The sequence below is a fragment of the Tinamus guttatus genome, unplaced genomic scaffold (assembly GCF_059628265.1).
Source record: "Tinamus guttatus ecotype Peru unplaced genomic scaffold, ASM5962826v1 Tinamus_guttatus_pri_ptg000140l, whole genome shotgun sequence".
In the NCBI taxonomy this organism is placed as follows: domain Eukaryota; kingdom Metazoa; phylum Chordata; class Aves; order Tinamiformes; family Tinamidae; genus Tinamus; species Tinamus guttatus.
The window spans coordinates 769,219-828,230 of record NW_028288674.1 but is presented as its reverse complement, the minus strand read 5'-3'; the positions used below and the strand labels follow the sequence as shown (position 1 = coordinate 828,230).

Below are 59,012 nucleotides of genomic sequence, written 5' to 3'. Positions count from 1 at the left end.
CTTCGACTGTTTTTTCCAGCAACCTGCTACTTGAACAGCCCCATCCTACAGCAATGAACGGGAGTGTATCACTGGGAATGCATATGTACAGAAAGAAAATGGCAGTATGAATTTCCATTGCCCCTGGCATGTAGAACTCACTTTTTCAAATAAACCAAAGGAACTGTCTTTTGCCTTTAATTTCACAGGTATAAAGGTTACTTCCATACTACATATGCAAGTCAGGCGATACTGTGTTCGCCATGTAAAACCTGCTGCCTGTTTTGTTTTAAGGAAATGGTGTTTCTGCCTTCTTGAGCCAGACAGATAAGCTGGTAGCTATTGTACATTGTTACTTCTCAAATGCAGAGAGAGAGGACGTAGATATTTCACTTCTCTCATGTAGATACGATGATTACGGTAAAATAAACCTCGATACGGAAGTATTGGGAGCAGTGGGAACTACTGAGCAGCAGGAGTATTGGAGCCAGTGCTCTGATGTGTAATTTAAAAGCCAAAGGAAAGCAAGAGGTAGTTGAATACTTCTGTGGAGCACTCAGCTTTCCGAAAACCCACAAGCAGGAAATGCAAAATTTCTTTCATGGTTGCAGCGAGAAGTCAGAAAAGAGGAACCACAGAGAAGCGCATTGTGGTCAAACACTTGTAAGTTGCGGAGAGGGAAGGAATCACTCTTTGGATTCATTTACAAGGCCTCAGTCCCAGAAAAGTGAGACAGGCAATACCAAGAATTAAAAGTTGGCGATTTTTTAACGCAGACAGTCTCTTACTGAAAGGAACGATTCATAAGCCTTAAGTATGAGTATCATAAACTGTATCACTGGCAGCCTCCACTTCCTTTGTCCTAAGTATGGCTTTTGTAAAGCTTGAACTGCTGTGACACAAGATAAAGCTCAGTAGAGCTTTATTGTTGATAAGATTTTTGAGAACTGATGGACTTATCAGTGATGTATAACACATAGGAATCTATACCAGGTAGTAATCTAATATCCTGGATCCATCTTTTGGAATTGATGTGCAGTATGGAAGTCCCTGTTGCTTGGTAAACTGGCACATGATAGACTCCTTGGAGTCCAACAGTATTTGCTATTGCAAGCGTAAAACTCCTTTTCTCAAGTGTTTCTCAATAATATGAGATTCTATGAGCCTAACTCATCCTGATGAGCCCTTCCCGGGAAATTCTATTCTCCTGTGCCCCTCCTCCTGAAGCTGTTTTTGCTTGATATCCAAAACCATTAGCAGGAGTGGGAATTGCCTTCATTTGCCTTTAAAAATGCCCGAGATAAAGTTTATTTCCTAGAGCTGTCCTCTATTTGGGCTAGTGTTACGAAAGTCAGTGTGGAAGTGACTTAAAAATTTGGTCATGAAGTTGTACAGAGTGTTCTGAGAAGAAGGAAAAGAGGTAGAGCGCTGCCGTCCCACAGCACTACTTCCGCACACCGCAGGAGGCAACGATCTCTGCTCCTGTAATTTCTGTGTGGCCCCATGCTTCTTGCTGCAGAGAAACCAACTTTCAACACCTAGGGTGGTGAATAGTTTCTTCCACCCACACTGGTGATGAAATGTCCTCTTTGCAGGCAGGAGAAGTGTCTCTGAGTTCTCCCAGGAGAGAACCTGGCATGTGAATCTTCTCCTCACATAAGCAAATGTTCCCACAATAGGTGGGGTATACACTCTGAATATAATATAATAGTCTGAAACCAACCCTGTCACTTCTTGCTGTGCATAAACTCTCTGTCTCTGCATTTTTAATTAGCTTAACTTCCCCTCGTTCATGTTGCTGGTTGTTCTGGATCTCAGTCTATTGCATTTGTACTCCCCCAACTTTCCTGTTTATGATTCTTTTTCCCCACTGTTTTAGCTGGTCACCCGAACGTATTGGTGATGAACTCAAGCATCGCTCCAGCAGTGACTGAGCCTCACTCAGAATGTTTATTGCTGACTCAGAACTTCATTCACACTTTTCAGCAGTTCAAAGGAGTCCAAAATTACACTTCTTACTGTGCCCTATGGCCTATTCATGATACAATCACATCTCATTGGCAGATCAGTTTTGATGGAAAATATCTGACTTTGTATGTTCCTGGCATTTCCCTGGCTGTGAGGTAACTGCCTAGGAAATGAGGTCATCTCCATAAAGGGAAGTACTATTGAGAAAAAAAACGTGGTCACAATGCTGCCTGAAGTGTGAACAGGATATTGATGCTGATGAACGTGCAGCTATATATTTTCAGTAAAAAAGTGACCACTGTAGTTTAACTGCATTAGTTGCGATATTAAGAAGAATGGTTACAGTAGGATTACTCAGGGACTTTCCAGTATTTCAGGCAGTATCAACATATGTTGTCCTGCAAGATGTTCGTAATGCTTTTTATCAATCATCTTAAATAAGAGAAAACCAGTTACGATATATGGATCAAAATGATTCTCAAACAAATATTTTATTTAGCCTTCTCTTCTCTGGGCTAAACAATCCGTCTCTCTCAGCCTTTCCTTATAAATCAGATGCTCTACTCCCTTAATCATCTTAGTAGCCCTTCACTGGACTTGCTCCAGTAGGTTCATATCTATCTTGTACTGTGAACTCAGGACTGAGCAGAAACAGTCATTGAATTAACAGAAGAGACCAGTGAACATTTAGGAGCATATCTTGGCCTCGTCCTCACACTTACTTCCTTCTTTCCTCTTCTTTGAAAGTCTATGCCTCCTTAGTTGTGCCCAAATCAGAAATCCATTTGCTTGGTATCCCTCACCTACTTGAGGGAGGAGGCTGAAATAATGATAGTTTTTCTCAAGCTACTGCTTTACCAAACCTAGTGCAAGCTTCTAAACTTGGATGTAGTAAGAAGGTAAAAAGCATAAGAGCTAGTAGGAGACAGAGAGGGTGTGTTGACTCTAATTGCTGTGCATGAATCATCCAGGCATTTTTTATTTCCAAAGTTTCAGGTGTATGTAGGAAAAATCAGTTTGAACAGGAAGTAGAGGACTTGTGTTGTATCCCTTCTGTCTGCACCTACGGGCGAAACTTGGTGAGAATGGGAGTGGAAGCCTTCATTGTCTTTCATCCATGAGGGCCCTTTCTTTCCAACATGCTACATTCAGGCTCCTCGTGAACCTGCATTGAATCTGCATTGAGCAGGCTGTGTGTAGGTATGTCGACATCGTATGAAAGCTAGACAGAGTTTTTAGCTCCTTAAACAAAGATCTCTGACCTTGGAGCTGAGGGAAAACACTCCAAGTGTTTTACTTATTCCAAGTAAGTTCCAAACAAAGGCTGACCAAGCACAGAAGTTTTCTGGCTTTTCAAAATGTCTGCTAGCAACATAAGAAGGAGGTAGAGAAGGCAGGAGCTTACATTCATCTCCATTAGCATTATGGCTGCTCTCAAAACAAAAATTCAGAACATGGGAAGCACAAAATGCACCTAAATCGTGTAAGCAGGTTTGGGAACGCGTAAGTGCGAATATATTGGAAGTTCTTGGAGCTTTAGACCTGCCTGCAGAAACCTCTCTGGCAGGCGGGACACAGGCTTTGTGTGTGCTCAGAGCATACTGACAGCGTGTGTGACTTGTGTGAGCCTGTATTCAGAATGATTGCTACAGACCACTGGTTTGGAAAACAGAGGAAGGAAACACAGCAGGACATATAGAGTCACATGCTATTCAAGAGGACTTTCCCGAGTTGAGTAGGACACTCAGGCATTTAGACCCACTTCGCCAGATACGGAGGAGCTGTGTACATCACAGTCTCCTGTAAGACAGCAGCTATGAGACAGCTGCTCATATGCAGAGCCAATCTCTATCGCCCATTACTACCCGGACTAAGTAATTGTCTCAATTTCACCTGAAATGCACAAAATGAAACATCCCCAGCAGAAGGGACAATCTCTCCAGAAGAGCCTGTTTATGAGACCTCGCACTCACCTGGTAGCAAATATTTCTGCTCCAGTCTGGAGCTTCACAGCTTTGATGTTAGTTTTCATAATCACTAGATTTATCTTTCTTTTTTTTTCTCCTTTATTTTTGGGAACCTCCTAGCCAATCCCTGAAACCTTTTGGTCTCCTATGGTAGGTGTTAACCATACTGCAACCTCCATTAAGATTATGGAAGAACAAACAGTGGGAGAAAGAAGCTGATAGGTATAGAACTGACTTCGCACAAATAGACAAACTTTTATTTAGAAGTTTTGAAAGATGGCACTTCAAGGGAGAAGTTTCTTCTTCAAGTCCTGACTTCTGTTACGGATTTGGAATAGGAAAGAGGAGTGAAGCCAATATTTTGAAATCTGAGCATAGAACAGCTTGAAAATTGACCTACCCCTGGACCCTGCTAAATCCAGTGAGAACAGCCTGTGTGCGCTGTTCTAGCACCAAAGCCTTGTGAACAATGAACGCTGTGCAATAGCCACGTTATAGGAGTCTGCTCCTGTTGGAACTTTCTTGGTAGGAGGCTGCAAAAACATTAGCCATTCCACACGGGTAACTGTTCCCTCAAAAGCAGATTTCTTGTTTATTTACAGTTTTTGCTTATGTATTTGCCAGGCATCCTCTCTCTTTGCGGATTTTTCAGACTACCAATTGCGTTTGTTCTGCTCTTTGGTATTAAATGTTTGCTGTGGAAGAGTTTGGCTTCCTCTGTTAATAGATACAAATTAGGATTTGCGTTACTCTTGCTCCTGGATGTTCCAGTTGCTCCTGCAACTGTTACAGGTGCTGTATGGAAGTCTGGAAGGTCAGACGAGATGGGAGCAGAACCTAAGCCCTGCCTGTTTCCCCCAGTCACACTTGTTAAGGAAGAAGAGCGATGGCAGCACGTCCAGGGTACACCTTTTCTGACGACTCACTATGCTCGCTATGCTAGGAGGTTCGTTTTGCAGGGGAACCAAACTCATCTTTCTTGCCACTGGTTTCCACTCTTCTTTCCTAACCTTGATGCTTTAATTTTATTCCTCTATCAAGTTCAAAACACCAGGGAATAATTCACATTATTCTGACTTCTTGACAGCTTCTGTGACAGAGAATTTTCTTTAACTCCAGCAGATTTTGTGTTGCTGATCAAAATTCAGCACTGCCTTTGCTGCCTATTACTTCAAAATTTCTGAAGAGTGAAATTCAGTAATCTTAATGGCAGACCAAAGATGTGAAGCAAGATGGAAACAAAATATTCCAGCAGTAGGTGAAACACAAATACTTTACATATGACCTATTTTGCCTTCGCCCTCTCTGCAGAGAGGTTCAGTAGCAAATCAGAACGCTTGTGTGATAGGAGAATTAGTATCATGTTTTCCTCGGGTGCTCACACATAGCTTTCTAGCTTCTTAAAGGCCCAGTGATACAAAGACAGAATTCACATTTTAAACATCTGTGGACTACCTGCAGTGTTATAGCAGTTTTTGTTGTATAAACACCTTTTGTGAACACAGTCTCTCAGATTTCATGAGCTTGCAATGAAGAGGATTGTTGTTTAGCAGTGTAACTACATTTCTAGCCATCCTGGCTTAGTGAATCATATGTCCTCACGTCCTGTTTTTCTAACACATTTGCCATTCACTGTGGTGCTTTGGGGAAAGTGACGAAGCTCTCCCTTCTTTCTTCAAAAGAAAGTGACTGGACAGTTGAAAGTAGTTATTTCATAATCTGATCTAAACACCAAGGTAGATCTTAGTTCTGCATGGCTGATTTGTGTGCAACATGGCTGTGAGTCTGGTGGATAATCAAGCCCTCTTCAGCCAAGCTCTGACCTAGCATGAACTATCACGATTAGGTTTGCAGATGGCTTTATGCTTTTGTCAGTGACTGAGGTGTTTCTTGAAGTTCAGAAATGGTTCCACGGCTCCTACCCTTCCCTCTCTTTAGTATTGCCCCTGAGCATTTGCCCTTTTCAGGCTTGGATACTCATGAGCTCCAAAGTGCATCAGACCTGCTCTTAGAAACTGCCTGTAGGACCAGAGCAATAGTTCTTCACCACTGAAATGTCAAGAACCCCCTTGAATTATGTAGTAATGCCTTTCCTTCTCTAACTGCAGCAAAGCAGCGCAGCATCAGTATCAGAAGACAAACCTTTGCAAATGATAGTGATAGCTTTTTCTGTCAGGATCCAGCTTCCAACCATGGCTATTACTGAAAAAGAACAAAATATTTCTTCATCCATATATTGTAGGAAAAATATTTGTAATATCTTAACGTATTTGTAGTATATATAAATATATGCAGGTAAAGATGCATGTAAAAATAGGACTTGTTGATTGTTCTTTAAATATGCAGTATATTTAGTTCCATTTCAGAAGACAAGGTTGTCATTTGCTCCCTTCCAGTCCTCAGTAATCTCTCCTGACCGCCACAGCCTTTCGAAATTAATTCAGAGTAGCCTCGCAGTGACATCAGCTACCTCCTCCAGCACTTACAGGTGCCTCTCATGAGGTCAGATGGAGTTCCATATGTCTGGTTTGTTTAAATGTTCCTCTTCTCCACAAAATGATCTCCCATGAGACTCTTCCAAGCAGGAAGATTCCTCTGGCATTCTGCTTTGTTGAAGTCCAGGGCTGTGATCCTACTTTTTGTCACACTCCCTCCTTTCATGATCCTGAACTCCACCATCTCGTGGTTGCTGCAGTTAAGGTTGTCTCAGTATGACATGAGATGATAGAATAATCTTTAACAGGATAACCTCAGAGTGGCATTTGCCTGGGCAGCAAGGAGCACCATTAAAAATAGTCAAGTTTTTCCAGAATGTGGCTTCATGACTCAGTTTCACCTCTCACAATTGGTGCCTCATTAAAGCTGGCAAAGCAGTAAGTGATGACATCTTTCATGAGCATAGAAGGATCGTTGAGCTCATAGAGCAAAGATGTTTTTCAAGTAACTGTATCTGAAAGAGTAAGCGCTTAGTGTTATGATCAAATTCCTTTTACTGTCCAGCCTGAACAAGCAGGGACTTACTATAGTTGTGTTAACTTAGAGCAGCCTTTGGTGAAAGCTTCGGTCTATTCTTCTGGAGCTGTAAGGGTCCAGCAACCACATTGCATCTTTCAGAATTTTAAAATACAGGTTTCCTCTGTGAAGTGAAGGTCAGTTTGGAAAGTAATGCAGATAATAAAATTGTCTGGTTCTGTGTGCTAGGAGCAATGACATCAGTTTAAGTGCTTCATCTCATTCTGTACAGCTACTGGATTGTAAGGTCTATACAATTATTGGTTCAATATTAAGCATCAGTTTGCTCTTTAGTGGTGGAAATGTAACAGGTTTGTTGTATTTTTGATCAGTGAATTGTTACTAAACCTGAATTTGAAAACAACTTCCTTCCGGTTAATGTTGCAAAATGAGCAGGATGTGCACGTGTTGACTTGCATGTCAGTCTTCACCTTTCACATCAGTTTTTGAAATGCTCTATAGAAGTGTGAGAAGGGGGGTGAGCTACAGATTGCACTTGGACTCATGTCCTTTGTTGCTGGGGTCCGTAAGCAATAGGTCTTGAACTTCAAGGTTTGGAATTGGACAGGAAGCAGGAAAACAAACTGAGTTGTAGAGTGGGCTAGTGAAGCCTCATTGCCAACCTTAGTGCTTCATTTATTACTCATGTGCTTTGTCAACAGTGAGGATGAGATCCAGGTGGTCTTCCCTTCCAAAAACAATAAAACTATGTTTTGATGTTTAAGCCAAACATTAAGGCAAGTGGTCCTGTACCATGGCAAATTCTTCCGAGTCCTCCCCTATTGGAATATCAAAGATATTCTCCAAAAATTAAGAATCACTGTGCTATTGTACTGCATTTTGTATAGATTAATCCAGGAAGGAATAGGGTTTCAAATTAACATGCAGTCAAATGAGAGTTTCCATGAAGGAATTTGACAATATATTTTGAGATCTGGGATTAGAAATGGGATGAGGTTTCTGAGGTGCTCATTATTGCAGGCATTTTTTTTCTTTTCTTTTTTTTTTTTTTTTCCAGTGCAGTGCTGACCATTTTATTTTTTAGGATAATCCTTTTCTTCTTTTTGAGTGGGGGTGCATTTAATACTGTGATTGCATGAAAGTGGTAGAGAAATAACTGAGGAGATGCAGTGCAAGCGTTGGGAGAAGTGGTCAGGGTTGAGGAAGGTGTAGGGACTTTTTAAGATGACTTCCCCAAGCTGTATGCCTCAAAGACCTAACATACTTGGAATTACATAGCCTGGAAAAGTACTTACTGTACAGAGCATTAGACGTGTTTTATTGGAGGTCAGGCAAGGTGCTGGTTTAGCTGCGTTTATTCTAAGGCAGCAAAGAACTGAGGCACCATCAAATAAATTACAAGGCTTTGTTTTAAAAGTTGAGCCATAATGACATTTTTATAACAGAAAGCAAGCTGCATTTCTTCAGCCTTACTAATATATAGGTCACTCCATTCCATGGCAAGTTCGGTCATGTTGACTCTTCTCGCTAGCAGACAAGGGTGTGAATTAAGGAAACATTGGACATATTTGATAACATACTGAGTCTCTTAACCTCAACAGAAACCAGTGAACCTGTCTGGTACTCAGCACTGCTCAGGAAACAGTCAAATTGCAGTTATAACAAGTTAACAACCACTATCAACTATATTTTTACAACTAGAGCTTTATGTTACATGCAACTGCTCGAATACAAAGTGGAAACAAGCAGGTTGGAGGCAGAAGAGTAGTTGTTGCCTGAGCTGAGCAACAACTGCTGACGGACATGCCTATTTCTTTTGGACTCTGCTCATTTTTCCTGGTCATGTATACCTGCAAAGGGCATAATGGTGATACTGTATTTTTCTTGCTTTTTCGAGGCCCCTTTCTCCAACAGATGTGCCAGCCATCCCTCATTTCAAAGTGAATCATTCATTGTGAGGACATGCAACGACTATTTTCGTGTCATCTTTTTAAGGCCGGAATTTTGTAATGAGTTCCAGCAAGACTGTAAAATCATACTCATCGTGTTGCAATCTCATTTTGTTACACATGATCAGAAGTGTTGGAAGTAACTCTTTGCACACAAGCAAAGACACTGTCATTTTGAAACAGAGTGGCGGTGGTCCTTCCCTAAGGACAGGAGAGAGGCTTCCTGTGCAGAAGCCACAAGCAGCACCCTGTCATTTCCAGTGAGAAGACAGCATTTCACCACCTTTCAGTTTAAGTTCCTATTGTAGCCCATTACTGAGTTCAAAATAGTCATCTGTCTATAAGAGGGCTGGTGAGCAGGTGTATTAGATCTTCTCTGGTGTAAAGCCAGCAAGTAGCAGGTATCACAAAAGCCAGGAATAACGAAGAGCATGTATGTTCAGAGTTAGAAACCCAGCACTTAACTGGCTTGCCTTACCACAGCTTAGAACATTTGATGCGCGACTTAGCATGTGTCTGGCACAAGAGTCTACTTTTCCTGATGGATATCTAGGATAGTGGGCTCCTCGTCTGAAGCAGAGCTTTTGCACGGTGCCAGCAGTGACTCAGGCCAGAGCTGCTCCGCACACAGGCCTAGCTGCCGTTCTTCGAAGTCAAACACAGCCTTGCCTCACACGTCAGCCTTCTTGCACAACTAGACTTGCTGTCATTCCAAGTAACAGAAGGCAGGCCTGAACCACAGAGCTGAGATCAAAGCCTCAGATTCCCGCGTGGCCTCATTGAACGCAGAAAGTTTGCGTAAGGTTCTCTCCAAAGATCCAGAAGGGCTTTACTGAAAGAATATATGGGCAAGAATATTTTCTAGGTAGCGTGTATCTGATGTAGGCTTACAGGATGTTAGCTCAAACACGGCCTTTGGTAGTTGAAGCTGTACACCTGAATCCACATGAGAACACTGAAATTGCCTAATTTTCAGATCTTCTGTGTATTAATATCACCTATTGAAATTGTTGCATATTCATGTGAGCAATAACTAGGACAGTTTGTTTAGATATCTCATTTTAGAAGTGTCTACATGAAAACAAGACCCTATGAGGAATTTTCAGCTTAAAGTGAGTCCCTCAGAAAGGACTTTCCTTGGAGGAAAAAAATATATATATGTATAAAAGAAAAAACCCACAAGGCAAATCCAGCAAGTAAATTAGATTTATTGCATGTACAGAAAGTGGAAGTTAAATAAGCTCAGAGACAACATGATCACATGCCTAAAGCATTAACCTAGAATTCAGGATTGCTCAGTCCAGTTCTTTGCTTTGCTGCAGACTTTTGTGACTCTGGACTAGTCACACCAGGATGTGCAGTGATAATTACCAACCTCAAAGGTCATTCCCAAGCAAACTTGATACCTTTACAGATTTAGGCTTTAATTCCTATATGCCCAACGTACTTATTGTAAAATGGTGTAGCTGTTTAGATAGAAGGTGCCTGTCTGATAGGAGGTATGTTTGAGTTACCATAGCAGTAAGAAATATCTCAGTTAGATGAAAATCTTTCTTGGAGTTTCAGGAAAAGAAACTTTGTGAAGTATCGCATAAGGGGAGAGCTAGGTTCCAAAACTATTAGAACTGGATAATTGGGTTTTTTAATTTATTTATTATTGTATATATTGTTTATTAAAATAAAACAGGAGTAAAGGATTGGCATCAGCTATGTGATTGAATCAAGTATTGGTACAGTTTTTAGACTTAACAAGTACAGGCCTCAACCAACGTAAATCAAACTGGGTAATCCAGAACACCTTTGGAAGAAACATCACCTTCATTCTGCATATTGTGCTTGAAGATATATGCAGCTTATGGCTATGGCCTTATCATCTGCACATCTAATTAACATCCTAAAATGGAAAAAAAAAATCTGTAATATGGAAATACAATGACTAAAAAAACACCAAAATCTACAATTTAGAAATCCAAAGGCTTGCTGTTTTCATGAAATGTATCTTCCTTATAGTCACCTGAGAAGGAATCAAACCATGTATTTAACCCTCATTGCTTGTCACAAACAGTCAAACTAACACAGGAAACAATATTTAGGATGGATTATGGTTTTGCTCCATACCCTCGAAAGAGGAATTTGCACTACAGCCGACATACTGTTTTTCATTTCCACCTATTCTGTTGTTTTAGTACTACTAACTGTAGACAACACCTGAAAGCTGTTATTTCCTGCCAGAAACTGATGCAGGTCACATTTCTCAATTCTCATTCTCAAGTCCACATTTCTAGGACTTGAAATACTTGGCTTTTGCTGAATTCATCTAATACACTGTTGGGGATTGCAAGGGTCTTATTCATCCCACTGAAGTCACTTGAATGGTTTCCTTATCACACCTCTGTCTTGCGAAATCTGAGAATTTTTTCCTTGTCTCACGTGCCTTAGAAGATCTCTTAAGTTAATGCTATGAGCACACTGGAAATTTCAGGCACCTAAGTGCCAAAGAATCATTTGACTAGATTGTAGCTGTGCCTAAGCTCTCACCATGAGGGCCATTCCTTCAACCTCAATTGCTTTTACATACTCATGGTTCACTACCTTTCCTGAATTGAGAAGTTGATTATGCTGTTTCAGAAGATGCAAGTCTGATGAATTCATCTGATCCAGAAAACAGTAGAGTTTGCTGGAGTCTTTTACTTCAAATGGTCTGAGAGGAAGCATTATCTGAGCAGAAACTGTTAAGACAGGCATGTTTTGGATGGACACAAACTGAGAATTTTCTTCTGTACACTGGGAATAAAGAGAATCTAAAATGAGTGATCCCGTAGCACAATGCAGGAGAAAAACACCACCCCATTATTAGCCAAGTCCCAGCATTCAAACATTTTAACATCACTCTCAATTTTATCAGCTTGATTCATTGAATCTAGTGAGTTTGCAATGAAAAGGGGGCCTCACCAGCCACTCAGTATGGCCCAGTGCCGTAGTGAGGGAGAAGGGCAGACACAGACATCCTGAACCAAGAGTCCTGATCACCAAGAAGATTGTGGCAGTGCAAGGTAGGCAAAGAAACTAGAAAATAGAGGTCAGGGCCATTAAGGCCCCTTAGTGCATTCAGGCCCTGACAGCTGGTTGTCTCTGTTGCAATGAGATTGCTCTTGAATATGGGTAATATTGTCTTTTGGTCTGGTTGTTCTTGTGAAGTGAGTTTGAGATGATCATTAAAGAAATCAGCTGAAAATACTCAAGGAAGAAAACTTTCTAAGACCCAACAGCGTTTCTCCCTTCATTTTGAACTTCACAGGACTTTTTGACCTCCTTGAAGGTCTACCTACTTACCAAATCTTACCAAAAAACGCCTGCAGTGAAATAAAGCTGGACCTATATTGTTTATAAACACCAAAGGAAAAATATAGAAACCTTCTGCCCAATTTTGGCACAGCAATAGAAAATAGCAGCACAGACTCTTCTCTTCCCGGCCTTCATCTTCAAACGGCAACCAGGCTGTAGGGAATTACTGCTCTATTTAACCTGTATCCAATACATACCTCTCAATGTCAACAGTCCTTTACTATGCTACTTGAAATGATATTTTTGAAATGAGACCAGACACTGAAGGGATTGCAATTCACATGTGCGTGCCCTGAGATTGATCTCGTGTCCCCCATCACCAGAGGCAAAATTTCATAGTAATTTCAGTGATTCAGAGTTGAGGTTTGTTCATCTTATGAGCTTCATTTATATGAGTAAAAACAAATGCTCTGAACACTTGTATGAGTAAATGGCTCAGAGTTTTGGCTGAAAAAAACTATGCTATTTTACTGCACTTGTGTTACTTAGCATCTCCAGAGGTTCTGCTGACCTCGCTTGAGCCAGGAATAGACACAAGCTACAAAAGGTTTGCGTCAGTTCAGACAAGGCACAGAAGCCCAATTTTTTGTTACCAGCTATTGACTGTGAACGCTCTTGGTTCTCCTAAAGCTTGAGTAGTGTCGTTTTCAGAGTGCAGTCTCCACTATTTCAGCCTCAAACCATGTATTTTTACCACTGATTTCACCATTCCCTGTTTTTTTTATGGTAATAAATACATTAGCTAGTGCTAAGTTTTTAGAATAATTCATTCCCATTTCCTAAGAAAGCTGCTACATAGAGGTAGCTTGTTACCATTAACAGTAATTGCTCTTTCCTATAGGGAAATTACCTTTACTGCTAGTCGTAGGAAAAAAATGATAAAATATGTCCCTGGACACCATGCACAATAAGTTTAAGTGCCTCCTACCTTCCCATTTTGATTCAGTACCTATTTTGGAAGGTAAAATAAGGCACTTAGGTAGCATCAGAAGCATTGCCAATGAGGTCCATGTGAGAAGTATGGGGTAAGACCTAGAATTTAAAGGCTGGTTACTCTGGTAGATTTAATGTTGTATGTTGAAAAGTTTTCCAATCTATTTTATCATCCTGCTCCAACACAATGTCCAAACATGAACTTAAATTGTGTTCATAACGATTATATTCTTCAAAAAACATTTTATTCAATGGGCAAATGAATCATAAGATTGCGATTTTCAGAACTGGTAACTTTGAGCTACTCATATTTCACTTAATGACAAATAGCATCATTTATGTTACATTAAAAGTAACACGTAGGAACAAGTTACTGCACACAGACAAATCACTCAGGAAATACCAAGCTATTTACTTGATGCTTGACCATTGTCTTATCAGCATATGTAAGATCTGCCCTAGAATTTGTACATGGAGTATTTTACTGTAGTAGTTTGGGGTGCTTTCATTCTCATCTTACGTGTTTAAAGATCCATGTGGACAATAACTGATGAGCAGCACATATGTACTAATTATTAGCATCATGCAGCAGTATCAGCTGATCATGATACTACCCATCATGAACAGGGGGTCTCAACCCAGTACCAGTCCTCTCAGTATAATCCTTTTCTAGCACTTGCCCTAGCATGATTTCCTTGTCTGTCACTGATTTTATTTGTCCATTTGTCTGCTTCCTAAGGACAACAGCCAGGAGGTCAAAAACCCCACTTGCTACTCATAGGAGCAAGTTACCAGTGCTGACAGCTCCTAAGAGCTGTGGTGCACCAGCATCCCTGTCATTTTATGAACAAATAAAAGCTCAGGCCTATATGTATCATTAAGATGTTTGAGGGCAAGAGAGTGTTTTTTCTCCTCAAGGTGCAGGACCTCATTCACTCCAAAGTTTTAAAAAAGGTTATCTTTCTGATCAGCAGCCACAGCAGGAACCATATCCATACCCACCCTCTGAACATTTTTCTTCTCCTTCTCAACCTCCATCTTGCCCCAGGATATCACAGTAAAATGCAACATAATCAAACAATTACAGTACTTCATAAAATAGTTTAGTTATGAAGTAAAGTTTCTCCCATCTGTCTTTAGTGCCAGGAAGTATGTGGAAGACCAGTAACACAGCAGTACCTATAATATGAAACATCCAACACACAGGAACCCGCTCTGAGCTTTGGCCCCGCTCAATTACAACGAGTTAAGAAATGCTTAGACCTAGTATCGCTGGTGACTGCAAGAGTGGAAAAAATGCGGGTAGTTCTGATGAATCGGTCGTCTTTCTGGGTCCAGACAAGGGCACAGCTCCACCGTGAGGTGGATTCTGGCTTAGCACCCTTTAGTCACCCTTTAGTTCACATCTTGTTTTTCTCAAAGGCAAGATATAGTTGAAGACTAAGCGTAAAATCTGTTTGCTAAACTCTGAGCTTCCACGAGTTTGGTATTGATTCCATCTAGACTATTATTTATGGTACTACTTTTCTTCTTATACTGGAACCTATAGCTGACAAATGACTGAAGGTGTCCCCAACACCTTCCCACCGCAGTGATCACATATGAATTCCTGTGTCCTCAAGAAGTCACTGATGGGAGACTTGATTGATACATACCCAACAGCACTTGTGTGGTATCTGATGAGTTTTAGGAAACAAGACTTTTTCCTTTATCACTCAGATGGAGGAGAGCAAACTTCTCACCTTCTCCATTGGCTGTGTATCTACAAGTACAGGCCACAAGACACATATCAAATGTAGCTTAGTCCTCTCCAACATGACATGTGACCACTTATAACTACTGTTTTGAATCGTTATTCTTTCCTCTTCTACATGAGAATCATCTCTCCTCTCCCAAGTTTCTTCAACACCTTCAGTGTTGGATGTTGCTCGTTTGTTTCAGGGAATTCAAGGGCCTCTCGGGCCTGGGTCACCAAGGTGTGCACATTCACTCATTTCTGCAGGAAAGCCACATTCCAGCCCAGTACCTAGGAAAGTTCAGATAAGATATTTAGGGCTTGCCATGTTGTGCCTTTACATTTAGTATGTCAGAGTTCATATTCTTTTACCCATTTGACCATTCCCCAAACCTCTAAAGATACGTTCTCAAATTCTAGGAGTTTCCTTTACACTGTTGTTGAATCATGTGGGCCTTTAAAACACCTCTCCAACATTTATTTTTAAAAAAGCAGTGTCTATCAGAGGACATTCTCACTAGTGCCTTGCTGAGCAGTGCAGGGAGAATCTGGCAGCTCCGAACTCACTACCAGGGGGAATTTTATTCCAGCTTCACTGAATTGCATGTGGGGTTTTGTGAAGATGAACTGCAGCAGGCCAATAGCAGCATCCTTGGTGCTGCACCATCTTGTGGCAGTTACTCTTGACTGCATCTATAGCCTCCTAAGAATTCAGGGCAGGCACTCCTCACAGCAGAACTTCGTGGGTTTTCTTTTGCTTTTTTGTTTTTTTCTATTGCAGTATTGATTTAAGTTATACATTATTAATATTAGCATTTATTTGTATGACAGACACATTTGCCAATCCTTTACAGACCCTATCAGAGGCTAACTAGAAGTCAAAGCAGTTTATTATCTGCGGAGTCAATGAAAGGTGTATTAGTGGGAATAAGTCTACTGTAAGAAAGGTAGTTGCCAGCTCAACCTATTCTCATTGGTATATGATCTTTGCCTGGACTGCATAATGCAACATCATTTTCTGTTAACTCTTTAACATACCAGGGAAGGTTGAAGCAAGGTGTTTTTCTGAAGAAGGCCCTATGGGAGTAAAAAAAAAGGAAAGAAAATCTCATCGGATGAATACTGAGAACTTGCAAGCTGATTAAAACTTTGGAAAAATTCTTAAGAAAATAAAAAGAACTGTTTCTGTTTTTGTCTGTTCAATTAAAAACAGGTCACATTTTCACAAGCTGAATAATTAGATTTTCATTTTGGGAAATTTCAGTTATGAATTGTTTGCACAGCTATTTCGTTCCATCAGAAACCACTTCCCACCTGAAAAGACTCCCTCAGAAAATGAATCAAATGATTTCGCATGGAAACAGAGAAGCCCTAAAAACTTGTAGAAATTAAGCATATTACAGAATAACATGCATAACTTGGTAAGTGGGATCACATACAAACCTCTGGACACAAAAAACCTGAAGCACCTGCTTTGGGCATCCTAGCTCAATGCTCTTCATTGCCTTCACTGGTGTTTGTTTTTATTTTCTAGTGCAAAACAAAAGCAAAACCCCACCTTTACAATTAAACTTTTGAATAAGCTCACCTCAGATACAGTATGCTTAACATTGCAACAAATCACTCTGGAAAAGAAAATCAAGAGAGAGCAGGTATCCTAAATACATCTCTGATGCACGTTTTCCTGCAGAAGCCACGAGGGGCCAGTGCAGCTCAGCTACCTGCTGCCTCTGGAGAGCAGGCTGCCCTGCTGCTTCTGGCCGTAGCTTGCCACGCAGTGTTCTGTTCACCTACAAAAACATGATATGGTTTAAAGAAGGAAAATGCAATACCTAAAATGGTATTAACATACTGCATGGAAGGCTCGTATGAATCACAAACAAAGCTTTACCAGAGCCAGCAGGAGAAATAGCTTAATGTCCAAGGCTGGGCTTAAATAGGCTCCTGGACCTATGGGCACAAGGGGTGTGAAGAGGTCCAAAGTGTGGCTGCTCAGTGCGAGGATCGGTGAGAGCTCTTAAGCACTGATTAGGAGACCGCTCTTGGTGTTTAGGTCTTTGCAGCGTAAAGTTGTGCGTGTGTTGTAAGAGTTTGGAATCTCTTGTGCTGAGAAGTGCATACCTGACTTGATGGGGTTTTGTTCCTTACGGGGGGGTAGAGCAAGTAGAAGGGTCCAGTTCCAGGAGAATGTTTTTTTTGGAGGGGCTGAAATTTCATTTGTAAATGTAGTTGACCCAGTTGATCCAGAGAAATAGAGACAAAATTGCTATTTGTCTTGGCGAATTTACTTATCTAAGTGTAAATCCAAGATACGGGCAGCAATGCTCAGAAGAAGGAAGTATAGAGAAGGTACTGTGTCTGAGACTTCAATTACAAGATATTTTCCTAGATATGTCTGAGGTTTTTACCAAGTGTTTTTCTGGAGCTTAATGTTATAAATAACCATATAAACTCAGTGGCAATACTTGCAGTGCTCTTTAAATGATGGCTGTAGAAGTGCAGCTACCAGGTGCTCTGGAAGAGGGCCATTTGGCTCCCTGTTCACATGCCTCCGGTAACATCAGGCTATTTACTGCTCAGATGCTGTTCCCCTCTCTCTAATATCTCTTGCATAAAACTTCAAGCCTGAAATTGCTTCAATTCCTGCACCTGTTAAAACCTGTGCTTTCCGCACAGACCTGGGGGAGGATACCGTGCAACTCCAGGGCCTAAAGGACTCCTATTTCTCTACATTTTTTTAGTCAACTGAACTTTCCCTTCCTTGAACGCTGCTTTTGGTGCGCAGCAGCCCCCAGTTTCCTGAGGGGATGGCTGCTTTCTGCGAGGATGGCACCTCACCCTGCTGCTGAAAGCTCCGCAGAAGGCGGGATAACGCGGTCCCGGCAGCCAAACCCACATCTCCACTGGGCAACTTGTTCAGATTTTTGGCTTGTAGAGACACGCGTGTTGGCTGGAAACAAGGTATCACCTGCAGGGCTGAGAATGACAGTTTCAGATGGATCAAATTCCAGACGTGCAGGCACACCCTCTGAACAACTGCATAGGGAAGAATCTTCCCAGAATTTAAGGATATTTTAAACAGCTATTGGCTTGTTTGTGCTGCTGTGCACAGGAGCATGCCAAGTTCATAGTCGAAATCAGGCAGTGATTTTATAAGCATCTGTGCTCCAGGGGCCTCTCTTATCTGGATTTTTTGTTTTCCAAAACACTTCTAGACTAGAAAGCTATTCAGGGACCTGCAACGATGAGATCAAATTTTAGCTTCATTAATTCCCATTAAATCTAGCAGAAGTTGCTTGCGTGAGACCAAGCACTGAAAGAGAATTTAGCCCTTTAGAGCATGGAGAGATCTTCGTTGCATCCAACGCCGCTGAAATGCCACCGCCTCTGCCGTGGAGCTGACATGTAACTACCACCCACAGTACACAGCCCTCATTGTGCTCTCGGACTCAGAAGGGTTACGGATTTGGTTGTCCGAATGAGAAGAAAAAGAGTAGAATATGATCAGAAATGTGATCTAGGAGAGCCAACAGGATGAGAATGCTATGAAACAGTAAGTATATTAATGTATTTACTTTTGTGAAGGATAATAGAGAGTTGAACTCCTCCCAAAGGGCTGGTTTGGCAGCTGGATATAAAAGAGCATTCTGAAAGGGCAGGAGGGCTTCAGAACTAGCAGTTGCAGTGTCTGTGGGGTGAGCTGTAGCAAGAAGGTTCCTTAAACCTGAGGAATGGCCCAGTGTCATGATAGGTGATAGAGGCTGGACATTCACAGGAAGAACTGAGGAGTCAAGAAACTCTTCCAATACCCAGAAACAAGGTAAAATCTCACTGAGTTGAGCCCCATCTGTTTTGCTCCACACTATCCCCTTTGCGCTGCCCTACGCAATTTTCAAGAGCAACTAAATAAATATAAGTCACAGACACTTCAATATCAGCTCTTTTAATGTCTGTTGAGGTATTTTATGCCGTGTGAAAAATATAAAATCAGTTCCCTACCAGGACAAGTTTTGCAGTGTACTGATACTGGATAGGCGGTCAGTATTCATTATGGAAGTATTTTCAAGTCTCCGATTTTGCTTTTCTTGTGTTAGCTTCAGGGCAGGTTGCTGTGGCACTTAGCTTGTGCAAAACAGCATACAATGAAGAACTGTGCAGCGCAGACAGCCGCTGGGAGACGCTCTGAGGAATGTCTGCAGCGCGCGGCGAGCGCGGCTCCGCGGGGCCGATGCGATGGCCAGCTGCTCCCTCCCTTCCCACCACTCTCGGAAGCCTTGTTTCGTGACTACACTGCCAGAACTGTGCAATACTGTTTGTCACGCTATCCCGCTGCAACCTGAAAACTGGCATTCAGCTGAGTGTTTCATCAGTTGCCAGTGCTGCATTGCTACCATGCCAGAATTTTGGCTTGAACCAAGTGGGAAATGGAATGTTGGAATAAATGAGCAGGAATACGTGCCTTGGTGCTCTCCATATGGTTTATCTGGGCACCTGGTATGTGACGACACTACCATAGCCGAGCTCTTTCCCAGTGTGCATAGACACCTAGGTTCCTGTGAAGGTCAGAAATGTTACTTCCCTTCCACAAGAGAGGAATGAATCTCTTAGGTCCCCTAATGATGCTCTGTTAACTAAAGGTTTTTTTTTCCCCAGTGTTCGTCAAATTGCCTCATTTTATACTTTCAGTAAGCTTGGAACAAAAAATTAGTCATGTAAAATATGGATAAAAAGATACCAATTTTTGTGTCACACAGTTTTATTTATTAAAATGATATTATAATCTCAATGTCAGTGTCACATCTGCTAAACCCAGTTTCCACATCCCCCCTCTCCTTACAGTTTTCTTGAAGTTTATAAATTCTAGGAATGCCTGAGAGTATAGGCTCCTTCTGTTAGCCACATCCATGGGGTGCCTGTAAGCAGAGGACTGTGCAAAGAATTATGCTTGCCTTCGGCAAGTACCAACAAAACGTCGTCTAGAAATCTGGATTACTTTTCATTAATGACTCAAGTGTTTAGCTAGACGATGACAGAGGATATTTACATAAATGCTCTTTAACTCATGTCCCACCTAGCACTGAACGAATTAAACATGAGGAGGTGTTTGTTTTATAATTATGACTCAGTGTCAATGGCTATGAAACAGGAATATTTATCTGACTATTTATCTTAGGTTTTAGCTATATAGTATGTAATAGTGACAATCCTGATATTAAATCATGCAGTTCATTCAAAATGTGCATTTTTTTAAAACTATGCCTCGCAGGTTATTTACAAAAGATAGGCTACTAAGATTTGCCAGACACTTGTATGTGCAGAAAGTGTCTCAGGATCTGGAACTGTGTGAATTTTCAGAAGATGAAATTCTGTGGAAAAAAGAGAGAATGTCTTTTAAGATCTGGCCAGTGGGTAGTGAACACTGACCACATGTGAACATCCTTCCCAGGATCTCCCTGAGCTTAGTAATAGGTAGGCATGTTCACCTCGCCCAGGACGGGGTTGCATGACGCAGATTTTACTCATTAGGCAGTGCTGCTTACTTTGCCTCCTTCCTAAATCTTGAAAAAAGTCTCATTTTCATTGTGTTTTTTAGAAATTTAACTCATACTAATTATTAATAAACATTCTTTTTAAGGTTTGTGCTTTTATATTGTGACTCTCAAATCATCTTGAGCACACAGTTGTTTCTCCTCAGAGTACATGGAAAATATTTATGTCGGTGATTCAAAATATATTAGAATTATGGTTATTGATGATGTTTGCTTTATAATAAGGAAAAATGGGACACAGTAGTAGCCCCTCTAAAATACTCACAAAATTTGTCAAAGAAAATCCTTCAATTTGTATATATACCTAACGGCAAGTATAGAAGTAACAGAATGAATAACTAGTTATTTTGCAATGACAGTTCGAGCTGCAGCGAGGTAGATGCCGCTTTACAGGAATGATAGGGATAGTTTCAAGTAGGAATTCAGATCTGAGCCTCAGGCTTCCTCAAAATTTCAGGAACTATAGTTCTGGCAGGATCCCTGATTACAGAGGAGACCAGACAGGTATGTATAGAGGGTGTAGAAAACAGTGAACAGCCCACCTTGTAATAAGACATAGCTCCCTTAAGAGAGAAGTAATTAAATAAGCGCCCTTGAATACTGGAAATGGGAATCAGCTGCCACTGTCACATGACCCTCAAGTGAGCGTTACAGAGGAGTGACCATGTGTGTAAGAGGATCCTAAAGCAGGGATGGATGGATGGAGGTTTGTTGCTTTGCCATTTGGGGGGAAATCTGCTGGCTCTCAAGCCCGGTGCCAAGAAGGGAGAAGCCCTAGAGGATTCCTGTCTTTAAGGCAGAAAACATGCAAATACAAAAGGACACGCAACCAAGAGATTTGAGGGAAGAAGTGAATGGACTTGATTTGGGAAAAGCATGTTTTGGACCAAATGTGGCAACTGAGAGAGGTCTGCATTCAAAAATGTTTTGTGAGTAGAGAAACGGCAGCCTAGAAGTACTCTGCAAGGTGGCAGTGTGTGGTGCAGCTGGCACCCAGCTCTTGCTTTGGTGCTCCAGGTTGGAGGGGAAGCTCCATGGCCGGAGCTCTCTTTGACAGGTCAGCGCTCTCTGGTTCTGCTCTTTCTTTCAGAGCTCCAGGCCATAAAAATACTGCTGTGGCTTTATAAACCTCTGGAATTCTATGTGGATGACTTCATGAGGTATAATCAGTGCAAAGCCACGATGCCTGGCTATAGGGGTTCAGTCTGCTAGGCAGGTTTTACCCTTCCAGTGGTGACTCACAGGGGCCTGATACTTAGCAAGGACTTTCTACTCAGGGAAAGGTCGATGGCGGGGGAAGTGCCATCTCCATAAAAGGAGTGGAAAGTGTAGTCCACAGCACATAAAGCACCAAAAAGTTCAGGTCTGCTTCTTTGCCCCTTGTTTTGTGAATCCTGGGGGGCACAAGTTCCTAACGTGGTGTGTGAGGGGTAAGTGTAGCATGTCAAGGATGAGAAAGAGTTAAGAGTAGACACAGCCACTTTACATAAGTTAAGAGTAGACACAGCCACTTTTACAAGTGAAGCTAAAGAACTGTTTCCTTGTCCTTTTTCTGGGCCATGCTTATCAGTTGCAGTGCACAGGTGCTTATGTTGGTATTTCAGCGGGTTAACAAAATTAGTTGCTAAAGAATAGCTGATGCTTTGTAGTTTTCCTGTTGCTTTGAATCCCTTGCTTGGTTGCTGTTGTCGAAGCTGTTTTCCTAGTCACTGTTGTAGTACAAAGGAAAGAAGTGGTGGAGTGATCCCTTGGCATCTTATGTGAACTTCACATCTTGTCAGCTGAGGCTTTGGGTTGATCTGTGCCTTGTTGTTACCTGTCTCAGGAAGTCCAAGAAGAATTTTCCCTGCTTGGAGTGGTCAGGAATTGTCCAGGCACAGCTGTTGACAAACACTGCTTGGGATTTTTGTTCTTGGTAAAGAACAGAGGAATCTGGTGTGAGCTTGTGTGTACAGGGTTATGCTACTAAAAAGTAATTTTTACCAAGTTTAGCATGCCTGGATCATCATTTCCATGGCCAGCCTGTTCTGTTTTTCTTTGCTTTGCTTTGTTTGTTTGTTTATTGTAAAAAGAGAAGTGGAATCTATGAGGGATTATTCTAATTTTTAGTAGTTCTTGTGGTTTTAGCGATAAGTTTGCTTATGGCTTAAGGACAAGTTGTGAAACAGCCGAACTCCAGCTGCCAATTATTTATTGACTTAGCTATTTGAATATTAATCTTGCAAGGAGCCTGCAGTGTACCTTGGCCTTTAAAGACTGGGGGATTGCAGCATTCCTTGCCTGTTCCATGCAAATCATGGTTGACCTTTCTTTTAGGGATTGAAATAATACAGCCAAGTTGTAACTTTCATATTTCCAGGGCATATAAATTATGTTTATTACAAAAGAAAATAAATGATGCTTCCTTTGCACAGGGCTGTTTCTGTTGCTGTGAAAGGAAGAGGAGTGCTGTCTCCTTTTAGGTCACAACAGGCTAGCATTTCTCTGCTTTGTGGTCCTGAAGACGTCTTTTTGCTATGTGCTGGGTATTCCTGCCTGCACTGAGTAGTCTCCATAAAGTAACGTAAGTTAATTTTGTTAGATTTTAACTGAAATGAGATCAGAGCTAGACCATAGGTAGGAGTTGTTCAAGCATGGAAATGAAAACTGGAAACAAACCCAAGCCACATTCACCAAGCCAATGTAGAAATCAGCCCACTTGATTTAATTAGAAATGAGAACTATATTCCTTTATTACCTTATTTTTTTACTGCTTTATTAAATTATTCTCTTAGTGGGATATTGTTGCATGAATCCAAATGAAGTGATTGAAGCAGAAGGATTTCGAAACTCTTCCATAGACTTAGGTATCTCGCAAAACTTAAATGAGATACTACAGTTTTGGGAATTGGGACTAAACTTGCCTAAGAATAAGCCTAATATATGCTAGTCCTAGTGTGAGGTAATGACCTGGCCTTCATTTGGAAAACTCTTCAACAACCTCCTGGTGTGTGCTGTGAATGCCTGCCAGGGAGCGTGCCTGTCAGAAACAGGTGGCTGCACGCTCACCTGAGGTAACAGGTTGCACGTAGGCCTTGCGTTTAGTCTGTTCTAGCCGTCTAGCCCAGGAGTGCCGGGCAGAATGCTTAAGTGTCTGAAGGTATGATGGTAATGACCAGACCCCTGGATGTAAACAACTCTGAAATTACTTGATTTGTGTTATCTGCACACAGTGGATGGAGCTTGGTGAGAAGCTCCAAGCTTGCAAGAACATGGAGCTTCTATACTGTTGTGAATTAAGCAAAAACTCCTTTGCTAACTCCTTTACTAATTGCTCTATCTTGAAAGTTTCCCCTCTATTGAGCATGCTAATGCAGCCTGTTGAGGAATATTCTTCTGGTGCAGAGCTAGAAACTATAGCATGAATTGCAGTTCCAGTTATGAAGTATATTTTATGTATTTACATACATAGGTACATTGCATGTATGTCTGTGAGCCAGGCTTTGGAGAGGAATACTGCAGCATGGTGTGAGCTGGAGGTGAATAGCAGCAGGAATGAGCAAAGCCTGGTTCCTGTAAACCGGTGGAAAGCAGAAGTCATTTGTTGCCAAGCCCAGCACAGTGGGACTGGTATATGCAGACCAACTCCAGTTCAGTGTTTTTTGTGCTCTTCTCTCTGTGGCTCAACAAGTTTCTGTTCCAGCCATGATCCCATGGGAGAATTCTCAGTAAAAGTGACCTAGCAATCAATAGCATCAGTGTGTGGTTCCTGCACATCAGCTTAAATATCTGCTTATACAAATAGCTGCTGGGGAATTAAGCTGGTAGTGATGCAGTCTATCTTCCAGACGCAGCTCTTGCCTACTGAATAGCATGCATCAGGCTGTTATGCAGTTAAGCAATAAGTTGAATAATGAGTGTGATTAGGTGCTCAAGCTATGTTGTCGTGACTCTTGCCACGATGTTATGGTTTCATGTAGTCCTACTTATGCCTCACGTGATTATGTATTTTGGTTATCAGGTTAAACACTGAAGATACCTGTCCATTTGGAGAAGCAGAGAACACTTTATCCTATAGATTAGAAAACCAATAAGAAAAGAGTTCCAATTGTACCAGTGCTTTCAGCACAGGAGGTTTTCGGGTGCACCTTGTTAGCAAATAAGTACTGGGAGTCAGCAAGCAGCCTCTTGTTATAACGCTAGCGATTAAAGTGTTAACTGGAGCCTCCCTGGAGGTGTAACCGTGACTAAGAGAGGGCTCCTGTCCGTGTGGAGGAAGGAAGGTGGTAGGACAGGCTTCCCGGCGTGCCCGAGCCGCGGGGAGTGGCCTGGCTTGCCAGCGCTCCCGGATAGTGAGCAGAGTGCTCACTAAGGGCACCTAAAGGAGCGAGGGCAGCTGACGGCTGGCGTGAGCCCGTCATGCCCCTTGCAGGGCTCGGGGAAAGGTGTGCGAAGCGCCGCCTCCGCCTCTCTATTTCGGGTCAGGCACGCAGGTAAGTGAAACGTCAAGCGGGAGCTGTTCTGCCTTGGGCGTAACCTGCTGTGTCAGTAGAAAGCAAGGGGCTTTGCGGTCGTCCAGAACTCCAGACAAATTCCTTTTGGGTAACTGGTGTGCTGCAGGGAAGGAGAAGTGTTCAGTCAGGGAGAAATCTGCCTGAAAGAAGTCCCCAAGTCCCCAGGTGGCTTGGGTTAGCTCGATACTGCTCAGTGCTGCTGCTCTGGGTAAACACAGGCAGAAGCCTTGGCTGCCCTTCAGCCAGTTGCCAGTGTGACCATAAAGGTCACGTTGGTGACCTTGTCTGTTCTTGTTAGCCGGCACAAGCTCTCCTTACTGCACTACCTGACAGAGTCATTTCTCTTCATAATAATGCTTTATGTATAGAGTTTGAATTCTACCTTGTAGAGCAGGGTATCAAACCCTTCTGTGTACCCCCAGTTTTTGCAAGGTGAGCAACCTTTGAGATCTCTTCCTTCATGCCCTGCAAGCTAAGGGGCCATATTCACTGAGAGGTACCTGCTGCCCTCTGGTTTCAGTCATCGGCTCCTGTTCTGACCCTGCCTGAGCTGCGCGGTGCTGTGTTGTGCTCAAGTGGAGCTGCCCCTGCTCTGTGCAGCCATCAAACATGAAGAGTTTTTCAAAATTAGAAAAGGTGTAGACTGTCAGGTGGGAAACACTCAAGTGTTGGGAATAAGTAGTTTCCTTTTCAATATTATCTTTGCTTTGCTGGTGACTAGTTAAACACTTGTTTTGCTGAAATTGAATTTATTATGCAGAATACAAACTTAATCCTTAACTCTTTTTTGCAGAATATGTATTGGATTAACAAATCATAACAGAACGAATACTAGCAGGTCTTAGGAAGCGAATTGAATGCCCATGTGATGCGATGCCTACACTCGGGAGCTCTTTATGCCATCAGAAGTGTTGGCTACTTTGCTGATTGCTAAATTAATAGGCAGTTGAGGTGTATGGTTTATACATGGTAAACTGAGAACACTTGCACCATCTTAACTTCTTGTATTTCTAGAACAGCTTCTAACAAGTAATGATACACAGAGATTGGTTGGGCTTTTCGGGGTCTTAGTTTTTCCTAGCACTGGCAGGAGCTCAGCAGCACTAAGCATTAAAATATGGACTTGCCAAGAAGTACTCTGGCTACTATGTATAAATTAAAACTCTGCCTTGCTGCTGTTTACCTTTCTTTTGGTATATCCTTCTACCAGCCTCTTTCTACACTCATCCCCTGTAGATCTGCCTGGCCCTTTGCTGCTCCTCTGACCCCTCGCCTCTTAAATTTTCCTAGACTCTTCCTGCTGTTCCTGTCTTCATCTGGAGGCCTTTTTTTTTTTTTTTTTGCTTTGTGTCTGTCTCATTCCACATCTGTTCCTGTCTTGTGCTTACACACATATCTTAGGTTGCAGTCAGCCTTCCTCAACTTAATTCAGAGCTAATTCTCCAGCCATGCGATTAGCCTAAACAAGGTGCCACTTGGAAGTCAGCTGAGTGTAAAGATAACTTCTCTCAATCTGTGCAGATCAGCTCTTTCCTTCATATGAACCGTGTTAAGGTCAAATTATGTCTAAAAATATGCAGCTATGAGCAGTGAGGCATTTAGAGGCTTTGTGAGAGTAGCTGTTCCAGGTTTAAGAACAGTGACCTGACTGTAAAACAGGCTGTTTCCTGACACCTGGAAGGGATTAGCTTAGCTCTGTATCCAGCTATTCTGATGCCAATGTATATGTGGCATGAATCTTTCCTAACTGCTCTGACATAGGCAACTGACTTGGTTAAAGATGGTAGTAAATGCCATAAAAGCAGATTTCAGAGTACAACTGATGTGGGATGCTAAGAAACACCTGCTATATTGGAGTGAGGCCATCTCTTCCCTATGTCCAAGATTCTGTACCCATGTCACTGGCCATAATGAATTTTCTGGGCTATTTCCTTGCTTCTAGGTGTCACACAAAGCTCAGGGATTGAATGGGATCATTCCCACTCCTGGTCACACATTAGTAGAAATTGCTGCTTCTCACCCCAATCCCACTAAATAGCGAACTTTGGTTTTAGAGGTTGTAAGGTAACTATGTACTTCATAGGTTTAATATAAAATATCTAAATGCACAAGTTCATTTACCTACATGTATTTTTTTTTAAACCATACATCTGTGACTAGAAAGTTTGTGTTACTGCCTCTAAAAAGGAGGCTCCACAAAATAAGTTTACTTTTGCAGAGGCTAGGCAGTCTTTCTTCAGCTAACTGTGATCTGAGCTTTAATTTCCTTTCTTTTTTAGAGTGTTCTTATGAAAACTTTTGTCACTTGAACTATAGGCAATAAGCAGATTTTTAGGCTTTTATTTGGCTAGGCTTTGTTCCATTAAATCTGAAGTTAAAACTTGGGTCAGGAGAGCTACATCTTAGCTTTCTTAAAAGGTAGATTTTTTTTTTTCGTCAGAACAATTTTGTGGATTTAAGTGATTTTTTTTCCAGTTTTATTCTGACACAAGTGAAAATGGGCATTACGTTCTGCATTAGAGAAATTCATCTATCATAGAGCCTGAGTAGGAGAGCAGTGGTGTGATTAACTTACAATGCAATACTTTGAGACTTAACTGCTTTCCATGGGATAAGTTTTTTTTCCCTATCCATGTGATGCCACCTCTTGAGTGGAGGCTAAGTTGTGGCCATGAAGCACCATTTGTTAGTCTTGATTCTCTTTGGTGGCTTTGGTGAGTCTGCCTTTTCTCTTAACACCCTGGGGTGAATGAAAGCAGCCAGGACTCCGTAATTTGGCTTACTGGAGAATGCATCTCATTGGTCTGGCTTTTTGCCTACATAATTTAGGTGAAATAATGAGACAGAAATCTGTCGATTATATTGCTACATTGTTCTAATTATAGCCTTGTTCTGTCTTTATTACCTCTGCTTCTTTCCCTGGGTGCTGCAGGACTCTACCAGTGGTCAGCAGTTGCCCTGGTCCCATCCCACAGACCCGGCTAGGTGCGATTTGCTGAGCCGCTGCTTTGGGGTGGCCCAGAGTTAACGAGTGAATCTGTAGATGGGTTGCAGCCTCAGTGTAATGAGGAGTCGAGTACAATCGTGGAGTACTAGTGGAATCCCCAAACTCTTGGGGAAAAGTTGTTTTTTAAAACTACTCAGGATTTAAGGTACTGTGATATGGCTGGTGGGAATGGTATACCATTTTTTTAGTAGAAGAGAGAAAATTTGAGGCATTAAGAAGGTTAAATATAAAATACCCCAAATAAAGTATAGCCAGAAGTGCCTAACTTGTTAAGATGGAGCCTGTTTCACTTGCAACTATGATATCGTTGCTCTAGTCTGCTACTTGGTCTCTTCTTAGTGGCTTAAAGGAACATAATTTTGTTTTGTTTAGTCTCATCTCTTCCGAGTAAATGAAGAAGGCAACTATGAAAGCACAGCATTTACCTTCTGTTTCCATCAATGAGGAGAAGTGTATAACCAGGTAAGTGCCTACATGGAGACACTTAGTAGTTACTTTGCCCAATTCCAGTTACTCCATTTACTCAGTTATCTAGCTGGCCTAAATACTGTGTCTTTAAGCATAACAGCTGATAATATCCATGGACAAATGCATAGTGCTCAGCTGAGAAACACAGGCGGATTCCCCCAGCTTAGAGCTTCTGGTGAGTGTGTTCAGGGCTCAGCTGTTATTTACCGCCAGGGTGCTTGACCTTAATGCTCTCATGTATCCTGCCTTCGCTGCTGAAGAAGCTAGTGGAGTTGCAGTAAATGCTGACTTGAGGTTTGTTGCCAGCAAGTTCTTTGAGTCATTTAGCTGTGACTTTCTGTAATGCTTCCGTTTGGCAATTGTCCCAGAGGTGCGTGGTGAGGAACAGTATCTCAGTGTAACTGGGATGTACATTTTCTGAGGGCCTCCTTATAAGGGCAAGCTAGGGGTCTTTGGAGCGTGAAGATGTTGCACTAAGACTAATTTTGGAACTAGTAAGCTGGTACATGTACTACTGCTTCCTGGGCCAAAAAAAAATGCTCAAGACAATGATTTACTTGTCTAAGGTCTCTCTAGTGCACAAGGACAAGCAAGTCAGTGAGCGGCTGTTAGACTTCTCCCTCAGGGCTTCAGTGGCTTGCGTGGCTTGTCACTGTCCATTGCACTAATGTAAGACTGAAACCTGAAGGGTTTGTTTATGCAGACTTCATTGATCATTAATGAGAAGCCTTCCTGGGCAAGGAAAAAAACTAAAAAAATAAAATAAAAACTCAAGGCTTGCCTTATTGAAAGAAGGTTAAATGGTAACAGTCTCAGAGTCTTTGCCACATGGCTTAGATGCTTTTGGCCTGTGATTGATTTTTGTTTTATTATTTTTTAATTGATGTTGCAACCAAAATGGGTGAAGAGTAATAGATAGGCTTTGTTATCAGACCCAGTCCTGATGTACTTTTTAATCTATCTTCAAGGAACAGACCCCCTAGCTTTCCACCTGGAAGATATTGCCAAGTAACAGCTGTCAGGGACATAACTGCAGAAGATACTCTGTTGCTGAGTATAAGATGACTTAAATTTTATGCAACTCACATGCAGCATGGGAAGACCTGTCACTGCTTATGTCCAACCAGAATATGGACCTCATCCTCGCACCTAAATCTGCATTTGGGTGTGGGTCGTGCCTATGTGCTCATGTGCCTCTGCTTTTGGTAGGGTAACCTCAACACGGTCCCTCGTAGCTTTGCAGCTCACTGAATGCCAAGGACCAGTAAGAAGCCATTCCCGCACAGTGAGAACGAAGGCGTTCCCCAGCCCTAGTAACAGAGTTTAAAATGGAAGTGGCTTGAAGTACAAGTTGAAAATACTGCTTTGAAGCCCAACCCTCTGTTGACCAAGTCACTTGGAAATACATTTGAGGACGTATAATGGGTTGTTAAAATCAATAGATTAAATCCAGAGTGCTTTGAAGAGAATGCAGTTAATCTTAGGGAGATCGGTGGTAAAAGATCTTGTCCTAATCCTGCCAGCTGAATATAAGCAGTTTTTCTCTTCTCCTCTCTCCCTCCCTGTCACAGTGTGGGTGGACAAGAAGCACTGAGCAACATGGCACTGCTCTGTAGAGGTGGTGTTGGCGCTGACCAGCTCAAGTTCTGGGCTCATGGGCAGCAGCTCCGCTCCTGCGTGCAGCCGTTGCAGCTCGGGTGCTCTGTGTGCACATGGTGCCGGGTGTCTGTGTAAGCCTCCTATTACCTTGCCTCCATGCCTAGGAAAGGAGCAGGTACTTCGGGTCTTTGTCCCATGTAGAGAAACTGCTGTGATGTGGTTCTGCTCACAGTTTGCCATGTGCTTTGGGTGTGTGGAAATGGGTAAGAATGAACGAGAAGCATGAGTGGAAGGCCCCTGCCGGGAGCGCAGACAACACAAACGGAGTGTGTAGGGTGACTGCACATGTCTTAAATCGCAGAAGAGGCTGTATGGAATAGTAATAAGACAGTATGATGGAAACGGGAGAAGATGCTTTTGCTGGCAGATTGATACGTACTTAAAACATACATGACAGCCAATTAGCCCAAGTGTTTCCATTTCCACTATCTGTACTTTTTACCCAATACATCCCTTTGTCTTTTGCATCAATTTCATGTCATTTGTCTTAAGTGAGACGTTCTGAATGTGGCTACTGGGTTTTTTTTTTAACTTAGTACAGTTAGCAGGCAGCAGTGAAGCTGTTTGAACAGTCACGATCTGATTAGAGATGCAGTTTAGTTATATTTGTCCTGCAGGAAACTACCCTCCCCGCTGCCTGCAGTGCAGGGCCTGACATTTTGACAATCGATTTTCCCATATGTCATTTATTGCTTCTTTCCTCAATTACAAGGCCCATACGGGCAATACCGATGGTGTGAGCTGGTTGCTGCCCCAATCTGTCCTGGTCTGCAGGTGCCAAGGGAGCACAGCTGGGAGCGGGGCATGTGCAGCCTCTTGGGAAACGACAGGGGTGGCTGCACACTGTGGCTTTACCTGCCCCGAGAGTCACAGGGGTGCAGAGCGCCCTCACTGGGAGCCCAGAAATCCTGTGTTGAAAATCAAGTAAAATCCAGTTATTTTTCCCAGGGAAAATTTCCAAAGGGAAGAGGAGGCTATGCCCTGGAAACTCAGACACACAGAAGCTCCAGTTTGGTTGTTTTGCGAAGTCGTAAAGTTTTGCAAAGACACCTTCTCCTTAGGCTGGTCTGCGGCATTGTAAATTTAGCAGGCAAGAAAGGAGGTAGATGTGGTTGTCCTTGCTCTTGGAAGTTAAGCTTTTCTAGGACCCCTAGCCCTTAGATTGTCTTCCTGTCTCTATGCAGTGTTGTCACAGTGGAACATTATGCTCCTTTTTCATTTCATTTTATTGTAGAGCTGCTTTCTTTTTGACATCTGAGACAATAGACATGTTTATAACTCTCGCCAAAAGCCTTTTTGGCAAGTGCTCTCTTCATCTCCATCCCTTTTTCTCTGAGTAAAGACTAAATGTAAAGCTGTTATGTTGCAAAGAGAGGGTAGCTCTAATAGTTTGCCTCAGCATAACCTAGATATTTTAATAAAAAGAATACTTAGCCAATAAATGCAATGAAAACAACTAGGGGAGGTAGATTTTATAACCTAACTGAAGTCACAACGTTTGTGTATGGGAGTGTTTGTTTCTGCACTCATGACTGTTACAGAAGTCCAAAGTACAAGTGATTCAATGGCAGTGTTATTAAGGTCACATTAGAATGAGATGAACTCATGCTCTTTGTTGGTTAGAAGCAACTAAAAAGCAACCCAGGATTCCAGACAAACATTTACTACTGGAGGATATTGTCTTGATCACCAGCAAGCCCATATAAAGTTCCAGTATGGGTAACAAATGGGTACAAGGTGTCACTCAGCCCCTCAGTGATGTGGATTTCACAGTGATAGAGATGGATAAAAATGATTCTTTCATTGTGATCTTTTCTTCCAGAGAGCAGCTTAGTTCTCTGCTGAAGACATATAACTCGTATTATTCCGATCAAGAAAACCTGCAGCTGTCATATAATCAGGTAAGGAATCCACACACTGAAAATATCTGATACAAAATCATAGTATTGTAGGAAATGCTCCAATGAGTGCTGATGTTGAATGCAGCTGGGTTACAAACTGTGGCACATCAGTGTATCAGATGTCATTTTAACCAAAATAGGCCTGACAATACACCAAAGCATGTGTTACAGCCACGTTTCATGACAAGAAAGCAGAAAAAGGTATCTGGTTAGAGGTGTACAAGTGTGATCTCCCTGCTACCCTGCTTGCTTTTGTATCACAGAAAATATGCCTTTGGGTCCCCTCTCAAGTGCTGCGTTTGGAAGGGCACATCTTGGTGTCTCATGCAGCTCCCACTATGCTCCCTCAGCTTGCAGTGGCAGAGCTGGATCGCAGCAAGAATGGGTACTGATAAGGTCCTCTGGGCTGATGCAGTGCCCCGTGTAGGCAAGGACCATTTCATTAACCCCATACTCCTCTTCAGCTCTTCTTTTTTCCCTTTACTATTCTTTTAGTGCCATTTCTTAGCGCCATAATGTTATAGTTGTAGCTGGCAACTCTTGTTCTAGCCAAAAGGGAGATAGCTACAGACTACACTTGAACTGATGGCCTTTGTTATTAGTCACTAAACACTAACCATGCCTCTATTTTTATTATCATTTTTTAGACAGAAGGCAGCAAACCTTTTATTGAAGGAATCTTGTCAATATTTTGGGGAGTCCGGCATCCTATCCGATTAAAAATTCAGGATGAGAAACAGATACCTTCTTTTGTGACCCTGAAATCAACAGAGAACATTGGTTTGTTTGCCAGTAAAAGGTAATGTTTTCATTTCTGTAAGGAGAGGACAGGCTGATAGTGAAGGCAGCTCCCAGGAACGGCTGCCCTGGACACAGTGTTTGTGTCCCAGGTTTTCCAAAGGCTGCAGCTGTCGCTTGCACAGTAGGACTGAGTGCCAAGTATAGCAGGGGCTGCTCTCACCTTCAGATGGCTTCTGCTGTGCTGTGCTGTGTAATAGGTCTACCTTTTAGCTTCACAACAGTGAGGTGGAGGAGGAGCCTCCTCTTTTCTGTATTGACTGTTTCTGCGCCTGAGAACTTGAGAGGATTCATCTTGTTGGCTGCAAGAATGGCAGTTTTGCTTGTGGGGAGAGGCAGCAAGAGCAGCAAATTTTTAGCCCTTCTCCCAGGGTATCCTAGGAGAAGTGAGACTCCCACTTCTGCACCTTCCCGCAGGCCCACACGCGCTCGGCAAGCAGCTTGGCACAACGGGACCCGCGGGTGCTGACCCTGAGGGCCCCGTGTTGGTAGGTGCTGGCCTAAGGCAGCAGGCTGCTTGCACAGTGCTAAGAGGTTCTCTGCCTCACATGGGACTTTAGGTAGTCCAAGGGTAACACGGTTGCTTCACAGAGCAAAATTTTAACTGGGGAATGAGTGAAGCTTGGGCCATACTAAATCAATGGTAGAAAGCACTATAAAACACACAGATCAGCTGCTCCTTCAGGCTGCTACTTGCGAGATTGTCTATCTAAGTGCATTGCATTCATCTGCATCCTGTTGGGTTTGCTAGACATTTGAAAGTACCTCTTGGTGCCTAGAATTTTCCCTTTTCTATTTCTAATGCTATTTTCAGGCCTTGGCTGGTGAACCTGGGATGAAGCAGTCTTCTGTAATATAGAAACTGAGCCAATATTTACCCTGAATGATTTCCTCATAAATTGTACATTTAAGAGCTTTTTATGTTCTTTATCCATTGTCTTGTATTGCATGTGGCCCATGAATGATTTATGGATTAAATTTTGCACTCACTGCAGCTGTGCAGCTCCAGCAAAGCTAGGGACAATCTTCCTATCTCTTGCTATGGAAATAGCCAAGCAGCAGTAATCAGCCAAGCACTTGCATGGGAGGCCAGTCTTGTTCACTCTGTTTACACCGAACGGGGCTGCTGATGCTGGGTGCATGTGGCCTGCAGGCTACGGGCTACTCTGGCAGCTAAAGTTTTGCTCTGCCTTTTATTTCTTGAAAAATATACTTCTGGTAACAGATTTGAATCTTAAAGTAAACATTAATTCACGATCACAGAATTAGGAAACTGCCCAGACATGCTTTAAGGTATGCAGAGCAGCTTAACTGTTTGATCTTGAGTGAATGTTTGAAACGTATGGAGAAAACTGAGATAGACATTTGGTGTTTCTGCTGAAGCTGGTTGAATGCTATTTTACATATATACAGACCTAAAATATATTTTTCTGTGAATTGATTTATTTACTGCTCTTGGATCAAACAATAACTGGTCAGAGAAATTTTGCTAGTGGATTTATTCAGTGAATTACAGAAATAACAGGTTAAAATTGGATCTTAAAACTGAGGCATTTATTTCAGACCAGGGAGAGATGGACTGGATCCCTGTTCTCCTACAAAATTGGCTTGGATAGAGTGCCACAGGCAGGGTAGCAGTTTAACACTTTCATGTACATCTGAGAGGTCTCCTGAGAATATTTAGACCACAAAGTTGGAGGCGGGGGGTGGCCTTTTTTCTTTTTTCTCAGTGATATCTTACTGTCTTATGTGTGATCATTTGAGGACTTGGCTATAGAACAGGTGAAGAATTGCTGCCAATAATTTAAGAGGGATCCTGCTTAAACCTTCAACAGGCTCTATATAGGAGTATGGGCTGCCTTTGGGATCTCTAGTCATATCTTATTTTGCTTGCTATAGTTTTATAATTTTAGTTCTACAGTTTTAGTTAATGAGCTAGAATTTGTGGCTTTATATACCACATGTAAGTTTGTAATCATTTTGTATAAAGCTTTGAACAGAGATAGGAATGTGTTACATGAATCCTGGCTATGGAATAAATGGAATTCACTGAGCTAATCAAGAATCATCAACTCTGGTATTTCAGGGGAATGACGCGCTGGGGAGAATTTGATAATCTACATCATATTAGTGGGGAGACACTGAAATCTGCAGAAGAGAAGTCAAACCTGGAGAAAAGTTAGTCCTGTTCTTCTTGCATTCACCAAAACACCCTTTGCTTTGTTATTGTGCAAAAATAATTTGATATAGTAAGTCTTCCCTGTAGGCCAAGGGGGATCTTTGTCCTCCCGTGCTGGACATCTGTAACAGGCTAGTGAAATACTGCAGCAGAAACACTGGCACGTAGCAGGTTAGTGAAGCCAGTGATGTACGGGTAATTTTCCAGGTGGCCCACGCTTATGGGTGCTTTCAGCTGAAGAAGCTACTCCCACAGAGCCTGCCGAAGAGGGAACTGCTGCCTGCTGCTGCTGCAGCTCTGACCTTGATAGGCTGGTCCTCCTTGTCCCTGCCTTCCCCCCATGATGCCCCCACCCCGATCCCTCGACCGAGAACCTGTGTCCTGGGGTAGCACTGGCAAGGAGGGCAGAGCCATTGTGCAACATGCTGACACAGTTTCATTTTTGTCCAGGTTATTCATGTTATGAAAGCAGCACTCTGAAGTCCAAGAGCGAGCAGGAACATGACTCCGCTTCCCTGCCCAGAACCCTGAGCGATGCCCGCAGTGGTGAGGAAGAGGACCAAGTTCCTCCATGATCGCAAGAACAGAAGTGGAAACTCACAGGTTTTCTATTAATGGACACTTCTACAACTATGAGGTGTGAAAATTCACCTGTTTGTGCTTGTGTTCCTCCCTCGGCTGGAGTTGGGTACTGGGGCAGATGAAATCTCCAGAGAGTTTTAAAACCTCTCCTGGAGGCCACAGCCAGGGAAGCTGTCCCCTCTGCCACAGCCTGGCCAGGCCAGTGTCACTGACCCTTGGGCTCCGCGCCCGGTGTCTGCTGCTTGCTTTGGGCCCCGTCAGGAAGCTGGCTTGCCAGTGTGCACGGCAGCCGTGTGGGGTGGTGTGCATGGCTGTCCCGTGTCCCACGTGAAGAGGCAGTTCCCTTTTCCCGAGCAGACCCACTAGCTCTTCCCTTGATGGCTGCACGGCACCACTGCTGGCTGATTCCTTTATCCCAGATCTCTGCTGTGTTGTAGATCCTTTGGGCAATGGCTGTTGAGTACAGGAGTCCTCACATTCTCATGTTCACACCATCTTGCTCATTGTCTTATTTCTAGACATCAGTTTTCACTCCAGCTTTGGATCAGAAACCAAAATTCGAATAAACAGCCGTATGAGAACACGAGAAGTAGTAGAGCAGCTGCTTCGAAAGTTTAAGGTAAGTTTGTGTGTCCGCAGGGGCGAGGGCCGTTGCTGTCTAGACAAGTTAGCGCTGTCTACTGCAGGAAAGAATGGGAATGACTGGAAGAATAGTGCACAGAACACACCTGGTCATTTCTAGGGCTGTTTGACTCTAGGAAACATATATGAAGCATATTGAGAATCTGTACTCTGAAAACTAATTCATAGGAGAGAAAAATGCTGCTCCATACTTAGGCTTTCTCAGCACAGAGAGGGCGTTTGGCTAATGCACGTGGTCATGCTTCCCTCTAGTGATAGGCACTGGTCATCACGCGCTTCTGAAAACAAAAGGAATTGTAACTTCATTTAGTCAAAGGGCTTGGGCTAAATTAGACTAGGTCTGGGCACTAGGAGGAACTAGAAAACTAGAGTTAAAAATAATGCTCCAGAGCAATGCTGTAGTGTCTGGAATTCCTTTGCCATTCCCATTTTGGTACTCTCTTCAGTTATCATTGTATATTTCTGAACAAATATAGCTTACCTGGTTTATTTGAAATGTTTTGTTCTGCTTAAACTACATACAGAATTAGCAAAAAGTAAAATAATAAGCAATTTAGAGATGTTGCTATTGCACAATGAACTGACACAGACAGTAAGAGTCTAAGGTGAAATAACAAAAGGAGAATTTAACTTCTATGAATAGCAACATAATGAAAGGCATTACTGTGACTGTCGTGAAGCTGTAGAGACTCAGCTTAAAATAAATGTGTCCATAATGACTGCTGTTTTCCAAATGTGCTCATGCAGGCTAGTGGATGGGAAGAGTTCCCAAGTTTTTGTCTTAATGCCAATATTCTCAGCAAATCTGACTGTCACGTAGGAGAGTTCTTTGAACTTTTTAAGGAAACAAGGCTCTAAGGATCTGGTTTTCTAAGATGATCTGTTGCTCTTTGGGAAATAAAATGATAAGGTTTGTAATCATGGCATTTAGTACAGGGACAATGAAAATGGCAGCATAGTTTGATACCTTATTTAAACATAGAAAATGTTCAATCTTCTTTAGGAGTCCCAACCTCAGAATTTGATTTGGACTTCTGACTATGTTGACTTTCTGCTGGCAGTGAAATGCTAGGGAAGCATCTCCACCAGCCTGAACTGACTTTGTTTTTTGCATTTAACAGATAGAGAACAGTCCACATGAATTTGCACTTTATATTATCCATGCATCAGGAGGTAAGGCAGACACTGCTGTAGGATGCTGTGCGTGTGTGGGGACAGCTCACCTAGGGGTTTTGGGATGAGCTGCTAACATGTGTCCTTACCCTGATGTCCTGGTACAGGGTGGGGTTTCTGCCTTTGTTGGAGACATTTAGAGATAGATGCTGCTCTACTAGAAAGGAAAACTAGAACCCATTTCCTGGGTACACTCTCCTTAGGAGTCCTGCAGGCACAGTTGGCTCAGCCAAATAGGCCTTAGTTTTTCCTGGTTAAAAGACTTTGAAATGCTGTTTACCTTCTGTTCTGTACAGCCACATGGAGTTGATTGATGGCAGGCACCAAGTGGTAGTTTGTACTGTGTTTTACTGAAAGCAGTGCTATAAGGTTCTTAGAGAGTGCTAGGAGGTGCCTAGAGTGGCTTTGAAATGCTAGTTGGATAAATATAGGTCACTTAGACTTTTCTTTTTTTGTTTTTTGGTAACTTTTGCAACATTTGTTTTCCATCCCAGAAAAGAAACAGCTGAGGAGTGGAGACATCCCCTTACTGCACAGGCTCTTACAGGGGCCTTCAGAGAAGATTGCCCAGTTTTTTCTCATGGACAGGGATGTAGAGGAGGTCAGCAGTGACGTACGTATATCTCCAGGGTGATCATTCTCATGGTTTTGCCCAGTTAGCCTGCTCACTGATGTGCATTTCTTGTCTTCATAACAGGTTGCTCAATATATTCAGTTTCATCTTCCCTTTTTGGAATCAATTCTGCATAGACTGAATGAAGAAGAAGAACAGGAGATTCAGCAGACAATTGCAAAGTAAATAGGAGTAAAATTAGTGGGGTCACTGTCAGTCCAGGAGAATTACAGTTACGGGTTGGCTCAAGAGGTGAATGCATTTATGTAGTAGGGGGTAGATTGTGCTGTACTATGAATTCTTATCCTAAACTTTGTGGGTTTATAATCATCCTTAGAGCCTACATCCCCAGATCAGCTGTCCTTCCTAAAGCTTTCAGAATAAATGCTGGACTGTATCTATGACATTTGATAATGGTTTGGCAGAAATAATCCAGTGGTGAGGGAGCCTGAGGCTCAATTGTGTTTAACTTCACCTTCTGAGCCTTCGACTAATTTCTGCGCATGTGTTTGCTGTGATCTATTTCCCTGGAGGGTATAAATGCACTAGATATTGTGGTGGTATTTAAGTAGCATAGCATTTTATCCAGAAAAGTACAAAATCTTTAATACCACTTTAAAACTTGTATTCTAATTAATGGCATAGGTTCTTCTGGTAGCAGCTTGACATACACAACAGGTACGATGGCCTTTTAGAAACACAGCACTAGTCCTAAATATATAGGAGAGCTGAGGTCAAAAGGAAGGCCAGTCTGTGACAGCTGAGGATCTGTTATGAAACAACCGTCTGATAATCAGTTGGCAGTTACCAGTTCTCTATCAGAAAAGCTTTCATTAAAGTATTTTTCACCCATTCAGTTAGCATGTTAAAAATTGGTCGAACTTTAGAAAGGTTCTGTGTTACTAAATGCATCCTCTCTCTCTCTGTGCCTCAGATACCTTAAAGAGAAGAGTATGATACGCCAGCACCTCCGTAGTCGAGCTGTCAAGAAAACAGAGACTACTGTTTGACATGACTGGCTTCTTGGGGATACTACCCGTCACCTGTGCCAAAAAACAGTCGGTATATCGTCTTGATCTTGAAAATATTATGATTGTGCCATAACTGAAGAACACTTACAGCATAAGGGAGTTTAAATTGCTAAAGTTTCTTTGGATTAGGCAACTGAGACTGGACCTACTCCATTACAGTTCTGGAATACAAGTTGGAACCACCTTAAAAGATGCATGAAACCCTTCAAGTGACAAATGCTGAGTCCAGCTCAAAATTCAGCAGAGAAACATTCATGTGACAAGTGCAAGGCTTTGAAACCTACTCATTTCCAAGCCACTAGCAGAAGGGTTGCATGAAGAGAAATGTTGCAATAACCAATGCATTAAACATACCAAAAAAAAAAAAAAAAAGAAAAGAAAGTACATTTCTTCTCTTAGAGAAACATTGAATGTATTTAGAAAGAAGCTTTTTAGTAGATTTAAGGAACAAAGGATATTCAGGTACCTAAGAATGCAGTCGGGCTTTTCAGTTAACTTGAAAAACATCCACACAAGCAAGGTACTTGAAGTCCCACTGCTTATAGAGTGGTTGTCACCTCTCATTTAAGCCTTGAGCTACCACCTGAATAACAGAAACAGAAAATCTTCTGCTTTATAGATACTAAGCTCTTTAAGGTAACAGTGAATTTCCCTGGCAAATGCCTCTTAAACTGCAAAGTAGGAGTTCTCGTGGAATATTGCTACGTCTGCCTGATCAGTTTCTGGATGGTGACACCTCAGCAAATTTCTTTTTGTTGCAACGTAAGTGACAACTTGCTGCTCTGTGTGTTGTATATTTGAAGAGTAAAATAACAAGTGTTCGGTATGAAAGGCCAAAGGATGTAAACTTAGTTTTAGTCGTGATGGGACACAGAGGGTCGGGCTGACATTCTTCCCCAGAGAGACAATTTTTGGGGCCCCAGCACAGCGTACAATAGTCAGTTTTTTGTTCCTTTCTGTTAAAATCCTGCCAAGTAGAAAAACTCAAGTTGCAGAGATGTAAATAAAATGAAAGCTATGCACAAACTGCCACCCTATATTGGTTTGTTTTTCTTATGCGGTACCTGTGTTCTTCCTCTGCTAGCACTTCCTTATGCAGAAGACACAGGACAAACACTGTGAGGGAGGGAATCAGTGTGCAGCAAGTCTGACTTAGAAATGATGTGGAATAAATGAGATAAGGGGTGGAAAAACTATCTCCCTTTGAGATGGTGTTACTTGGATGGTAAGTAAAAACTGAAAATGAAATAATCAGTTGAAATGATTGTGCTCAGGGCAGGTGGTTTATTTTAATGTATAGTCTGTTTTAAAATTCAAATTCATGAAGATGATTTACAACAGGGGAGGACAGAGGGGAGAACTTGAAATAATCCAGCACTCAGAATACATGGTAGTAACTAGCAGTTGCCTGAGAGGTGCAAATGTCAATTCCTTGCAATAACAAAATTACGCGAGTGTCATGGAAATTTCACAAGAGAACCACTCATGTATTTATTTGTCAAGTTTCGGGAGACAAGGAACTTTACTTAACATTAGACGTGCAGGGAAAAGTCAGATTTTAAGGAAACCTGAGGTAGTCTTCAGTTGATTTCAAAGTATTGCTCTTACCCAAAGCCAGGCTTTTTTGCTTGTATATAATTTGTATGAAAGAATTTTAAGTACTTTGTGCAGACTAGCCTATTTTTTAATACAGGTTCCATTTAGTAAATAGTTATGGCAATGTATACTACATAAATATTGGGGTAGGAAACTTTTATAATTCACTTGGCCAAATTAAAAGTGCTCAATGCACAGACCACGTGAACAAGAGGGAAGATGTTTCTAACCATCTTCTCCATTTCTTTATATATGTGCACAGTTTATAAACTGAGCTATTTTTGCAATCATCTGGATTGAAGTATTTCCGTCTCATTATGTTCATTTGTCTGGCTCAATTGGGACTAAGCCCAGGATACTGTGGGGTCAAGTACAGATTTTCTATAGTGTGTCCTGTGTTTTAAGAGCTAGTGAAATAAAGCTGCCACACTGCTGTGGTGATAGTTCTTCATGGATATTGCAGTCATTTAAGTGAATTATGTGATGAATATAGACAAGGACAAGGAAAGAATTTATTCCAAAGCATTTCTGGATATGGGAAGTAACACAGTAATGAAATATGAAAGTGAATCAAGAATATAGGAGTTTTGTTTGAATCCAGGGCCTAAGACCGTAACAATTTAAGGGAAGAAAACAAAGAATTTATATTAATTTTCTACCACCAAGCTACACAGTGAGAAGCATCCTAAGTTGTCACTGAAATTTAAAAAAAGAGGAAAAAAAAAGAACCACCTTCACAAATTCTGTAGGACTGATTTTCATCAGGATATGAAGTCCTAAGCAATGCTGTTAATTAAATGGCAAATAGTCTTTAATCATTTTTTGCATTCAAAACACGACTGATACTTAGGTAATACTTGTCCAATATGTGTGTGTTTTTCAGAGCTCTCCAGTGCTGGAGGGCCTTTCTTTTTCCCAGGCTGCCCAATCCTTGTGCTTTGTTTCCCCCTTGCCCCGTGCACAGGATCAGGTCTGTCTTCATCCTTGGGAATTCATATTTTAGGAATATGAAGATTCGTATGTTCATATGGCACCTTAAGCTGAATAGCCCTATTCTATTCCGTTTTTCTTTTTGCTTTGTTTTCTGAATCCTTGGCTGTTGTTCCTTCTTTCAGGTGGAGTTTCTTCTACAAGTGAGGTAGCCAAGATTTGTCTTAATGCTCCAGCAAGTCCTTACCAGTGACGAGGAGAATGGAGTGATGAAACTGTGTGTGCTACAGGCCATGCTTTAGTTTATGCCCCAGTATGCAAGCAAGATGCCAGTCTTGTTGCAACTGCAATGTTGCAACATGAAAATCTACTGAACTTCTACATATACTAAAATTCTGCAGATGTTTAATCATACCAGTGTTAGATGTTAAGCTTGACCTAATATAATGCATGGAGGTATTTGTCCATGAGACTTTTGTGCAGTTTTTACTTATCCTGTGTATATTTGCAAATGGGCAAACTCCAAATGTTTCTGTTTTCCTCAGGCATCTCCTTTACTTTGGTCATAGCAGAAGTTGGTGACATTGCTATAGGTGGTGTAAATTGTTATGACTTGATTAGATTTGTATTTACACCAAGTAAAGAGCAAAAACATAATATTCTCCACTATGGCAATTCATAGTTTTCTATATATACTTTATGAATATTCAGAAAAGATATTCTCACTGTTAAAATTGTGACTTCATATCATTCAGCAAATACCTTCCAGTATCTTACACAAGTGTTTCACACTGACAGCATTTTTTCACTTCTTTTTATAAGTTCTGGACCCTGAAAGAAAAGAAAACGACTATGAGCAACACAGGAGGGTTAGGTGCATTTGAACAAGTTGTGAGTATGGCAGCAGTAAGTCAATATTTTAGATCCTTAGTAAGTTTTGTGCAAACTTTGCATATGCAGCATGCGGTCATATATGTCACTATATTTAATATGCAACTTGCTTTAGCTGTTTGGCTCAGAGTATCTTAGAGTTGGTAAATGTTAAGAAAAGAGTGAAATTGAGTTTTGTTATGAAGAGTTAAGACAGTTCTCCGCGGCTCTGCTCTTTGAGTTGGTTCAGAGGCAGAAGAGAGTAAGAGAATTAAACTTCCGTGAAGGAACATGTCAAATGCAGCTGAGAGGTAGGGAGAGGGAAATTTACTGGAGAATAGAGAGAAATTCATATAGCTCTGCAGTATTGGGTGAAATAAGCTAAACTAATACAGTGAAAAATAAAGGAAAAAAGCCACTGGGGGGAAGGGAAGAACCAAGGATTGCTTTGACCTGGAATTTGGGAAGTCCTTTCCTTCCCTATCACAGAGGACCTTTTGAAGAGAGAAATTTGGTCAAGTACAGTTAGGGAAAGATTTGGGCCTGTATCACTCAGAAGAGCAAATCCCAGTGATTTTCCAGAAGTTGCAGATGTAGGTAAGCTCTATATGCATAAACTGCTGCATATAAGCATGAGCCTTGTTAGGTATATTCCCTGGTGATCACTTGAGAGTGAACTGGAACAGGTATCTCCTTGTGGAGTCCATGAGGTTTGTCTTTGGAAACAGAGCTGAAGGAACACCAGGTGGGCACACTGGGCTGGTGTTCGCTAAAGGAGAAACCTGTGCTCTTGTGTCTACTGCCTTTGACCTGGCACACTGGGGGAAAGCAAAAGGAGCTACCTCGGTGAGGAAGCAGGACTCGCGGCGCTCCGCTCGGCAGCACTGCTCCCGCATGGCAGCGAACGCCGCCGTGACGGAGGCGAGCTGCTCGGCCGTGATGGAGGGCTTGTATTTGATGAGGTTGATGAGCATCCTGCAACGAAGCAAAGGAAAGCAAGCCTGGTGAGGCAGGGAAGGAAGCAGGGACACACGGAAGCACTTCCTGAACCCCATCCTGCAAAATCAGCCGTTTGTTCTCTCCTTTCTCCCATCTTACCTTTCTTAAACACCACCCCCAGACAAGCTGACAGCATGGAGCTCATCTGTGCTCCACTGAATTAAAAGACAACATTCATTTTTGCAATTCCTCCACCAGGAATGGTTTTACATTTGGTTTAGGTGTGCCTCTTGGACGGGTTCAGTGTTGCAAGGGTTCACCATAGCCCAGGTTAATCGTCAAGGAGTCAATCGCTTGCAGTGGCAGAGAGAGGGTGGGTTGGTTTCCAGAGAGAAAGTTCTCTCTGACAAAGGCAGGCCAAGCACCCAGAGCTCCTCTGGAACAGAGCTGGTCACTGAGATGAGATCAATACATGGGCTCTCCCATTCTGGCAAACAATCGTTATTCAAGCCATAATGCTAATGCAATATATGAAGCAGTAGCTTCCTGAATTTTCTGGAATCTGTTTGGTGATGTCTTGTGTGGTTTCGGTGAGGCCTGGGCTGGGGGTGAGCGTGTTTCTCATCTCGGTGTTTTAAGCTCTGTTGTTACAGCATTGCCCCCAGCCTCCCACAGGTGGCTTGACATGAAGACTTCAGAAAAGGTTAACATACCACAAATCAGCAGCGTCATGCAACTATCAGAGGCTCAGTATTACCCTCTGCACTGATACACTGTTTGTATGTGAACATGAACTCTGTTGCCCTTGTACAAATGTAAGGAATGTGTCCACGTCTGTCTTTCAGACTTTAAAATTGGATATGCCCTTGGTAAGTGCATATTAAGCGGGATTAAATCTGTGAAAACACTGCTATATGAAAAGTAAATTTCTTAATGGCCTGTTGACTTGGGCACCCAAATATGTAGAGATCGGTTTTGTAGTTCTTGGCTTGATGTCAGTAGGGTGATGATTCCCACTTCTCTGAAAGTGACTTTGATCAAAAGCAAGTCAAGCTGGAATCAGTTAGCCAAGAAATGTAGCGTTAAGAGGGAAGGCAGCAATAGCTTGGAGCTGAAGGGGGGATGGCTCTGATAATGTGCAGTGGGGTAGAACAAGAAGGAAAGGAGAACATCACTGAGAGGAGAATACGAAGCAGAGAAGTGACACAGAAAAAGGCAGATCTTACTCCTGCTTTTTGTGCTGTAACTTTTCCTCTTCAGTTGTACACAAGTCTTCGTGGAAAGTGAACAGCCCAGGTGTCAGTGGTAAGGGCACGTAGTTCTCATCCATTTCTAGCTTCCCCATGCATGGCCGCCTGAGAGCGTAGGAGCTACTACAGCAGTGACAAACACTGGGATTTATAGGGTTGCTTAGGTGCCTTCTGCATATTTCTCCAAGAACAAGATCCAGCTTTATCACAAGGTTAAGAAAAAAAAAACATATTATTGTTTCATTTTTCAGAAATTCTTGAAATGCTACTTTTACCAAAGCTATAAATAATAAATGATAATTTAATTTATATTTTGTAATAGAAATAACAGTTTATTTCTCTACTGAATGATGACTTCTTATGAGAGCCCTACAGAACTGGTCCTTTTAGGAGGGCAGTGTAGCCTCAGGCATCTAGAAGGGATTAATTTCTGAGACAAGAGATGATTAATTTCAAAGGGTCCGGGTCAGATCCCCAGCCCTGTGCAAGTGTTAACCTATTTTCTTGTCCTCACATGGTGCAATTCCAGCTTTAACTTCAGTGAGGTTGACTCATGCTCAGTGACTCGTGCAAGGATATCTTCCAGCTCAGTGACTATGCTGCTCTTTTCCCAGCACTCAGGGTTGTTGGAGCCTGATGGCAGCAGGAATAATGCCAGAGCTTCAGGGAAAAGTAGGACCAAGCTCAGAAAAAAAAATACTTACATTTTCCTCAGCACAAGGCAGTAGCTTGTCCTGGCTTAACTGGCAGCATTTGGCGCCAATTGTAGTCATCTGCTTGGTGAATTTTATCAGCTCCGTGGATGTTAGCTGGGGCATCTTCTTGGTGAAGCTCATGAGAAGCCTGAAATGATAATTTCTTGTATAGCCATTTTTTTTTTCTTTTGGGCAGCACTGAGCAATCCACTGCCTTCCCACAGGTAAAGCTGCAGCCAAACCCCAAGGAAAACCAGTCATTTGTGCAAAGACAGGACTAAGGCTGGTGTTTACAAACACATGGGTGAATGTAGCGTATTCTGTTTGTGTGAGAGCTCTCCCTTCTCTAGGTCTCTTATCAGGTTAAACAAAAATAATGATGACATTGCCCATTATATGTTATTGGGCCCTATTATGAAAAGTTTCATATATCTTCCCTGTGTTAATGATTTCCATGGGAGTGCAAAGAGATTTCCAAGGAGAAAAAAATATTTGAAGAGACTTCTTGAAAAACTAGATAAGCTGAAACAAGCTCACTGTTTTCTTTTAGAATTATGACACTTCTTAGTGCCACCATTGATGCAACAGGCAGAAGTGATAAAATAGGCAGATGAAGCTGCCTGGCCCAAAGGTGTTGTAAAGACAAATGTGCCGGGGATGCTGAAAGCCCTGTATGTCTCTGGAGAAGGAGAGCAGAAGCCTCACGTTGTGTACAGGATTGATTTGTGGGTTTTGCTGAGAGGACTTGCATGCTTCATGCTAGGCGTATGCTCATGAACACCGCTCATCGGGGCCAAAGTTCCTGCACACGCTGTGCCTGCAGGTGGTTGTGCAGGAGCTCCTGCCTGAGCAGAACTTAGGGCTCCTCTAGCCAGGCTTTGCTCCCACTACAGTAATTTTTTTTTTTTTTTGCTACAGCTGGTACTATTTACATTTGCTGCAGATAAGCTTTTTGCAAAGGGCAAAGAACTGTCTTTTGGCCAATTTTACAGCTTTTCAGTAACAGCTTACAACTCAAAACACAGCTAGAAAGTAAGAAAACCTTAGAAAACAATGTTTTAAACAGGAGATTAAACAAGCTGTCACTGCATTGCTTCATGTCTTGGGATAAGAATAGAACTCATGAGGCGACATGATACTGTACCAAAAAAATAAAAGATAATCCTAAAATCTATTAATACTTTGGACCAAGCCCATGGGTGACATCAGGAAGCCTAGCTTTTTTGACAACCACATTTTACTCTAGGCAAAGCTGGTACAGGAATAATGTAAACATGTAAAAAAAAAAGTAATACTCGTTTTGGAAATAGTAATCTCCTTTCTCCTTGTAGATGTCACAACTCGTCTTCATCACACTTTCCGTCTCATGAATGTGCTTCCTCAATTCTTCTTCCTGAGGAAAAGGAGTTAAACTGTACTGGAGGGACAGCAGAATGCCCTTACTGTATTACAAGGGTTTGATATCCCTAATTTCATCCTCCCTGACAGATACCACTCCTCACTTTCTGCAAAGCCACATTTGTTTCCCCAAAAATCCCAGACTCGTTCAAGTAGCTGAAGACTATTGGCTCTGCTAGTTTTCCATGTAGGAATCCATCAGGGCTTTTAATATTTGTTGGGTTTGCTATAAGGAGCTGTGGGTTCCAGCTCTAGTATGGGAAATCACTGGCTGGCCTGAAGCAGACTTGTGATGATCTGCTCAAAACCACCCGCGCGTTGCATCAGCATGGCAGCACCCACCCCTCTCCTGCAGCAGTCATCTGGAGAACTGGTTTTGCAGCACTTGTCCAGTAAGTCCTCGTATCCTTTACCAATTCTTAAAAGCATCTGAGCAGAAAACTCAGGGTGTCTTCTGGAATATTCATAGAGAAACCTGTAAAGGTGGAGGATGTCAGTGCTAGGAGTTAGAAAAAAAAATAATAAGTGCCGCCAAGAGATTGGGGGTCTGCAGAGTGCTTTCAGGATGGCTCTTTCTGACCTCCTGCCAAACTGGGCAGGATGCAGAAGGCCAGGCCAGGAGCAGGGCTGAGGAGAAGGCAGCAGCCGGATCCCTGCCCTGCCTGAGCAGTCCTGGCCTCATGACTTCCCCAGCTGAGGCTTAGGCTGAGTCAGGCAGAGCTTAGGGGTACGTGGGGAGCATGTGTGGGAGTTACCCTAGCTAGGTGCTGATTTAGTCGTGTCCGATAACAGACCTGTGCTCAGTCACTGGAGCTTTTCTGAAGCAATCACTCTGCATAGCTGCAACATGCCCAACTTTTAGATGCCCTTTTCATAAATGGAAATGATAGATATTGGTTCAAGTAAGTAAATTCTTTGCCTGTGGTACCTTTTCTATGGCAGCCTGTGAGATCTCTGCTGTGGAGGGTACAGGTAGGATCAAACCTCACAGCGCTAAGGAACTTGGCTAGAACCAAAAACAGCCCAACCTGTTTGAATGAAGATGTGAGTCTGACTTACACAAGTGGTTTTGAGTTCCCACTTCAAACTGGCTCAAAGCTGTATTTTGAGTCCAAGAGCAGAACTGATGAGTCAGTTCTCATCAGTTTTGTCCCTCAAGTAAATTGTGCCCTGTTTGTTTTTGTTCCTTGCTCTCTAGGGTTGAGAGGTGTTTACTAGGATAAACTTCCATGATCCCACCTTGCCTGCTCACAGAGCAGGCAAGCCTGAGGCTGATGTGCCCAGCTTTAACTGCCCACCTGGCCTCTTCTGACCCAAATCATGATACAGCAGACCTGGAGAAGAGTAAAAGATGGTCTATGTTACCTGGCCAAGTGATTATCTTTTTCCTGAGCAAAGCATTCACATACTCCTTTGTCTTCTATAAACTCTCTGATGTGGGGAGACAAATCTGCAGGTTTGTCATCATTTTCTGCATTAATTATACATTCAATTCTTTCAAACATTGGCTTTGCACAGCAGATTTTAATTTTGCTTGATATGCTGTCTTGGTTGGTGCAGATGTAGATTAGAATCTCTTCCTGTAAAGTGAAGAAATTATGAAAGGAAGTTTAGGGTATCTTCTACCACTCATGCTTCTCTTTTCAAGGGTCATTATTCTTATCTGCATTTTGCAGAAAGAGAAGGCAATGCCATTTGCTCAAAGCAGTGCAGTACGTGTTTGTCAGAAGAAGAGAGACAGTGATAGGTTCAGGCACAAGATGATCTTTCTGCGTCTTATCATGACTGAAAGTCAAATGGGACAATCAAGTAGATTTTCAGACTGAAGGATTAAACTTGATGCAGTACAAAAGGGGAAAAAGTACAAGAGAGCAGGAAAAAAAATGCAAGAGAGCAAGAAAAAATGCACTCAATTTCTGCAAATGTGTAAACATTAACTGTGTGTTACCTTATGATGCATACACTCCAGCATGTCTCCACGACAGCAGTCCTTGTGTATGTTGGTGATATCCAGTACAAGCTTGCTAATGGTAACAAAATCAGCCTGAGGGAATTTTTGGCTTATCTGAGCAAGCTTCCTAAAAAGGATCAAGATAAGTATTATTTATACACTCACAATGTGAAACTGTGGTATTTTGCTTTGGAAGACGGTAAACAGTCTCTCCCTGCTTTTCTGTAGGTTGATAACATCCCTTAAACACAAGAGCTGATGTGCAGAGCCACCTAAGGATCCTAAGTGGAATGAATCTGCCCTGTTTCTTTCTCCTACCTCACACTGAACACAACAGGAGCAACCTGGGGTCAAAACTGAGAAAAAGTGCTGGATGACTTTACTGAAAAGTAATCTGCTCCAAGTCCCTGTAACTTTCATCACAGAGGACCAGGCTCTTTTCAAATTTTTCTTACATTTCTGGAGGCTAAGGGTAGTTTGGAAGGAAACTGTGACTAAAGTCATGCATGAGTTTCTGTTTCTAATCTGCATTCCTTGTTAGATAATGCTGTTGGTGATCTGGGTACAAAATTGACATGAAGAATATGCACAGCTGTTGTACCGGGGCAGATGTGGATCCACCCTTTATTTTGCAATACAAAATGTGCCTGCAGGAGCTCTGTGAATAAGGAGCACTCCTAAGAAGGCTTTGCAGCCTGGCAGTCGGTGAGGCTGTTCTGCAGCCAAAACAAAGTGAAGCCTCTTCTCGTAAAGATGGAGTTGGGGATGGGGATAAAGACTCACAGCGCCTTTATAGTCCTTTCTCCAAACTTCTTTAAGATTCCACATGTGTGTTCCTGCTTCAGGCCCTCTTCTTTTATTGGCTTCATCACCTTTGGTACCTGGTAGAAAGAAGATGCAAACCATTAAAATAAAATAAGAGGGAAGACAACGCTTCATGGCAAAATCACTACATTGATTGTTTTTTAGAGAAATTTTTAGTAGGAAAAAAAAATAGATGCTTATTGGCCAGTAAAGCAGAAAAACAAAACTGCTGTCCTTCTTACTCATTCAGCAGCATTTACAGAAGAAGCATAATGTGAAAAGAAACAAGCACCCCTTTGGAACAGTAGTTATATGTTTGTAAGGCGAGAAACCTTCACCTGGGAGCCATGTGCATTTGCATTGCTATCAGATAAGATTAAACTAGTTTAGTATTTTTATATATCGTAGCCTGGGCAAACTGCATAAAAGACATATTTAGCTGTTCAGCAAGGAAAGGCTCCCTTGTTAGAGGTAGGTTTCTCCAACTGACAGACACTGGCTACGTGGGACATGTTTCTGCAGGGCAGTTATTGGCCAGGGAGGAGCTGTGTCATGGGGCTATGAGCAGGAAACCCATCAGACTTCTGCGCTCTGCACAGGACGGCTTTTTCCTTGCAACAAGCCCAGGGCAGGCAGCAATGCTGGGGTGGGAAGTGATGCCCTTGTGGGAGTGTGGGGACTGCAGTGCCCAGCCAAGCTACGCCTGTCCAACAGCCTCAGGGAAAGCATCTTCTATTAACGCTATGGGAGCTATGAGTCAAGAGAGTGTTCAGGTCTCGTTTCTGCTTGTCCTTAACATGCTGTGTGTTAGGTTTGGGCACCTGAAAGAGAGCTGACTGACAGTAGCTCTGCTTCTGCATTTGTTTTGCTGGATGAAAGCCTCTGGTTGCACATTATGTAAACTCTACATGTGCAAAAATTAATACCTGTCTGTGAAAGCATTCGTCCAGGCTGTGCGTGGGGTCATCGGCACCTGTGCAGCAGTTTCTCATCATCTCATCGTACTGCACGGCTGCAGAAAGGATTGTGGGGGCGTAGAGGAAAGGATGGCGCCGGGAAATCTCGTAGATAAAGCTAAAACATGAAGATAAACATCTTCACCTTAAACATCTTTATCATTTGGAGCTACATCCAACACAGGGATGACAGGAAAGGATTCATGTAATGAGAATTACAGCTGGGTAAATTATGTTAATACCCTTGTGTTGGGAAGAAAAGTAAGGATGTTTGCAGAAAATTTAATATTTACCTTTTGGATTTATTTGTATTCATTGTCTCTAGGCAGCTAAATATCACTTTTAAACAACAGATCTATAATTTATTTACTTACTATCCTGTTAATGAATGTTGATGCTGTGAATAATTTTTGCAGGCAGCTTCAGCGTTTGGCCTTTCAAAAGGAGAAATGAATCCTCTTGTTGAGTTTTTATGGGAGAGGAAGCAGTCATTCCTTTCAGAGCCTTTTTTAGCACAGCAGTCAGTAAACCTGGGAAGATTTTCCTCCTGGCATATTGTATCAAGGAAGATACTCTCCTGTGAGAAATTAAAAAACATACACATCCTTGTGAAGATTCCGCTTCACTCTTGCAAGCTCTCTGTGGAAAGTACTCTAACACAACAAGCCCTTATCTGTCTCAACTTAGAGGTTCTCTCTTTTTATTACCTTTTGATCTGATTGCAATGAATATCAAACTGACCTGTAAAACACATAAATGATGATTTCTCAAACTTGAATACCTTTTTATGCCAAGCAGGGTTTTGAAATGGACTGTCGCACGCACTGTGCATCTCCCACTGCACTTACAACAATAACCCGACCCTTGATAACAACTAAGATGATTGTAGGGTTTGTATTCTGCAGCTGCCAGGACAGCAGGCTCTGCCAGGATAGCAGGGAGATCCTCTCAAGAGGATCTTCGAGATCTTCCTCTCAAGAAGGAGAGGACTGGTGAGGTGGAACGTGCATCCTCAAGAAAGTCACGTCTCGGTAACTTGCTCCTCTTGAGAAAAACACGTATCAGGGCTCTGAAGTTACAAGCCACTGTGCAGGTCTTTGCCTCAGTGGAAGTACACACGTGCTTACCAAGGGCTTGAGGCAATGCGGGCTGCCTTGGCCTCCAGCAGCGCACCTTCGGGCAAGCTCTGTGACATCCTCCGTCATTTTCACTGCTTTGCCAAAAGTGCCTTCTTGCACGTACTGAGCAAACATGATCATGGCGCTGCAAGGAGAGCACACAGCGTCACATATACGCTGCTCACCACCCCAAACAGCTCGTGGTTTGTGCGCGAGTGCTTAGCCTGATTCAGCCAGCAAGGGGCTCCCTCTGAGCGCTGGGGGCACTCGCGGGGCCGGCTCATCTCTGAGCGAGGCCAAATGCCACACAAACGTTCACTAGCCACAAACTCGCAAGCAGAGTCTTTATCTGGGCAACTTACATGGCTTTAAAATTGTTCTCCTGCAGCTGAGAAAAGCGTTGGCCAATGGTGGCTTTTGCCTCTGAAATAAAAGAGAATTGGTTTCTGAATGAAAAAGGCTTCTTTAAAGAAAAAAAAAACATTTTTGGTGCTGGAGTCTCAAAGAAGGATAGTTTAGAAGCTCATCAGCTCCTTTGAGGATGCAAGGCACAATCATTGTACAAGCAGCCTAGATAATACCTTTTAGCCTTGCCTTAGCCACTTAAAGGTTGCTTCATCACTGGCTGGGTATGGATGAGGGATTCTGATTTTGGAAAACATGGGGTAAATTCAGGACTACATGGGTAGGCAAAGCACCAGCAAATTAATGGACAGCTTTCTGGACATGCTGTCAATGGGCCCAGAGAGGGAAACAAAAAAAGAGTCTAATGTATCTGAATATCATGTGGAAATAATTTTTTTCTTAGCTAATGGGCTTTTTCTACTGGCCAAACTTACTCCCAGGGAATTTTTAAGTTCCTCGTTTGTCAGAGACTCTTCCCAAGGATTAAGTCTAATGGAAAGGGAGTTCTCCCAAAACAGAAGTGTGTCCTGTCACGCCTCTGGGGTAGCACTGAGATCCCTAAAAAGGGGCCAAAAAATGAAGAAATAAATCAGCTTCTCACTCCGAGTAATGCAGAGGTGTAAAATGAGACCATGACAAGAGATAAATACCATCAGTATTTGCTGTACTTTACACTGCCAGGCTATTTAATGCACTTAGAAGTCCTAAAGATGCAAAAACATCCAGCTTTGACCAAAAAAAAAAAAAAAAGATAACATAAAAGAATTATCTTAACCCTGGTTTCGTTTTTGGCATTTAGCTCTGGTAACTCAGTGAGAAGTGTGGTCACCGAAGGCTTCTTCAGCGATCATTGAAGGGCACAGGATTCTCCAACACACAACCCATAGCAATGGCCATCCTAACTGCTCTAAAGGCACCTTTGCAGCCAGTGCCTCCCGCCTGTGGTTTCTCTTTCTCTCTTCCTCTTAATCTGAGAGCCTAGAAAAACGGCAATCAGAATTTACCTTTGGAATACCTGAAACTAAGTGGCATAACTACATCCCTGTGGATTAGAATGTATCCTTTAAGTAAGTACTGATCGCATGGACTCATAAAACATTAAGAAGCAAAACATCAAAGCTGGATCACATAAAAAACTAATACAGGTATAATTTTGTTTTTACCTACAACTCACAAAGAAAGCACAAGCATATAACTGGCAGTGTTAAAATGAGATTCAAAATAACGACATGCAAGGAGTTGCAGTCATCAGCCTTATGTGAAAGAAAAGGGTAAAATATGAGATATATTCTTACCTACATCCCGATAACTTCTGGGCACGGCTTTGGCTGCAGTAAAACTTTCTAATAAAATAAAACAAATGATTATTTTCCAATTCATAATTTCAGATTTTTGCAGGGGCCTGAGCTGGGCTTCGTTTGTCTGTGAAAGGCAGAAAGACTTAAGAGGTGAGAGTTTCTTTTATATTCCCCCAAGCAGTTTTTGGTTAATCAAAACCCTGTGGCTGACATATGCAGGATGAGACCTTTCGGAGTATTCCTACAATGGTTAAACACCATGATGTCATTTCTTCAGTGTGATGCTACTGTTTGCAAAAAAAAGACCTTGTAGAATCTTTTCTTTTTTCCACAAAATTTACTCAAATAGACATTTTCAACTTATCACACTTCAAACATGAAGTTAAAGATTTGTGTGCTCTTTATCATGCATATAAATCTCTTTTACTTACGCATTTGTTCAAAGGTGGACACTACAGGAGGAGCCTCGGTAACACACTGTTGACTGAAGATCCCAGGTTCAGATGCTAACCCGAGATTTTTGCATCTCTCCTTGCTGAACAAGCTCTCTCCTGATCCCAGCTGCTAAATATCCTAGGCAAAAGCTGCCTAATTACCCTATTTTCATCATTAATAGCATCAAAATGTTTCTGCAATTTGGAAAGAAAATAAAACAGGAGAATGAAGGGGAAAAATCAAGTTAATATTCAAGTTAATAATACAAGTAATTTTTGTGGTTTTTTAATGGTTTTAGCACTATTGAAATGCCATATTTTAGGCAATAGAGTGGTTTCAAAAAGCAGCTTATCCTTGCAGCAAAGAGATGGGTATGCAAGGATATGTGTCTTAAATCTAACGGAAGGGACAAAATCAAAAGTTTTTGTTCCTTTAGGCTGGAAGTATTCCTTGTTCTGAAGTGAAAGAAACTGCACCAAGTTGTTCATTATCATGACAGATTGTATTGAGAGGAAAGCAGATTCTGAGTGAAGACGGGTATTTCTCAGAGCAGGGGACCTGAAATCTAAGGTGAAACCACATCTGCCTAGGAAGACACTGTCAAGCTCTGTTACACTGCAAAATAGATTTATCTGACTGAAAGATGTCTCTGATCTGGAGGTCACTGACCATACTTCTAAGTATGTCCCCATCATCAAGCTCACAGGAGTAAATAACAGAAAACTTTTCTCCCCGGCAGAGGGGGTTGCTGAAACATGGGCTGCCCCAGCTACTAGGGATTTCCTGCTATTTCATTTTTGCCAGCTGCAGATCCCTTCGTCCGGGTGCTCCGATTTGGCTGCACCCTTTGTGCATCGAGCCAAGGACCAGCAGGGATAGAGGGGACTGTGAACGCGGGCAGAGCCCCACGGAGCGGGGATTAAGCAACCTGGGGTCTCTCTGCGGAGGTGCTGCCTGTCCAGGGACTTCCTGCACCAGCTTCCCCAAGTGTAGCAAGGAAAGGTTAAGCAGATCCTCTCATTTTCAGACCCTATGCAATGTTGTTACTATAAATTATACAAGAAAGCAAGTGGGATTACTTTCTTAGAGAAAGAATTGCAGAAACAACTGAGATATTGAGGCCAGAGACTTTTTACTTCTGATGCAGAAAAGTGTTTTTCAGAGATTACATACGTGCAATATGTTGTCCTAAATATTTTAGGAATCTGTACATGGCTGCTGTGCTTCAAACTTGTAGATTTAATTCCTCCGCTCTCTTGCCCATGCTCAGCAGGATGGTTAGCTCTGGTCAAGCTCTGCTTCAAAACGCTGCTGCTGGGATGTCAGGCTGCCCGTTTGCAATGGCACTGTCATTCGCAGGAGTGAAGGTAAGGATAGCACTGTATAGCACTGAGAGAATAGGATATTGACAGGATAGGATTGATCTGGAATGAAAGAGCGTGGCGAGCACTGGAAACGTGCTCCAGCAAAGTGTGCAGCTCCGCATTAAGAGTCTCTGTTGTTCTTCTACCTGTGCAGTGCAGAAACTGTGCTGATCTCTCCAGTTCTATGCCTGTCGTGGGCACTGCTGTCTCCAGCTCTTTCCCTCTTAGAAGGGGCCTTGCAAGCTCCAGCCAGAGCCCCGAGCAGCTGCTTGCAGCCAGGGCAAGGCTGCTGTGCTGGGAATCCCACTCAGCTGCGGGCAGCTGCTGGGGACCTTCAGCAGATCCAGAAATGCGGCAGTTCTGGTGGGGGCAGCTCTTGCTCCTTATGCCATCACCACAGAGGAGGTGGGTTAAATAGGTTTTGGTGGCAGTTTTTCTTTCTTGCTTCTCTTCACCTTTCTGAGAGGTCCTTGTGTCTGTTCAGGTTTTCTTATCTTCAGGGAATGGAGAAAAAAGATCTGTATAATACCTAATATTTCCTCCCTTTTTAGTCATGCCTTAGGCGCTTTGCACGGCCCCCGTGTTTGAGTGCTTGTTTCTGAGGGCGTTGTGCTGCGGGTATATAAACGTGTTGGCACGGGAGATGGGATCAACTCTTGCAGTACAGGTGGGAGCATGCCCAGGCCACGCATGCCTACATGCTGCCAAAAATTGGCATTGAGCATCTCTGTCCTTCAGCTCCTCTGAGGTTGTTTGGCTGGGAATTTAAAAAGCTTCATTCACCACTTCTTTAGCAGTGTTTTTGCCCTTTTTGTTTGGGTTTGTAAGGACACATTTGCTATTTGTATTGTGTCAGAGTGACATAACACTGGAAAATGCACAGTTTTTAATCTGGAATGTTATTTTGTCACCTTCATGACATGAGAACTGAGTTGTAACTTAGCTACTATCCACCTATCACACTCCCCACAAACACACACTCCATTCCAGCAGCCTGTTAAGAGCAAAATACTCTCTTCTGCAGAGCAGAAAAGGTGAACTCTAGTAATTCTGCTAGCTCTGGCTCACCTCAGAAGAAACCTCTAGCCATCATTTTTGGTAGTAAAAGATAACAGAAAATAAATATCTATCTTAGAAGTGGAGGACAGACACCTCTAGTCAGGGTTCAAATCCCAGTGTAGTTCAAGTGGTGGTGGTAGTGCTTGTAAAGTCTCATCAACAAAACGGGTCCTCTGTTTTTGCTCTACAGGACTTATTGGGATGAACCCATTGTTGCCTTAGGTGAGGATCTTATTGTGCCTTAGGCGAGGATCTTCCCCAGGAGCTGTTCTTCTCTCTTCCCTCTTGGTTGCACAGAGTAACTTCCTAGGTCTGGGCTTGATAAGTCATCACCTTTGGGGAAGAGAGAATCAGGCATGGATCCTGGGTGGATTGTGGGTGCCAGGAGGGATCTGTGGACCAATACTGAGTGTTAAAACTTTAAGGAAATGCTGTTTCTATGGTGGCTGTTGAATATTTGTTGTCTACTAAAGCAAAACACTTTTTATTGGCAAGCAAAGTGGGTATGTTAGTGAAGTATGAGAAGGCAAGACAAACTTACAACACCTGGAGGGTAGGAAGCAAGCAATTCTCCCCCGCCCTTTTTTTTTTTTCCTTTTCCTTCTCCCCCCTAACTTCTTAAGCAAAACCCTCCTGCTTTTATCTGTGCTCCAAAATGCTGAAGGGGGTGGCTACATCTGAACTGGCCACAACAAAGTACAAAGGCTGCAATTTACAACTTGTCCTTGTCTTTATCGGGCACCTATAGGCGCAATGGTCTGGCCAGGGGAAACACCATTGCCGTGTGTCAAAACAAGTTATCTTAACACAACAGTCAGAGTTATCTTAGTACAACACAAACTTTGGTTGCACTGACCTGCTTACACAGCGTTTGTGGCTGAAGGGAGGAATTCGCTATAGCTGCCCTCGGGCTACAAAGCAAAATACCTGCCCTTGCCAGAGGGCCCCAGTTGGTGAAAGACACTTCACCAAAGATATTGAGCATTGCACTCTGGACCTACTGGAGTCATAGGTTTCAGTGTGCAAATTCCCCTGGGACTCCTGGGGTGTTTTTTTCTGAGATTTTTCCTTCTTGCAGAGTCTTTCTGCCATCAGGTTGGTTTTTAATGCTGTTAGGTGTCCTGAAGCAGCTCTCTCTGCAGCCTGCCCCTCAGGTCACATCTGGCTTGCCTCTTTCAGTGGGTGCACAGAGCGGACACTGCTGTCCAGTCCACGTCTCCGTTCAAAGCCAGAGTGCTCTGCTATTTCTGCTTGCTTCTTGAGAGAGATGGAGACTTGCCTTTATTGAAGAGCAGCTATTTAGGTCCTGAACCTGTAAATCAAAGCTTTCTTTGCCTTCTTCTACGCCACCAGACTTTATTAAAAGACTTTTTGAGGGACTTCTCCCAGCTAAGAACCATGTTTCTCAGTGGAATTTTACCCTGTACTTTTTTTTTTTTTCTTTTTTTTCCTTTCCTCAACAGGCCAACATTGTAGGGAGCCAGTGACACTTAGCACCTCCTCTTCTTTTTCTGACAGCTACAAGAATACATTTGAATAAATAGTTTTTAAGAAGAGACTTGAAGCTTTGGTAAATAGACATTTTGGATTTAAAGCTTGTCCTTGATAAAACATTTCTGAATTTACTTTTCAGTGCTCATGTACATCTTGTTTTCTGCAGACCAGGAACCTTATGCACAGTCTTGGCATTGTGAGACCTCATTAAAGTTGCATTACATTAAAGATGTACATTCACAGGGGTTTCATGTACATCTATCCAGCAGAAATACATGCTAGAGAAGACAGTTGTAAGCATCTAAGATGATCTAATTCCTAAATATGAGTCAGTGGAACTAGTCACCATCTCTGTAGTTTGTTCACAAACCCTACAGATATTCTGCAAAGAAGGGAAAGCCAAGAGGAAGGAGGTAGTGACTTCTGCCCTGTCTGCCTTTATCTCAAGCAGATGTTTCTAACATTTCTTCCTGTTATCAGAATGTTGCTACATATTGCTACATAGGCTTATTCCTGATCATCAGAAAGACAATATACAATTCTAGAGAGACTGATTTCCAAAACTGATTATAGAAAAATGTTATAAACATCATCTCTTTATCTCTTGCTTCTGTGTGGAAGGAGGGGTCAAAGGCTTTTCTTCAGTGCACTTATATATTCACAATGGTATTTTCAGTTAAGATTCAGTGAGATCTGCTTCTGCCAGGCTACGAACTGCAGTGTGGCCAGCTGAGATACCAGCACTGTAAGAAGCTCTGCTCTCCCTGTATTTTGGTACTCTGTGCTAATAAATGTATCTTTCAATTGTGATTATCACTGCAATAATGTCTTTATTGGCCTGTGGACAATTTTTAAGAAGTGGATGTTCCAACTAATCCTCAAAAAGAAGAAAAAACAAAACAAAGCCCCTCAAGTTCATTCATCAAGTGTAAAGTGAATAAATTATACTCATTAAATTCCATATTTTGAGTGAATTGGAGCTACTGGAGACTTTTTTTTTTCAATGACCACCTGCAGAATTGCTGAAATTGGGCTGGAAGGCTTGGCTTTGCTCAGAATAATTGTAGTTTGGTTAGTCTGAGACATTCTCCTGGTGAGATGGATCAGATTTCTGGAAAATCATAATACTGAAATGATGGTTCATATGTGAAGAATGTGTTTGTTTGTTTGATTTTCCATGAATGACTGAGCCAGTCCTAGCAGTTCAGTGAAAAGAGATATGCCCAAAGCCCAACTAACAAGTGCATTTTCTTAACAGTAAAAGTAGCAGCCAGAGAGCTGCAGCTTGAAGTGGGATGCTCTTTCCATTCAGGCTGCTGAAGTCTTATACCATGTACTGAGACTCAGGTGTGTCCTGGAAACTCAGCTCAGCATCATACTAGTTAGGCACTCATCCAACCTCTCAACAAGGACAGCTTCAGTCATACAAACACGAAGATATATTTACTACTTTATGCTTAAGGATGCTGATAGAGAAATGCTTATGCTTTGAGCAATTCAGCTTCT

General features: G+C 42.3%; 2 protein-coding genes across 2 annotated transcripts; one reads left to right on the top strand and one right to left on the bottom strand.

The window, feature by feature from the left end:
• Positions 1-28,278: 28,278 nt before the first annotated feature.
• On the top strand, positions 28,279-39,970 carry RASSF6 (Ras association domain family member 6). Its single transcript, XM_010223712.2, is given in 12 exon segments — positions 28,279-28,360; positions 31,848-31,926; positions 32,574-32,725; positions 34,811-34,902; positions 35,354-35,472; positions 35,475-35,540; positions 36,004-36,019; positions 36,022-36,104; positions 37,249-37,300; positions 37,795-37,913; positions 37,998-38,095; positions 38,848-39,970. Coding segments are annotated over 12 exon segments (1,023 nt in total). The 5' UTR covers positions 28,279-28,289; the 3' UTR covers positions 38,924-39,970.
• Positions 39,971-42,256: 2,286 nt separating this feature from the next.
• LOC104576339 (alpha-fetoprotein) lies at positions 42,257-53,236 on the bottom strand. Its single transcript, XM_010223717.2, has 14 exons — positions 53,152-53,236; positions 51,814-51,874; positions 51,461-51,596; positions 50,708-50,910; positions 50,304-50,451; positions 49,357-49,454; positions 48,571-48,700; positions 47,988-48,202; positions 46,965-47,097; positions 46,520-46,617; positions 45,234-45,372; positions 44,506-44,729; positions 43,183-43,315; positions 42,257-42,301 (listed from the first exon to the last, which is right to left on the bottom strand). The coding sequence occupies exons 1-14, from the start codon at positions 53,234-53,236 to the stop codon at positions 42,257-42,259; spliced, it is 1,848 nt and encodes a 615-aa protein (XP_010222019.2).
• Between the last annotated feature and the right edge of the window lie 5,776 nt (positions 53,237-59,012).

What these genes read in the sequence shown, in the direction of transcription:
- LOC104576339 (XM_010223717.2), bottom strand. Translation starts at nt 53,236, where the DNA reads ATGAATTGGAAAATAATCATTTGTTTTATTTTATTAGAAAGTTTTACT. An exon ending in TTACAGCACAAAAAGCAGGA is followed by an intron (nt 43,316 to 44,505) that starts GTAAGATCTGCC and finishes GCTTCGTTGCAG; the next exon opens with GATGCTCATCAACCTCATCA. An exon ending in AGTCCTGCTTCCTCACCGAG is followed by an intron (nt 42,302 to 43,182) that starts GTAGCTCCTTTT and finishes CTTTTCTTTCAG; the next exon opens with GGTCCAGAACTTATAAAAAG.